We start from the raw sequence: 69,828 nt of genomic DNA on the forward strand, positions 1-69,828 counted from the left end.
GGCCGGGCCTGCTGGCATGAGTCCCATGCTACCTGCCAGAGGGCTCTCAAGTTGTTGCCCTTGAAGGGCGTTGGGCAGCCAGGAGTTTGGAAATCACTGCCCTGGTCTGGGGCCTGGGATCATTCTCCTCCGCCCCTGAGTGTCTCTCCAGTGATCCTGGCCCACCCTCACCCCTGGCAGCCGCCATTGTACTCACAATCCGATGCCACTGCTGCAAACCACTGCAAACCCTCAGGCGCTGCGGCTACAGAAGCCTCGGCTGCTCCTGGCTTCAAAAACAGCTCCCCCGGCCTCGATTAGTGGCCATGATGCTGGGGAGCCGCTCCGGCAATCGGTTCCACTCCCAAGATGGCCACCACCTCATGGCACTCCCCGGACAGTCAAAATGGCTGCCACCACCCAAATCGCACTGACACAATCACAGCGCGCCTCCTCATGCCACAAATAAGCCGCTGAGCCTCTCGCCACACTTCGGGAGTAGCCACTCTCGAAATGCTGCAAATCGGAGTCTGCCATCCCCGAATTAACAGGGACCGGGCAACACTCCGTGTGACAAGTGGGGTGGAGCAGAACACCGATCTGGCTCTCCACCCCCTCCAGGTGGCAACGGAAGAACGGCCGCTTTAATAGCCAGCAGCCCACAATTTAGAATTTAGATTAGCCAATTAGCCAATCACAAATTAAAGTTCACTAAGTTTCCTCAAGCAGGAGCCAAAGCACAGCCTGCTTGGACCAAAGACTGAAGGAAACTGGGGAGCCAAGGGAAGGAAGAAGAAATTCCCTCAGTGTCTGGACCAATCAGGCTGTGTTGATGTCCCTTGCGTAGCCCTTCCACATCACACACTGGAAAAGTAAGGAGAAATCTCCTGACAGTGAGAACAATTAACCAATGGAACAGTTTGGTGGCAGAGTTGTAGGTGCTGCCTCCCTGGAGGTTTTCAAAAATAGACTGGACAACCATTTGTCTCCTGTGTTGAACAGTTTAGACAAGAAGATGTGCGAGGTCCCTTCCAGCCCCAGGATTCTACGTTCTTCTCCTTTTGAATTATAAACCAATTCTTGCCATAACAACTTCTAAAGAAATTATTGGTCTTGAGAACTCCTTCTTCTCCAGCCATTCCTGTAAGTCAGATTTCCAGCCATTCTGGTAGATTAAGAGGTCCAAGCAGTGACTGACCAAGAATACTGGCTTTTTTCAAGGAAGAGATGTTTGTAAAAACTGAGGAGGATGAGCTTTACAGGGACATCAGCCCGATTCTTACTGCAGAAGGGGACTGGAGGGACTCGGGGAGGGGACCTCAGCTATAGCGTTGGCCATCTCTTCATGGAGAGGCCAGAGCAAAGAGGGTTTCCCAACCTTTCTGGATTTGCAGACCAGTGAAGGGGGAAGGGAATGGTTCCGGGTGAGGGGAGGGCCCGGTACTGGGTTGCAGGCTGGGGAGCCCTGGGCTAGTACACTACCGCTTGATTTTAAAAGCTTTATTTTTGTAATATAGGCGCCCCAGCCTCATTCGCTCAGGCAGTGAAATTATTATCTTGGGGAATGTGGAGCTAAACATGAGGAGGCTTCAACTTACCCCCCCCTTTTTTTTTTAATAGGCAAGGCTGCATTCCCTCAGGTTGACTGTTGGATCACTCCAGGGTCATAGGCCAGGGTAGCCATCCATCTAATCATTCATTTCTATGACCCTTCCATTACGGTAGATCTTACAAGAATCTTATCGGAGAAATGTTCTCAAAAATTCTCCTACCCTTCATATCTTACCTCAAAACCTCTTGCATCTTGATACAGCTTTGCAATGCATTCCTTTCAGTTTCAGCTCCACTGCAACTTTGTTAACCGTTTATTGTCTGGCTGGTAACTCTTTCAGTAATAGTTGCTCTGCCTCAAGGCCAATCTTTGTTTTATAAATACCTGGATCATTTTAAGAACTGCTGGAAGGTTTAAGAAGAAGAGTTCAGATCATCAGGAGCAGATGGATCACACCCCAAGATTCTGAAGAAACTGGCAGACGTGATCTCAGAACCACTGAGCCATGTCTTTCAAAGATCCTGGAGCACTGGAAACTGCCAGAGGACTGGACAAGAACTGATGTAGTTCATATCTTCAAAAAAAGGAAAAAAAGTAGATCCAGGAAACTACAGATCAATCAGTCTGACATCAATATCTGGGAAGATCCTGGAAAAGATAATCAAGCAATGAATCTCAAACACCTGGAGTCAAACAAAATAATAACCAGAAGCTAATATGGATTTGTCAAAAACAGATCTTGCCAGATAAATCTTATTGCATTTTTTGTCAACGTGACTAAATTAGTGGACCAGAGAAATGCTGTGGATAGAATTTATTTGGACTTTGATAAGGCATTTGATAAAATTGACCACAGCCTATTTACTTGATAAGATACGAAAATGTGTGTTAGATAGCATCACCACCAGATGGATTTGTAACTGGCTAACCAATTGCACCCAACATGTAGTCCTTAATGGACCTGCATCTCCATGGAGGGAAGTATGCAGTAGGGTACCCCAAGGCTCTGTCTTAGGCCCAGGACTCTTCAATTTCTTGAACAATTTAGATGAGAGAAAAGTAAGGTTTTACATTTAGGCAAGAAAAAACAAATGCACAGGTATAGAATTGGTGGTACCTGTCTCAACAGGTACCATCTGTGAGAGGGATCTTGGAGTCCTAATGGACAATTGCTTAAATAAGAGCCAGCAGTATGCAGCAGCTACCAAAAAGCCATTGCAATCCTAGGCTGCATTAATAGAGGGATAGAATGAAGTTCATGTGAAGTGATAATACTACCTTATAATGCCTTGATTAACACCACTGTTAGAATATTGCATCCAGCTTTGATCGTCACAATATAAAAAAGCTGTTAAGACTCTGGAAAGAGTACAGAGAAGAGCAACACAGATGATTAGGGGGCTGGAAGTAAAACCTATGAAGAACTGTTGCAGGAATTGGGTAAGTCTAGTCTGGTGAAAAGGAGGACTAGGGGGTGACATGATAGCGATGTTCCAATACTTGAGAGGCTGTCATAAACAGTTCGACCTATTCCCCAAAGAACCTGAAGACAAGAACTAATGGATGGAAAGTAATCAAGGAGAGAAGCAACCTAGAACTAAGGGACAGGAAAGAGGAATGAAAAAGAAAAAGAAGGAAAGATGGGAAGGAAGAAGAAAGGAGAACAAAGAGGGAAGGAAAAGAAAGGAAGGAAGGAAAATTCTGCCTTAGCACTTGGCCAGCAGCAGACAGCAAGGTTCCTCTGGAGGACAAGCATTTGGCGCTCTCCTTGGTCTCGCCTTCCTCCGCTGGAGACAACGGATCCCCCAGTGCCACCTGGGCCACCAACAGGTGCCCCCAACAGAAGTGGCGTTGAGCTGACCACACCCCCACAGACACCCCTCCTTTCCCACCCACCCCCCAGGATAAAATATAACCTTGATGCGGCCCTCAATGAAATTGAGTTTGACACCTCTGGTGCAGGGCATCCTGCTTGAACAGGGGGCTGGAGTCCTTCCCGACCCTATTATTCTGCATGCTGCAACTTTATAGGTAACCTGCAGGGTTAGCATTTGCAGGTAACGTGCGGCAGTAGCTGTGTTTCAGTTAGAGGGAGGGAAAATCTATTGGTTGAATCAAATATGGGGTACCATAAGATCCGCTCTCTCTCTCCCTGTTTAACATTTATATGCAGCAAGAAGGAAGGTTCATTTATCAGTTCAGAGTGGATTACATCAATGTGCTGATGATGGACTCAGATAGTTGGGGGCAAGAGGCTGACTCTGTAAACCGCTTGGAGAGGGCTGGAAAGCACCGTGAAGCGGTATAGAAGCTATGACTAGCATGGATTATATTTACCTCTACTCCAGGCTTAGCTGGTTCTCGCCCAATCACTTTGCAGATTTGGAAGCCAAAAAGAGATTAAAGCAGAATCCCAGTAAGACCAAATTACTGTTCATTCCAAAGACATTTCTGCACAAGCTCTGAAAGAATTCCTTCCTATGAAGGGACATGTCCATGATTTGGGAATCTTTCGTATGGCTTCTGTTGGTAAGCCGATGGCAGTCATGGCTTGAGAGGTCCTCACCCAGCCTTCTGGCCCCTAAGGCTTCCCTCCAAGCCATGAATGAACTCATTCAGCCAACTGAGTGTTCATTTAACTGTGAGTAAGACAATGTATCTTACATTCGCTATTTTATGTAGTGAAAACGACGCCTAGTTTCAGAGTTTATCAAAATGGGTCTTTTCTTCGGATTTTCCTGAGGACTGGACATGGAAATTGCAATGACAGGTCTAGTAGAAGCCAACATGCCCTTTCCTTTGGGATCTAATGCTTGCTGATCCTGTAAGGTTTGCTTACCATGCAGTTTGAAAATGTTAGGATAAGCCTTAGAGTTGGATTGAAGAATGGTGTCTTTGTGGATAAGGAAGGTCTTTGGGAATGGAACTGTGATTTTGTTTGCAACAGAACCGTATGCAACTCTGGGAAGTCCTACTTGGAACTTTCCTTGGGTTGACCTAAAACCATTTGGGTGCAGTTGCAAATCAACCACATGGCGGTCCTGCCCAGCCTAGGTTTATTGGTCTGGATATTGTGAGATTTGGTTTATATGGAGTTCAAGACACGCTACATCCATAGCAATCGCCTAATCTATAAGTAAGTCATCGTGCCAGCCATCAAGAGAAAACTTGGAACTGCTGGTAATGGAAGCTTTCTTCTCTAAATGCTCCCAGGCAGTGCCTTGCCCAGTATAGACAGGAAACCATCGCCTCTCCTTTCTGAATATTGGGGTTCTCTTCTCCTCCCCCCTGCAGAACCTTCTTTTGCCAGCTCCTTCAAGTGCCACGAGGCAGACTTTTGCTGAGTTTGTAGAGCCTAATCCATGCCAGGCAGGCAGGTGGGCTCTGGCTCCACCCTTATCCGTCCTGATCTGGGCTGCTTCCTTTTTCTCAGCCATCTGGGGAGGAACCATAGAGGCCTTCCCAGGCCTTTCCCTTCCACCTGAGCCATGCTGGGCTTTGGGTTCCCTGCTCCTTAGTCCTCCAAGACTACAATTTAGCCTCCTCCCCATCAGCTGCCCACTCAGCCTTTTGCTCTTCCTTACAAGGAGGCCTTGAGCTGGCACTTCCAGCCTTTTGCTTCCATGTTCCCCAATCCTGGCTTGTTCCATTCAGATTTCTAGCCATGACCTGATGCCCAAATTTCCCTGCATTCATCCAAGCCAAGTTCTGGCTCTTCTCTTTCCCTCGTTTCCCTCCGAGATGACTTGTGGTTCCCTTCCCCTCCCTCCCTGGCAGCTTTGACATCATTTGGGGGGGGGGGGGCGCTTGGGCTGTTCCACCCTAAAAGAGCCTTTGGCAACCTATAAAGTTTATTTCCTTGTCTATGCAATTGGCATTTGCTCCGTACAAAATTACATTTTACAGTTTTCTTTTATTGCTAATAAAAAAGTAAATAATTTTGTTTCCTGTTGCCATTAAATACAGAAAGATTGCAATCTGGCTGGGGATGGCAGGGAGGCCAAAGGTGAACTCCTCCCAAGTGATAATTGTGGGCAAGTCTGTGTGCATTGTGGAGTGATGAATGGCAATGCCCCTCTTCACACACAACACACTGATCTGGGTCAAAGAGCAGGGGAATGTTCTGTGGGAAGACCAGATGGGAGAGCTTTGCTCCAAGAAGCCCCCACCATGTACAGGAGACAAATAACTCCACCCCAGTGGGCCTGCTGCTGCAGGGAAGTCCTAGCCAGCCGAATGGCCCAGCTCAAGCGGGAGAGGAAGAGGCTGGAAAAAAGCAGATGTCCCCCAAATACTCCAGTTCCAAAAGGCAACTGGAATTTCTTGATCTTTTCTTTGAAAATGTTTCGCTTCAGAACTGAAGAATCTTCTTGGATGAGTAGTTAAATGTTCCAAAGAAAAACCCAAGAAAACCCAGTTGCCTTTTGGAAAAAGCACCTTTGGGACAACCATGACCTGGAGGATTGAGAACCTCCAGAGGGAAGCAGGCTGGTTCTCAACAGAACTCACAGCCAACCCATCTCTAAAGCCTTTGTTGGCTGCAGTGGCCAAGCCACGCCACTGCCCAGCGCACGGCAAAGAGTCTTGTCGTCCTTATGTGCCCTGGAGAAAAGTCCATTTCCTCTTCCCTGTGACAGCCCTTCCGCTCAGCTGGCACCCAATTCCTCATCTTGGGATTTCGCCGCCAAGCTGGTCACCCATCTTTGTTGGTGTACTCAGCACTCGCCTCCAGTTCCTCAGCATCCTCCTTATACTGTACAAGCAAAACTGGACATAATATCCAACCATTACCACCTTCTTGATACTATATCTCTGTTGCTGCATCCAAAACTGCATCGGCTCTTTTGGCCACTACAACACAACTCTGCTCTGTTAGGACACCCAACACTCTCTCCCAAGTAATACTGTCAAGGCCGATCTCAATTGTTCCTGTTATCTGTGCATCCAGATCCTTCTGCCACGCACAGGGCCCAGTACAGAAACCCACAGAATGCCAGTGCATACCTTCCTCCACGGGGACATAGACCCATAAAGGATCACACGTTGACTATGATTGTTCAGCCCAACAGTCAATTCATCTGGTACTGAGACCCTTCATCCCATATTATTCCACTTTATCAAGATGAAGGGTGTGATCTACTTTATCAAGCGACTTACTGAAGCTCATCCTCAGTATTCTCTTGGTCTGCTAAACTGGTCACATTGTCAGGGAAAGCAATAATATATACATTTTTAAGAATTCTAATGATGACATCTGCCAGTTCCTTTAACTCTGGGGTGTACTACGTACGTCTGGTCCTGGGGACTTGATATAGGGCAGCTAAGAGTTCTCTCACCACTTCCTCAACAATGTTGATTTGCATTTCTTCTGCAACCCCCTCCCCCAGTTCAGGATGGTGCCATCTTTTCAGATTCAAGATATTGTCTGATTATCTGCTTTTGCTAATCTGCTCTCTGCTCTCCATTTTTTAAATTTATCCCTTTTGTTTCTCAATTTCTTAGTGAATTCTTCATACAATTCCAGTTTCATCAACTGTCTCGCATTTTTCCTCTTTGATATTATTTGGGTCTTAATTATCTTTTTTTTTTAAGTCCAACCCTGATGAACTATTTATCACTTCAAAATTTCCTTTCATGAAATCCTTCCTAATGTTTTTCATTTACTTACTGAAATTGTCTCTCGAAAATTGGAATACTAACCTGACTACCTTGATTCACCCAAATGTTATTAATATGGGAAACATTGTTAGATACAAAGACATTTTGAATGGAAAGAGGGAACTGAAAATGAAAGAGTGAGCAAGGGATTAATATAACATTGGTATGCACAGGTGCAGATACGTTCTAGATATGAGAAAGACGCAAAACCACAGGGTTTTTATAAAGAACCAACAGAATTAGATAAAATTTTTAAAGGAACAGAAGAAAGAATAATAAAGAAACTGTATAATTATTTACTGGGTGAAAAGTTAGCAGAGGAACAAGTAAAGGAGACAATGATAGCGTGGGCAAACAAATTGTTTATACGATAGAACGCAGAAACGGTGGGACAGGAATTATATATTAAGGATGTCAACTGCATATAAAGAGAATTTATGTAAGATGTTTTATAGATGGCATCTTCCACCGGTGAGGTTGGCAAAGTTGTTTAAAAACAGCTAAATGTTGGAAGTGCCACCAGATACCTGGATATTATTATCATATGTGGTGGACATGTGGAGAAGCAAAGAACCATTGGACAAAAATAAAGATATGGTGGGAAAAGATGATAAAACAACATATTGAGTGTAAACCAGAAATATTTTTGTTGGGGATCTTGCCTGAAACTTATAACAAAGAAAATATAATTTCTCCTTAGTTCTAGATTGGATCTCCCACTGACAAGTTTCCATCCGTTACTTCTTGTCTGGCACTCAGGCGCTTTGGAAAACAGGCCGACCTCCTCTGTGACAGCCCCTCCAATATTGGAAGACCGCTATCAAGTCAGCCCTGGTCCTTCTCTCAGACACGTGGCTGGGACAACAGTTGAAGCCATGTGGTGGCCTACTGTGGTCCATTTTAAGGTCCTAATTTCATGGCAGCAAGGGTGGTGGGAGCCATTTTTCTCTCCACCCTTTAACATCTCAGCAAGCAGGTCAGAGGTCCCTGGGTACAGCAATAAATCATTCTAGGAACACAAAACACACATGGGTGACTCAAGGGAGAGGCTCTGATAAGTTGCTTTTATTGCAGATGTAAATCAGCTGATGATAAAGATCAGCTACTGCAGAATACACTAATCATATTCTATTTATCTGTCAGCTCCAAGGCTTTCACCCATGCATATTTCCCATTCTTACATAGTAAGAAATTAGTAAGAAGTTTCAGCCTACATTTTGGATGCAGCTCCAGAGTTTTGAGGGCTCCAGCCTTCATCGTTAGTGGTGGACCTTCTTCGGGTAGACAGGAACTGCCTTTATCTGGAGGCAGTTTGGGTGAAGCCTTTGTTCATTCTGACTTGAATTCTAGACTGAGGCACCTTGGATCATGTTTCAGCCTTTTGAAAAAGGCTTCCATTTGACTTCTATAGTCAGTGGCACCTGATAATCTTTGGAGAGGCAAGATTTGGGTGGTGGAGCCTTCTGCTCCCAAAGCTCTCTCTGTGCTCAGAGCCAGGGAGGCTCCCGAGAGTGTTTCCGTGGCTCTTCCTAGAATAGGCTTCAATGAGAATGGTGAGGTTGACCTTAAAAAACTGTATCAGGCAGATTTGGAATAGTTAGCAGTAAAAGGAAATCAGGCCGCCAAAGAACACGGTGACTGGACACTATCACAGCCGGCACCAACCAGGCCACAGAACAACGAAGAAGCCGTGCAAGATCAGAAGATGGGCAGAGACCGGGCCCATAGAATTGCCAAGAGTCGGACATGACTGAATGGATAACATGTAGATGGCACTGAGCCAGTCCCCAGTGTTCTGTTCTTAAGTAGAAGCACATCAATCCACTTTCCCTCCAAGAGGACACAGAGTCATCTGCTTAAATCCTAGTCTGCTTTAATGCTTAGTTGTGAGTGGAAATGGCGCTATTTGCCCAGGAGAGTTGTTTTGGTTGGCAACTGGCCCGAAGAGTTGTATTCTGCTTGTTTCTGCAGGGCCTCTGTGCCCCTTTTTAGCGCATGGCACTGTTCTGCAACCTCTGGCCGTGAGGTGCGCAGATGGTCCTACTTTTGGCCATTCCAACCGGAAGACTTGGTTGTGGTCCTCTGAGTGTTGTTTCATCTCCCACGTTGTTTGTTACAAGAAACCCCTGGAGAGATCTGGCTAGCCCAGAAAGGGGCTGCTCAGCCTTCAAAGGGGCCAGATAGAAGAAGCTGTAAACCCCCGTTATCACCATGACTGGCTAGCTTCAAGGTGTTGCTTTGGACCTACAAAGTATAAAACCGCTTGGGGGACCTATGAGCAGAAGGGACCCCGTTTCCTGCAAGTGCTGGATTTTCTGGAGAAACCCTTCTCTGGGATGAGATGTGCAATTGTTGAGACCCAGAGAAGACTGTCTCGTTGCCCACTCTTGCTTGGAGTTTCTTCTAGGGTAACTCTTCTGGCCCTTCAGGTAGGAGCCTCCCCAGGCAAGTTGTTTGGTCCTTACAACTGACAACCGGCCAACACTTTTATTTATTGAATGTTGATTTTAAGCATTACCTGAAGGAAAGAATAGACGTCAGTGATGACGTGATGATAAAGATCTCCCCCTTGGGCCATTCTGCATGAGGGCAGTTGGACAGCTTGCTCCAGGAGTAATTTGGCCCAGACTCTGCCTCAAAACATGGGCGAAATTAGGGAACATTTCCTGGCAGAAAATCGTTTGCAGCACTTGTGCCCGATGTCGGTAGCGGGAGATAGAACATTTCCTAAGCAGCACGCTCTTTCTGGAACCTCCAACACAGTCAAGTGGGATTTCAGGGCAGAAGGGTGACTCTGGCTTCCACTTTGCTGGGATACTCAGGTTGAGTCTATCCATGCCAGATACTCCTGGGCAGGAAGCGCAAGGATTACTATCAAGGGGCTGTGTGGGGAGGGTCCTAAAGAAAGCATAGACGTTGATCAGCCTGACAAGGCACAAGTGGCTCTTTCCCCTCTTTGCTATCAAGAGGAACCAGATCCATGAAGGCTGGTCCTCGGAATCCATGATCCAGTTGATGAGGACAGCGCAGGAGCCAATGGTGATCTCAGACGTGATATTCTGCAATTGTCACCGGATCCTCCTGCAATTTACCTGTTAATTACTGCCCCAGGATGTTCTTCTTTGGACAGGCAGAGAATGACTGCAGTTTCTCCCTCGTGCCAGCAAAGATTGCTTCCCTGGGGGCTCAGCTGCCTGTCTCTTGTGAGGCTGGAGCCCTGGTTGTGGGAAGGCAGCAGCAGCAAATAGTGCAGCTGCTGGACAAAGGCCTCGGTTAGGGGCTCCTCTGGCCACCCACAGCCTCTTCCTCAGGCAGAGGGGGGAGGAGAGCAGGGCTTGACCACTGCTCAAATCGGAGGTAAAATGCGGGAGGGGGGTCTTCCTCTTGAGTGACACCCGGCTGCCCTTCCCCATGAAGGCCCCCTGCTAAAGCTGGGGCCCCACCACACTTCCAAGGAAGAAGTGCCTCAAGACCCCAGTGTGTGTGGTACAACTAACCCACCAGCCCCTTGGATACAGCTTCCTCCTCCTCCCACCCCCCTTAATGCAGGGAAGGGGGGCTGCTGAAGGGCAATGGCGCTGCTGCTCCTCCCACCTTCTCAGGCCGGGAAGCTCTTCTGCCCCACCCCCCGGCCTCCTTCACAAGGGGCGAGGAAAAGGGGCCGCCACCCACCCCTCCCTTGAGGGCCGCTCGGCCTTACTGGGGCCACTTTTAGCAATCCCCCCCGCGCGCACAAGAGCCGCAAAGGCGAAGCCGCCCCGCCCTCCCCGCCCGTCGCAGAGGAGGCGAAGGCCCGACTGGCCCTCCCGCTGCGCCCGGCCGTTGGCGGCTCCTGAGGAGCAGCGCTTCGCTCCGAAGGGCCGCCGCTGAACCCCCCGCGCCCTCGGCGGAGTCCGGGCCCTTCGGCGTCCCCCACCGGGAGAGGCCTCCAGCTTCTTCTCCCATTGGCGGCAGGGCGGGGCAGCTCCGCCCTCCGCCTCTTTTTTACAACTCATGTGCCGCTTCCCTCCTCACTCCGTCGGCCGAGGCGCGCTCGGGACACCCGGCGCGGCCGCCGCCTGCCTTTTGTTTGCCGCCGCCCGAGCGGGCCGCCTGCCTCCTCGCGCAGCCCCGGCCGCCCGGTGCCTCCTCCCGGCCGGCTTCCCGCCCTGGCCCGCATGGAGCTGGGCTGGGCGTGCAGCCTCTCGGTGTGGCTGCTCTTCCTGGGCAGCCTGGCGCTGCGGCTCCTGCGCGCGGACCTGCTGCTGAGCCGGCTGCTGCTGCTGCGGGTCGGGCTGCTGGCCGTCCTGCAGGCGCTGGGCCAGGCCGTCCTGCCGCTGCCGCTCAGCGCCGCCCTCACGGGGGCTGCCTGCTGGCTGGTCTCGGCCAGCACTGCCCGGCGGAAGCGGATCCCCGCCGGAGGCAAAGCGGTGGTGGTGACAGGTGAGTCCGGCGGGCCCTTCGGGGGAGGGGCGGGGGGGGGGAGCCGGTGGCCCCGAGAGAGCTCGGCTGCGCGCTCGGCTGGGCGGGCGGCCTCGTCTGCTCCGAGACGGCGGTCCGGACCGGGCGGGGTGCTGGCAAGCAAGGGGCCCCGGGCCCTCTCCATCCTTCCCGCTCGGGACCGGCCGCATCAGGAGCGAGCCTGGTCTCCGCGCTCCTCTCCTCTCCGGGACGGGAAGGAAGATGCTGGCGCCGGCAAGGCGCGCTCGCTGCCCAGAAATGCGCGCTTATCTCCCGCCGGCCTAGAAGGGGCCCCTCTGCCGCGGGGGACCGAGCGGGGCCGCGGGCAAAACGGACCCTGCGCCCTTTCCGACGGGGAGACTGCCCAGGCGCCGCCCTCCTCCCGCGGCGAGACGGCGCTTGCGAGCCTCGTCCGGGGCGGACGGCGGAGACGAGGTCAGAAGCCGCGCGCTGAGGGTCTGGCAGAGACGGCCTGGCGGGGGGCTCCCCCCCTTAGGTCGACTCAGGTGCCGCCGCGGCAGCAGCAACCGGGACGTGGCGGATGGAAGCCGGATCCTGCGCGGCTCCTTCGGGAAAAGGTCAGGCGCGCCCCGGGGCCAGGCTGTAAGAACGCGGGACCGGAGAGCGGCCCGGCGGCCCTGATGCCGGCTCCACGACGCCCCACACGCCGGCTGGAGGAGGAGCAGCGGCCGGGCAGCCCCGGCGGCGGATACGCGCGAGGATCTGGGTCTGGCGGACGCCGCGGACAGGCTGAGCCCTAGTTAAAGGCGTCCTTTCCAGGAGGGCGGCCCGGCCCAGTCCTGGGGGGAAACAAGGCACGGAGGGGGAGGGACCTGGCTATGAATGCAGCCGAGAGAAAGGCTGTGTTGAGACCCCCCCACCCCGGTGACAGGGCGGCTCCTGAGGGCTGCCTTGGCTCCACCTGTGGGGACCCCCACACCTTGCATGGCAGGGACCGGTGGGCCCTGGTGGGTCAGCCTTGGCGACATGCCCAGTGTTGCCCCTGCTTTGCTCCCTGGAATGAGCCTCTCCTCCAGGAAACCGGTGGGAAAGAGAAGAGGCACCTCTTGAGGAAGGACACCTGCTTTCTCCGGAAGAATGTGCAGACTAGCTATTTTTATAAACGGATTCTCCATCCGGCTGCAGGTGGTTTCGGTGGTGACATCAGCTGGTCTGTGCAGCCTTTCTGAATGAGAACAAGCCTGGGATGGTGACCAAACTGAGGAACAGTTTGGTTGGTGGGAAAATTATAGTTACTAACTCTGCCAAAAATGTGAGTTAGACAGCATCACCATCAGATAGACGCATAACTGGCTGACCAATAGTACTCAATGTGTAGTTCCCAACGGAACTGCCATCTACATGGAGGCCCCAGGCTCCATCTTAGGCCCAGTACTCTTGTACATCTTCATCAATGATTTGGATGAGGGGATAGATGGGGAAACTCTATTGTATTCCGTTCTGTTCTGCATTTAGAGTGGGAAGTTTCTGGTGCAAAGGCCTTCGGAAGGGAAGTATAGAATGCTTTTCAAGGCAATGTGCTACCAGCCAACTCTATGTACAATCCTTCCTGTGTTTTCTGATGGGGACATAGGGGTTTTTTTGAACTATAACTCAGGACAGTGTATTAGTCTGGAAGCTTATAAGGTTGCTTGCTTTGAAAGCCTTGAGTCACAGGGAGCATCCAAAGGACGCTAATCTGGTGCCCTTTGCGGCTGGGTTCAGGAGGGCCTCCGCTCAAGCCAGATCATTTCTCAACTGGGAGAGATGTTCGGGGGGGGGGGTATTTGCGGCTCTCCACTTTTTATAGCCTTCCAGCTCTGGTTTTCCCATGAAGAACGTGAATTGAACTTTGATTAGACACATCTGGCCATGCGGTGCCTTAGCTGCTTCTGGTACACTGTTGCACAGTCTGTTCCCAGGTCAAACGACATAGACTCCAGACATGCCAAAGTGCTACTGCAGACTCTTAGTGATTCTGGCAGCTCCTTCGTCTCTAGGAAGAGAAGTTTTGAATAGCTCCTGGCCAACTGGGTGAAGCCCATTTGCTTGGGGCTCCTGCTTCAGCTGTGCTGCTCAAAGTCGTAATGCTGGCCAACGACTGGAGTGCATTTGGTTTTAATTAAGAATAGAAATCTGAATGCCTCCGGTTTGCAACCATTAGCTAAGATCAGATTCTAATGTAATTGTTGGGGGGGGGGGGGTAGAGCAGATCCCTTTGGTTAATAAGGAAATGATTGGACAAGTGTAATCTGTTATGTATGCATTGATCTCTCAACTCTTTCACTTTTATCATTCTCTGGAGTGTTTTGTTGGTTAATGCAGAAGAATTCAGGGTTGAGATGGTTCCAGAAATTTAGTCACAAATTGGGGTCTTGCTTGAAAAAGAAGCATTCCAATAAGTGAATCCTGGATTTCAGTTGAGTGGCTGCTCAGGGGAGCCCCGATGGAATCCTTCCAGATAAACGGCTGCTTGGCCTTGCTTGAGCCAAGGGAAAGACGCTCCTCTCCTCTCTGGGCCACGAGTCCCCTGCCAAAGGAAGATTTCCTAGGATTCATGCAGGATCAGCCTTCCTGTAAGTTAGATGCTACTATTTGCTCTTGATTCTGGAGTGAGAGTGAGCAGGTCCTGGCCTTCATCTGACTTTTCCGATACTTCCACAATGTTATATTATTCTGCTCCCCCCTCAGTCGTATTTCTCAGGAATATACAGCAGCCCCAGCTTCCCTTCGGAGGGCTTTCCAGGCCCCGGGATAGTTTACGTTGCCTTCCTCTGAGTCCTAATTTCTCAATATGCAATATGCCTAAATGTAGAAAAGTCAGATTCTACATTTAAGTAAGGAAAACAAAATGCCCAGGTACAGTATATGTGGTACCTTGCTCAATAGTGGTGACTGTGGAGGGATCTTGGAGACCTAGTGGACAACCACTGAAATAGGAGCCAGACGTGTGCAGCAGCTGCCAAAAAAGCCAACACAGTTCTAGGCTGCATCAACAGAGGGATAGAATCAAGATCATGTGAAGGGTTAATACCACTTTACAAGGCCTTGGTAAGGCCACACTTGGAATACGGCATCCAATTTTGGTTGCCACAATGTAAAAAAAGATGTTGAGACTCTAAAAAGAGTGCAGATAAATAAAGATGATTAGGGGGCTGGAGAATGGTATGAAGAACGATTGGAGGAACTGGGCATGGCTAGTCTAGTGAAGAGAAGGACTAGGATATGATAGCAGTGTTCCGATATCTCAGGGGCTGCCACAAAGAAGAGGGAGTCAAACTATTCTCCAAAGCACCTGAGGGCAGAACAAGAAGCAATGGGTGGAAACTAATCAAGGAGAGAAGCAGCTTAGAACTGAGGAGAAATTTCCTGACAGTTAGAACAATTAATCAATGGAACAGAAATTGCCTCCAGAAGTTGTGAATGCCGCAACACTGGAAGTCTTTAAGAAGATGTTGGACAACCATTTGTCTGAAGTGGTGTAGGGTTTCCTGCCTAGGCAGGGGGTTGGACTAGAAGACCTCCAAGGTTCCTTCCAATTCTGTTATTCTATTCTAATATCCTTCTGCACGCTATACTACATGACTGGAGACAGGGCTCAAGATGGGATGTGACCAAAGCAGAATGGTGGTAGTCCTCAAATTATGACTGGTCACTTAGGGACAGTTCAAAGTTGCGTCAGGCCCCCTAAAAGTACTTACAACTTGGTTTATAAAGGCTGGGGACCCCTTCCCATAATCGCATGATGGCATTTTGGTGCTTGGCATCCGGCTCACATTTATGGTGGTTTGTGGCATCCCATGGACATGTGACCATGATTTACGATGTTTTTTGCTGAAAACTGGCTTTTGCTTCTGGCTTCCAGGCAGAAACATCCATTGTGGCCAGTGGGTTTGCTTAATGACTGCGATGTTTGCTTTACAACTGCAGGATTTGCTTAACAAAAGAAAAGAACTGCAAAAGAAGTCATCAAATCAGTTCAGTCATCTGGGTACCTCGACTTATAACTACCATGACATACGATGAAAATTCTGGGCTCTATGATAGTCTTAAATTGAGGACTACTTACTGCAATTAGTTCCTGTGATTTGGAAATGATGCTTCTGCTCATGTAGCCTAAAATTGTATTTTTTTTAAAAAAAAAACACATCCCTAGACTGGCTCATTTTCAGCCATTAACTACAATTCCAAGGTGACATTCACAAATATTATGATCTGCCTAGCAGAGAAGCCCAGGCTCCCTTCAGTAAACATCAGTGGCTTCCAGTTGAAAGACTGCCCTGCAGTTGTATCTGCTTAGCTGGCAGGACAGTCACGGAAGGCTCCTGGATCCGTCACAGCTGCGGATGACTCCTTGACTGCCAGTTTTGGTGAACTTTTAAAGAGTTTATTTTATTACGTTTTTTTATGCATCTTTTACATCTTCCCTGTAGGGAGACTCTGGGCAACTTACAGATTATGATTATTATTGTTGCTGTCCCAGATTATTATTGCTCCTGATCTTGGGATTAGAAAATGGGCATAGCAATCCCGGCATCAGGCGATGTTCCATATTACTTAGGGATGCTTCCTGTTCTTGCTGTTTGGAGGAGAATTTAGAATTGTCAGATTGAGCTTTCACAGTTTAAGGGACATGATCAAGACTGAAGGATTGCCTATGGCTTTGTGGGGAGCAGAATCAAGCTTAAAATCATAGAATCAGAGGCCTGGAAGGGACTTTGGAGGTCTTCTAGTCCAATCCCCAGCCCAAGGCAGGAGTCCTTATTCCATCCCAGACAAATGGTTGCCCAATCTTTTCTTGAAGGCCTCCAAAGGGGGCGAAGAGGAGGCAAGCTGTTCTATTGCTTCATTGCTCTCTTTATTGTTCATATTTCTCCTTAGTTCTAGGTTGCTTCTCTCCTTGATAAGTTTCCACCTATTACTTCTTGTCTTGCCCTCAGATGCTTTGGACAATAGAGTTCTCTGTGACAGCCCCAAGTATTGGAAGATAGCTATCATGTCACTCTATCCTTCCCTTTGTTAGATTAGACATGCCCAGTTCCCTTAACCGTTCTTCATGTGTTTTAAGCCTCCAGCCCCCTAATCATCTTTGTTAGTCTTCTCTACCCTCTTTTTTGTATTGTGATGACCTAAACTGGATCAGTATTCCAAGTGTGGCCTCACTGGTGTAAAGTAGAGCAGGGCTATCACTTCCCATGATCTTGATGTTGTCCCTTTGTTGATGCAGCCGAAGACTGCATTGGCCCTTTGGGCAGCTGATATCGGATAAAATTATTCCAGAATACTTTGGACTGGAAGAAAAAAGCAGTTCAGTAAATAAAACTAGATTGCTCACTGGAAGCACTTCATAATGCAGCTAAAGTTAATGCCAAGCAAGAGTCTTGGAGGAAGCTCCAAGGCTGGCTAGATACCTCTTGCCACTGATGACACAAGCAGGACTTTGCAAGAACTTAGAGAAATAGTTGTAGACAGACAATCCTGGCAAAACATTGTCTGTCTGGTCACAAAGAGTTGCAAGAGACTAAGAAGGTCCCTCCCCCATCACAACCAAAGACTAAAAGACATGCTGCCCTGAAGCTCTTCCCACTGAAGCTGCCAAGGGCACTTTGGAGCTTCAAAGGTTCCATGAGATTTAGTGCAGAGAAGTTCAGAGGGTGGTGAGTCCCCCTCCCCTTTGGCCCAAGGACCCCTGTCTCTGGGCCAGGATTAGCACTTCTGACTGTGACTCCTTGCTTTTGTCACTACAGATGACGATCGCTTAACTTCTACATCGCTTCATAGGTCTCTGAATGGGGAGATCAAGAATGACTTCAGCTATCCTTAGATGAAATTATATTAGATACTGAGAATGTTCTTCTTTCTTTTTATCTTTCATGTTCCTTGCAATGTGAAGATTCACATTCTTAGGTTTCAGTGAGGACATTGGAGTTAGTTATCATTGGAGTCTGGGGCAGGAGTTCTTCCCTCCTGCGCCACGCGGGAAATTTTAGCAGAGGAAGCATCACTAGCTACCTCCAGGGCTCTCTGACTCGAGCCCATTGCAGATGCCTTGCTTGAAATATGGCAGAGGAGTCTCAGGATTTTCTAGGATGTTAGTCGTGTGATTAAATGTTATACCCTCCAAAGTGGCTTGTTAAAACGCGTGACTAAAGGTCAGCTCATTGGCCTGTCTTTCCTTGTTCCAGATGTGAGTGCAAGAAAAGCAGGAAGGCCCGTGCCATGGACTGAGAATTCAGCTCTCCCTCGGGAAGCCCTGCTGCCCTTCCGGTGGGCAGGAAGGGAATTCCCAGCCCTCCCTTGGCAAGGAGGACCTGGAGAAGCAGCCTTTCCTTTCAGCACCAAGGAGAGCTGCAGGGGGAGAGCCTGTTCCAGCGGAGGGAGGGGGCCGAGACGGAGCCTTTGGGGATCCCTTCTGGGCACCACAGTCCCCACCTAGGATCAAGGTTCATACTTCTGGGGGGGTGGGGGTGTCTGTTGAGCAGCAGATAGTGGAGCAGGAGGGAGATGACCCTTGGCTGAGCTGGGAAGTTCAGTTCATTAGACATGGTTTCCACAGGTTCCTTGCCGTATTTGGAGCGACCGCCACTCCTCCATCTCTGGCCAGGAGTTCGAGTTCCTGAGACTTTCCAGGCAACAACTCAGATGCAGCAGAGATTTGCCTGGTGGAAATCATTTCAGCTGCGAGGCTTCCCTACTCAAGTCCCTAACCGCCTCTTCTCTAAATCATTAAAGCTGAAGCAGCTTTGGGACGATGGAGTCTGGTGACGCCATTAACGGAAATAGTGTGTATGTTTTATCAGGTAAAAGACTCCTAATTATGTCTTCTCCCACAAGAAAATCTGATTTCTGAATGAATCCTTGTAGAACTTGTCTTAACTTTTTTTCCTGCAGTTTCCAGGCAAAACAGAATCGCCAAATGTCAAAACAATATAAAATGCATTATGAGTTGGGACCACAGCTTAGAGAGGAATCACACGGTTCCTGGGGGAGGAATTTCAGAGAATGGGAGAACATCTCAGGTCCCCTCCTGCTGTGTTTCCCCAAAAATAAGACCCAGACTTATTTATTTTGGGGCTCCAAAATAAGCACTAGGCTTTATTTTGGGGGACCCTAGTGCTTATTTTGGAGCCCAAAAGAAAATAAGCCTGGGTCTTCTTTTCAGGGAAACACAGTAGGAGGGGACCTGAGATGTTCTCCCATTCTCTGAAATTCCTCTCCCAGGAACCATGAGATTACGTGGGAGGTTCACTTCTGCTTGCTTGTGGCAGGTCAGGAGGCTGTGCAACGCGCCAGTGCCGCCACCACGAGGCGGGGATGTGGAGCTGCCCCATGCACCTGCACCAGCTTACCTCAGAGCCCCCGCAGCCAGTGCGTCCATGCCCTGACATTTGCCTTGCCTCGTGGCCATGGCACCATCACATCACTCAGCCTCCTGCTCCTTTGCAGCCACACGAGCAAGCAGAAGTGAGTTGGCAGCCATGCAAGATCCTGCTGGATGGAGTTGTTGGAGCAGCTTCCAATGAGGCGAGGGAAGTGTCAGGGCATGGATGGCACATGGGGCAACTCCATCCCACCTCCCTTCGTGAACGCAGCACCACAAGCAACCGGATGGAATGGGTGGGTGGGTGGGTGGGTGGGCAGGTGGCTGTGCAGGTGCTTAAGTAGGACTTATTTTGGGGGTATGGCTTATATTGGGTGCAGGTGCAAAAACATAGGTCTTATTTTTGGGGAAACACGGCAATATGGCTGAAGAAGGACCTGACAGGAAGCCCCTCAGCCCTCATCCCAGTCCATCTACGCAGCTGGTGTTAAGATTGCCAAACACATTCCTTCCAGCTTCAGCCAGGGATGGTTGCAAGGATGATTCCCACGCCAATGAGAAAGAATATATGTAAAAGGTCTCAGGATTTTGAATCTATTGATACCTCGCTAGAATCAAAGGCGTGGTAGGAGAAACTTGTGAAAGAAAGAAAAAATGCTCAAAAATGGGCCAGATCCAGTCTGGGAGTGCAGGAAAAACAATTCTTCAGAAACTACCTGAGGACGAAAGGGCCTGGCTGTCCCAGCTCAAGCCTCCCTCCCACTCACCACGGCCCCCAGGCAGCCCCCCCCACTTTTCTATAGGAACATCAATCCTGCATGCAGATAAACCCCCCTAGAGATGCACAATATACTTGGTTCCAGAGAAGAAAATGAGCAAGACCGCTGCCCATAAAGTGGTGGATGCCCATTTTCTGGTTCTCCCTTCCTTGTTTCTATGGGGTCTCCCCTTCTTATAATGCGAGCCCAGAAGAGGATACCAAAGGTCTACCTGACAAGGAAAGGCGATTCTCTTGAACCCGAGGCTCTGTTAAGGATGTAACTGCATCACATCTCCCACCCCCCAAAAAACTGGATACTCAGAAGGTTGCAGGTTTCCTCAGGATGGAGCTCCAGAATCTCAGCAGCTTTTGATCCCATCAGTCCTGGCATCCTTCTGGATGGGCTCAGGAGATGTGGAGGCACTGAGGAACGCGGTGTGGCTGTGACAAAGGGATTGTGTGGCGGTTTTACCTTTTCCTCCAAGACAGATAGGAAAAAAGATGGACAAAGCTGCGAGGAAAATATGGGAAGTTGCTGTTTGAAAAGAACATTGTTTTCTGCCTTACTAGAAAAAAAAAGAACATTGTGCGATTTCTGCTTTACTAGAAAATCCTACGGCATTCTGGTTTTTTTTTTTCTGGATACATCGACTGGATTCACAGAATATGGTAAATTATACCCAGGTGAATGAAATGCAACTGCTGACTTCACATTCTGGGCCATTCCCGAACAAAGCAACCATGCATTGACCCACGGAACTGGCCAAGTCAAAGGCTGTGTTTCCACAACATGCTGAGTCAGGAATTGCCAGGCACATGGCAGTTGGGGTCAAGCACACGACTGTTGGATGGAGCCAGAGGGCCCACAGGGGGTTCTCCCAGCCACCCGAAGAGAAGCTGAGTGGGGTGCTGGAGGCCTTGGCTCTTCCATGGCTCTGATGGTGATCTGGAGGAAGGAATGGTGGTCAGATTTGTCAGTGCCATGTATACTCTAGAGAAGTGATTAAGTGTCTAGGAGAGAAGGAGAAGATTCAGATCTGGACACGCTTGAACAATGAGCCAAAATGAGCAAGAAACTTAGCTGGATGGGGGGGCATCTGGGAAAACTACTAAAGGCATAAAAGGAGGAGGGGGGGAACACTGGCCTGGCAGTAGCACCTGCATGGGTGTTTTAGGCAATCACCAGTAGGACATGGATCAGTAGTGAGATGCAGCAGCTAGAGAGGCAAAGTTGCTTTGGGATGCATAAACGGGAGCCCCAAGCGCAGTTCACAGGACGGCCCCGGCCCCCTCGGCTGCTTTGAGCATGGCCCCCTCAGGATGACAGTTCAATTATGAGCCCTGCGGTGTAAATCAAGAGCGGCCAACGGGTGTCGGGGCAGTGAAGGGGAAGAAGGCAGTGAGGAGCCTGGAGGGCTTCCCACAAGGAACAATGGAAGAACGGGATGTGTTTGGAGGAGGAAGAGACAACGGAAGGGGAAGGCTTCGCATGTCACTGGCCAAGTACCCAAAAGGCTCTTGCAGATTTGCACCAAGCAGCAGGTGGAACTAGATGATTTCTGATTCGAACCCTGAAACTGCAGTAGAAGCATTATTTCACAACCTCTTTTGTTCCAACAAACTAGCAGAACAATTAATATATGCATATACATGTACTAGAAATGTGTTGCAGCATTAAAATTTAATAGAAAAAAGGCCTAGAAGCTTCTACCCCAAGTGAAGGAGCTCCAGAAACAACAAATTACTTTAAGACAGGGGTGTCCAAACTTGGGAACTTTAAGACTTGTGGACCATGCTGGCTGGGGAATTCTGGGAGTTGAAGTCCACAAGTCTTAAAGTTCCCAAGTTTGGACACCCCTGCTTTAAGATCATCTCTCTTTTTCTGTCAGAGAAAGAAGGACCCAGATCGGGTGTTGAGAGATATGCAGGAATCTAAAGCATCTGCCTGTCTAGCAGCCACAGCAGAGAAATCCTTTGGCGTTTGAAGGCTGCCCCGGGGTTATCCACCTCCTCAGAAGGGTCTGGGGCAGTTGAAGGAGCATCCTTGGGGGGCTGGCTAACGTCCACCATCAGCTGGGTGGCCTCACAGGGTTTGTTCTGCAAGGCCATCAGGCTGACCTTCCAGAGAAAAACCAGTTCAAATGCAGAGACGACCCAGGTGGGTTCAGGGGTGAGAGGGCCTCTCGCTCCACGCTCAGTGACAGGATCATGGGGCCAGTAAACTCTGACGCTGCTGCAAATGGACGTTTGGATGAAGGAAGCCTGGAGGTAGCCGGCATCATTTGCACAGGAATCCAGGCAGAGTGGGATCCTGCTAGAAAACAGACGGCCGCTTAGGCATGCAGGCTTATTGATAACAATGGTTTGCTCTCCTGTCACTGGCTGCTCTGGGGGGCAGATTATTGCAAATGTCAAAGCACCAGCTCTTCCTTTAGTCTGGAGCTCAAGGGTGGCCCCTGCTTGGCCAAGGAGAGAAAAGGTCCCCTGGGCTGGCCAGGCTGGTTTTGTGCCCTTTGGGTGGAAATGTTGGGCCGAGGGAGTGGCAGCCGGTGTGCACACAAGCCCGCAGCAGCCTCCGCTGGCAGCCGGCCGGCAGCTGTTAATGGTTAACTTCTGCCATAAATCTGCTGGAGAGGGAAGCTCTATCACCATACCTATCAGAGGGGGAAAGAACATCCTGTTCCTTGCTTGCCCCAGATTGTTTTCATTCCTCCCCCTTTCTCTCCCGCTTGGCGTGAGAAAGTCCTCCCCTCCTCGCCCTCCTGGGGAGGAGTTCCCCCCCCTCCCCTCCGCCATTTTCTCCACTCGTGTGAGGCAGCCGCTCCCGTCCTGGGCTGACTATTCCTCTCCCCCCGTGTCCCCAGGGCCCACTAAGCAGGAACCCTGGCATTTAGTGATCCTATGCACTCCACGGGGGGGGGGGGGGGCAGGTACTGTTTTTAAATTCCCAACATTCTCTGTGGGAAAGTTAAGCATACCGTTAATTCTGTTTTTAAATTTTTAAATTCTGGGGTATTTTAATTGGTTTTAATCATCAGTTAGTTCATGACTATTGTACAGACTGTGTGTTCAATTTGTTTTGTCTGGGGTTTTGTATTTTTGTTGTCTATTGTATATTTTATTTCTGTCTGTACACCACCCCGAGTCCCTTCGGGGAGAGGGGGCGGTTTATAAATTTAATAAACTGAAACTGAAACTAAACTCTTGAAATTAATTCTTAACAAGATTTTTATTGTGACAACCTATTCAGTGCATTTAAATGTTGTCTCCATTTGACTTAGGATTATTCTTTGTTTACAAATTGTGAAAAAGGAGAGATTCTTGGAAGCCTTAAGACAAAGCGTAATCATCCCATAATCCATGGATTCCTGGCCCCCTCCCTCCTTCCCACATATTCCAAATCCCTTTGTGTTTTCATCGTTTCTGTCCTCAAAACAACCGGGGGGTGGGGGGCGGCATTGGCAAGTGAGGTGGGGCCGGAGGTCTCTTGCCCAGCGCTCCCACCTCTCTCTTCATGCTCCTCAGGATGCGATTCCGGCTTTGGGAAGGCAGCTGCCCAGCATTTGGACAGGCTGGGGCTCACCGTCTATGCCAGTGTGCTGAGCCTGAAGAGCTCCGGAGCAGAAGAGCTTCGGCAGACGTGCTCCCCACGGCTGACCCTCCTGGAAATGGACCTTACTAAAGCGGAGGACATTCAGCGAGCCCTGCAGTTCATCAAGGCACAGACCAGAAGGACAGGTAATCTTCCCTCCGCAGCTCCCGGCCCCATGGAAGACGCCGTCTGTTCCGTCTGTTCAGAAGTAGGCCTCCCTCTTTCCTAAAATGCTCATCCCCAGGGATCCTCTGAGGGGACGAGGATCAGGGAGGCTTCTCCAAGCGGGAGGATAACGACTGGCCTTGAAATGGCCTCCAGTCACTGGCCTATAAATGCCCAAGGAGAGCACCCCAACCTGTCCTCAGAATTTCCTGTGTCCATTGACCTAATGTGACCTCCCTCCCCCAAGTGCTGATGTCCAAGGTCTCTGCCCCTCTTTGCTCTTGGCCTCGTCGTTTGCTGCCTCCACCCAGGCCCTGGCCAGTGTGTCCTTCCGGGGGGGGGGGGTTGGAGTTGATGTGAAATGTTCTGCAGGCATGTTTGTACCGAGGAGAGCTCTTCTCCCATAGAAGCAGCTGTCAGAAAACAGCCCCTGTCAGGGACTAATGGTTTCCATGGGCTAGACTTCATGTTTGGCTTGATTCGTGCCCCCACCCCACCCCCTCCTTTTGTGCCCCCTCTCGGGCTGCAGTGAGCCTTTCCATACGCCCCTCCCTCTTTTGTTCCCACGGGCAGGTCTCTGGGGCCTGGTGAACAATGCTGGCTTCAACGAGACCATTGCCAACGTGGAGCTGACGCCACTGCCCCACTTCCGCACCTGCATGGAGGTGAACTTCTTTGGGCCCTTGGAGCTGACCAAAGGGCTGCTGCCCCTGCTCCGCTCATCCCGTGGCAGGATCGTCACAGTCAGCAGCCCGGCTGGTAAGGAGCCCCTTCAGAAAAAGGGGCTTGCTCAGGTTGAGCCTACGGGGAGAGTGGCCCTTCAGCCACCTGGAAAGCAAACGTGGTTTTCTGGCTCTTTAGCAGATCCTCCTGAGGGTTTATCTGCAACCTTGTTCGCTAGAAATAGGTGTATCTTCCCCATCCTTGGGCTGCAACAGGCTGCCACAGCAATTTGCTTGTTCAGTGACTCCCCAGTAACAAGGGATCCTTCTTTGGCCCATGAACAGATCAACCCAGCCTTGCTTTAGCTAGCCCAACATCTCCCTCCTTCACAGGTGCCTTGTGTGAACCGAGGCCCTTGTGCCAAGCATGGCGCTCTGTGCAACTGCAGTTAAAGTTGCTGGCCATTATCCCGCTCACTCACCAATCACAGCGACCGGTGGAGACCTCTGTGGAGGAGGCGTTGCCCCTGGGCCCTCAAAGGCTTCAGGATGGCCAATGAGAGGCCTAGCAAGCCTTATTTGTGTTCCCTCAGGCAATATGCCCTACCCCTGCTTGGCCAGCTATGGGACCTCCAAAGCAGCGCTCAGCCTTCTGATGGACACCTTCCACTGTGAACTCGCGCCCTGGGGGATCAGAGTGAGCGTGATTTTTCCAGGGTACTTCAAAACAGGTAAGGCTGACAATACTTGGATAATGCTGTGCTGTACCCTCCTCTTCCTCCTCCTCGCCATGGTCTATCCACCGCAGGATGAAAGCCTCTTCCGCATGTTTCCAACCAATACGGTCCTGGGCTTTCCTTTGCCAGTTGGGCCTGCAATATTTGCTGATGTTGTCAATCTGTCTTGTTTTAGGTCTCTTCCGTGGACGCTTTTGATCAAGTGGGATCCATTCTATGACTGCCTTGGTCCTTCTGCCCTCAGCTCTTCTTGCTATGTGACCAGTCCATTTCCATTTCCATTATTTGACTCTCTTGACGGCATCATATATTTTCCTTTGTTCTCTAATCCATGTGCAGGATTCCTTTCTATCTTGTCTTCTGATGCCGAGCATGTCTCTTTCCGTGGCTCTTTGTGCCACTCGTAGCTTCTGTATCGATTGTGAGGTTAGTATCCTTGTTTCACTGACATATGCTAGAGCAGGTAGCACAGGCTGAGCGAAAGCTTTTCAAGCATAAGGGGAAATCGTTCTTTAAAATTAGGCTTAGCTTGCCAAATGCCACCCATTGAATAATTCCCTTTAGTGCACCACCCTCCACTGAGATCTTTACAGTATGTGGTAATCTACTATATCTAGTTCTTCTCCAGGTACAATTTTCTTTCTTTCTTTAGAGAATTTATTAAACGTAACCTGGCTCTTGTTTCAGGTTTATTTCTAAGCCAAATGGCTCTCCTGCTCCGCGCAGCCCTTGTATGTGTCTTTGTGGCTCTTCTGGGTCTTGTGAGAAGAGAACAACATCATCTGCACATCTTAAGTGATTGAAATAGAAGCCATTGATTTTTATTCCATCTTTTGCCCAGCCCAGTTTGCAAAATCCTTCTTCAAGGCAGGCTGAGAAAAAGATAGGTGATATTGTATCTCCTTGTCATACATCTTGTTAATGTCAGCTGTGCCATGTATGGATATGAGCATTTCTCCCACATATAGAAACTTGGAATATACTTTAAGATCTCTGCTGCTTTCCAATGAGATTTTTCATTGCGATCTTCTGAGCTCAGCAATTTTCCTGGAAAGTAAATGCATCTCAGGAATTGGTCTAAGCCAGCCCAGGTCATGCCAAGAGGTGGACGTTTCTCTGCATGTTGCATGACTTAGCTACTCCTTCCAGGAGGGTGCTCCCCGTGTGTCCTTGCTGCCCTTCCTTCACCAGTGGGTATTCCAGAAGGCCTGCAACAGAGCTCCAACAGGAGATGGGTGACCCTCATTGGGTGAAACCTGCAGCAAGGACTGAATGTCTAAATCAGGGGTCTGCAATCTTAAAACACTTGAGGAGCCTTTGGAGAGAGGGTTTCCCATAGAAAACACCGGGAGCCTCAAAAACCTTCCACCCAGTCACGATTCCCCCAGCCACACCTACCCAGGTATCTGTGGGAAAACAGGCCTGTGTGTGTGTGTGTGTGTCTTTTTCTGTGTCTATCATTCCCTTTCTCTCCCTCTTTCTGTCTCTCTCGCTCTCTCATCTTTCTCCCTGTCTGATCTGTCTCCCCCATCTTTCTGTCTTTCTCTCTTATTTTCTCCCTCTCTCAGCTCTTTCTCTCACTTCCCTTTCTCCTTTTCTCTCATCTTTCTCCCTCTCCCCTTCTCTTTCTCCATCTCTTTCTCCCTCTCATCTTTCTCTTTCTCCATCTCTCTCATCTCTCTTTCTGTGTGTGTGCATGCATGTGCGCATGTTCCCTCTTGAACCATTTCCCAAAACAAGTGAGAGTTGGTGGTTTTTTTTTTTTTTGCTGTTGTTCTTTCTTCTTATTTGGGTGCTTTTTACAATATGATTTAAATCAAGAGTCATTTCAGGTCCCCAGATAAATGAAGCTCTTTCGTCCCCCTGCTGGGACTCCCTGTCGACTGGCCCCACCCCTCGCCCTCGCCCTTCCACTCGCTCCTCCTCCTTCCGGCCCTTGTTGATGCTGCATGTGCCTCAGTCGCTCGGGGAGACATGCGACTTGCTCTCCGCTCCGAGACACTGGCTTGGCCCAGCTGTGGCTGATGCTCCGCATCCTAATGGGCTCCAGGAGGAGAAGGGGGCTCATTTAGCATGCTTCACAATGGGGGAGATGGTGTCCCCTCCTCCTCCTCGAACCCATTAGGATGCAGAGCATTGGCCACAGCTGGACTGGGCCAGTGTCTCGGGGCGGAGAGCAAGCATCTCCCCAAGCGACTGCGGCGTGCGCAGCATCAACAAGCGCCGGAAAAAGCACCCGCAAGATGAGGCAAGTACAGGGGCGCTTTGCTTCCGCTCTGGGAGCAAAGTCTCTATATGGAGCGAGTCTCCATCTCGCCAGCCAGTGGTGGGTTCACTCGACAGGGAGCCACAGATGGGGAACGAGAGTCACATGCGGCTCCATAGCTGTGGGTTGCCAACACCCAGTCTAAATGATGTGGGAATGTCGCATGCTGCCTAGAGCAGGCAAGCTCTGCTCTGCTCTCATTTAAAAGTACACACCGAGGTTCTTGGAAGATGAGGCTTCACATTAGCAACCCTCCGTGTTTTAAAGACACCGGCCTTCTCTGGTGCCTCATGAAAGAGTAAAGCTCTCCTCCTCTCCCCCTCACCTAAAACAGGTGGCAGCTGTAACCCCGAGTACTGGAAGGAGAGGAAGGACCAGCTCCTTGCAGCTTTACCCAACGACCTTTTGGAAGCCTACGGAGAGGACTATCTTGAGGAGATCAACAGGCAGTTTGTGGACTTCATGAAGATGGCCGTGGAGGACCTCAGCTCAGTAGTGGACAGCATCACTGACGGCCTCCTTTCCACCAAGCCTCTGCTGAAATATTACCCAGGGAGAGGCCTGTGGCTCATGTACTTCATCCACCATTACCTCCCCCACACAGTCCGGGACCTTTTCCTAAAAACCTTTTTTATCAATCCAAAACTGCCACAGGGATTGTGTCCCAAGACCTGCCACACACAGAAGCTGTTGTGAGAGCTGCTCGGGATCTTTTGCACCATCGCCAGAGAATCTCTGGAGAATGTTTCCTTTTTATTCCACCCGTTTCCAGCTAACTAGAAGAGGAATTTGTTCCTATAGAAAGAGGGCAGGGCAATTCGCTCAGTCCTGGGTTGCCTCCCACAATGACTTTCCTTGGGGGGATGGGAAGCACAAATGCCCTGGTCCTCTACACAAGGCCCGGGACACCTGGGTGGGGACAGAAGCAGCATCCTTTCTAAACGAAACCTATCTGGACTTTCTCTCTCCCCCCCATCCCGTCCCCAAAATGTGCCAAAGGAGAGGTCAGAAGCTGCTGCTAGCCGAAACAAAGAGCTTCTGGGCACCTCTAGTCTATCATATACCTCCTCAAAAGTTGCCTCAAGGAAACTAAGCTACCTTCTCTTGCCACGTGCTGTGGCAAGGCCTCAAAGTCGTGGCCTTCGGCTTCTTGATGAGCCAACAACCTCTGTGGCTTGGGCCAGTTCTCCTCTTCCGCTGCAGCCCTCGTCATTATGCAGGGACAGCATCAAGGGGACCTCACCAGTGAGCCAATGGTCTGCCATGTTTTTTTCAAAAGGAGCACAACTGTATTGTTACTTAGTTAAATAAAAAAATATTTCATTATTGGATTAGAGGTTATGTTTTACTGGGAACCATGCAGATACTGTTGGGTTCAGGCCAGTAGCTCATGGCTGCAACCCCCCCCCCCTTAAAAAGGTCTGCAGCCAGAGAAACGGTGCCCACCCCCATTAGCTGGCTCCTCAGAATAAGGCTTTTTCACCTTCCGGAGGCTTCAGGGAAGTTCCTGAAGCCTCTGGAGGGCCTCGGCTGTTTTTGCCCTCCCCAGGCTCCTAGAAAGCCTCTGGAGCCTGGGGAGGGCCAAAAAAGGGCACCAAAAGCAGGAGGGGGTCACACGCCTAGCATTATGGGTGTGGCACTCCCATGCACGGCCCCCCTGGGCTCCCCCCCTACCCCGCGATCCAAAATAGGTTAGCCATCACTGTTCTAGGGGCTTCCCATGGAAAGCTCCTTAGCACTGGCCTTTTCCAGGTCCTTCTAATGGGCATCTAGGGTGGGGCTACCCCTGGCCACACCCTCATTCAGCTTTCCTCACTGGCTGTTGCTTGACGTTCTATTCCCGACAGAGGAGAGCAAATGGAAGCAGTTTTCATCTTTTCCACAGGGCAAACCATTTCAGGTTAACTGGGAAATAACAGGGCTGCAATGGGGCCTCCTAGTCCAAGCCCTGCCCCAACAGGAGAGCCCAGACCGTTCCGGGCCAATGGCAGTCCAACCTCTTGTGGAAAGCCTCCAGGGACGGAGCACTGTTAGTAAGGTAGCAAGCAGAGTTAGTAAGGATGAAGTCCAGGCTGAATTGCTTTATGTTCATGGGAAGTCAAGCCATTTGGCCCACCCGTAGGAAGGAAGCCTTGCTGGGGTTTCTCAAACCTCATCGGCAGGTTCCTTCTGCACGACGCCCCCAAGTCAGCCGGCTCTCCTCCTGGAAGAGACCTCCGGTGGGAGACCAGGGCTCAGGGGATACAGAGGAACAAGTGCTGTTCCAGTGAAGAGGAGCAGACCAGGACCTACTTGGCCTGAGAAACAAGACGACCCAAGAGCCACATTCAAATATTTGAAGGGCTGTAAAGGATCCGGGTGCATTCGCGGCTTCTCCAGAAGAGGAAGATCAGAGGCTGAACTGCAACTGGCCCTGTTGGCTTGGATGGCTGGAACCTGGAGCCCAAAGCCATCTGGTAGGTCAAAGTGACCCTAGTCCTGCCCCAGGAAGCAGGATGAACGGTCCTCAAAGGATCAGTTGGCTTAGGCCGTTTCCACCTGGTCTCCAGGCTCCTCCTTCCAGGGATTGCCTGGCTGCCGCTGGGTGAAGCAGATGATGTGCTCCCAGTGCCCAGGCCCTAGGGACTGCTGGGAAGGCCGCAAAACGGGCTCCGACTCAACCCAGCTGTGGGAGCCCTGGAGACAAGGCTCTTCCACGTCTGGTTCTGAAGGGGTTTGCACTGCTCCAAACAGGCCCAGGGCCCAATCTGGTGGGGGGGATTGCCTTGGACACCTGCTCAGAGCAAGTGGCACCCATGGCTAGGAAGGCCTTTGCACACCTCTGGGTGGTGCACCAGTTCCATCCATACTTGTACTGGGAGGCCCTACTCAGAGGAACCCACGCCCTTGTAACCTCAAGGTTAGACAGTTATGCACTCTACCTGGGGCTGCCCTTGAAGACCATTAGGAAACTTCAACGAGGGTAGAATGCAGCCGCGTGGGTAGGTAGCTGGTGCCACCTATATGGCACCCCTAACACCACTTCCTGCGTGAGCTACATCAGCCACCAGTGTGTTTCTGGGTGCAATTCAAACGGCTGCTGGTTACCTACAAAGCCCTACTTGGCCAGGGCCTGGGCTACCTGAGAGATCGCCTTTTCCCCAGAGTCTCTGCCCATCCCAGGGTCATACTGCACATCCCGTGCGCCGAAGGGCGTCTGCAGTGGCTCCTGCTCTGTGGGACAACCCCCCTTCGAGAGTGGAAGGGCCCCAGCCCTCTTAGCCTTTCACCAAGCTCTAATGGCCTGGCTCTACTCCTCAGTCTGGGATGCTACGTCCTTCCCAGCTGCATCCTTTACAGGCTAAGGATCTTGCTCTTGTCCCTCTGGAGTTGGATGTTTTAATGCTTTTTTACTGGTTTTATTGTTTTAAACATTTTTAAAAAATTTAACTGTAATATACAGTACTGTGCAAAAGTTTTAGGCAGGTGTGAAAAAATTGCTGTAAACAAAGAATGCTTTCAGAAATATAAATAATGATGGTTTATTTCTGTCAATTTTCAAAATGCAAAGTAAGCGAACAAAAGAAAAATCTAAATCAAATCAATAGTTGTGTGACCACCCTTTGCCTTCAAAACAGCAGCAATTCTTCTAGGTACACTTGCGCACAGTTTTTGAAGGAACTCAGCTAGTAGGTTGTTCCAAACATATTGGAGAACTAACCAATCTTCTGGAGATCTTCTGTAGATGTAGGCTTTCTCACGTCCTTCTGTCTCTTCATATAATCCCAGACACACTCGATGATGTTGAGATAGGGCTCTGTGGGGCCCATCACTCCCAGTACTTCTTGTTCTTCTTTACGCTGACGATAGTTCTTAATGACTTTGGCTGTATGTTTGAGGTCCTTGTTCTGCTGCAGAATAAATTTGGGGCCAATCATACGCGTCCCTGATGGTATTGCATGATGGACAAGTATCTGCCTGTATTTCTCAGCATTGAGAACACCATTAATCCTGACCAAATCTCCAACTCCATTTGCAGAAATGCAGCCCCAAACGTTCAAGGAACCTCCACCATGCTTCACTGTTGCCTGCAGACACTCATTATTGTACCGCTCTCCAGCCCTTCGACAAACAAACTGCCTTCTGCTACAGCCAAATATTTCAAATTTTGACTCATTCAGTCCAGAGCACCTGCTGCCATTTTTCTGCACCCCAGTTCCTATGTTTTCGTGCATACTTTAGTCGTTTGGCCTTGTTCTCACGTCGGAGGTATGGCTTTTTGGCTGCAACTCTTCCATGAAGCCCACTTCTGGCCAGACTTCTCCGGACAGTAGATGGGTGTACCTGGGTCCCAATGGTTTCTGCCAGTTCTGAGCTGATGGCACTGCTGGACGTCTTCCGATTTCGAAGGGCAATAAGCTTGATGTGTCTTTCAGCTGCTGCACTAAGTTTCCTTGCCCGACCACTGCGTCTACGATCCTCAACATTGCCCATTTCTTTGTGCTTCTTCAAAAGAGCTTGAACAGCACATCTTGAAGCCCCAGTCTGCTTTGAAATCTTTGCCTGGGAGAGACCTTGTTGATGCAGTATACTTGTGTCTTGTTGCTGTGCTCTTGTCATGTCATGAAACTGTTTTTCACAACCTCACCTTGGTAGCAGAGTTTGTCTGTTCCTCACCCAGTTTTAAACCTCCTACACAGCTGTTTCTGTTTCAGTTTATGACTGGGTGTCAACTTTTGTGTGACATTGATGATCATTAGCACCTGTTTGGTATAATTGGTTGATCATACACCTGACTATAATCCTACAAAATCCCTGACTTTGTGCAAGTGTACCTATGAGAATTGCTGCTGTTTTGAAGGCAAAGGGTGGTCACACCAAATATTGATTTGATTTAGATTTTTCTTTTGTTCGCTCACTTTGCATATTGAAAATTGACAGAAATAAACAATCATTATTTATATTTCTGAAAGCATTCTTTGTTTACAGCATTTTTTCACACCTGCCTAAAACTTTTGCACAGTACTGTATTTTAACTGTAAGCCACTCAGTCACTAATTAAAATGGGGGGGGGGGAGAAATTAAACCAACAGCAAATTTCGTAAAGGGAGGAAGCGTTGAAACTGCCCACTTGCAAGAATTGGGTGGAAGCCACGCGGTGACCCTGGGATCCTTCCGTTCACTGCTTAGGGAGAAGCCGTTTGCGATCAGCCCAAACTCCCAAGACCCCAATCTCTAGAGCCCAGTGCAAGAGGCCAGGAGACACAAACAGCCACTCAGAGGTTCATTGCCACGGTTTAAGAGGAAGGGACACAAACACTGGGAGCAGCACAATCACTGAACACACACGGAGGCTGACTGGACTGACTTCTCTCACCCACAAAAGCCAGGGAAGGGCAGCGTTTGGCCAGGGCTGGGGACTGCGCCCGCAGGGGACGAGAGCCAGGCCTTGGGAAGCTGGATGGGGCAGGCCAAGACCATTTTCTAAAGAGTGGGGCAAAGGGATGGACGTCTATCATTTTTTTGTAGGACCCCCCCCCAATTCCCCAGGGGCAAAACTGCCTGCTCTCAAGGGGGGGAAAAGGGGGTTTCAACAAGAGTTTTGGGTCCGTCCAGAGGGAGGGAAGCTTTTTCGATTACTGCTGGTGGGGGGAAAGCTGCCTTGGAAGTCAAAAGCACCAGCCTCACCTGGCTCAGCTAAACAGGCTGAGGCAGGTGCCCAAAACAAGGAGTGGGAAGAGCTCAGAACCATCCCAGGCAGGGAGATCCTTGCCTGAACTCGGGGTCGAGACCCTTGGAAAGACCCACTGCTCACCATCCGGGCAGAAGGAAAGGGAGGGCTGGAGCTGCTGCTTAAGATCAAAGCCAACGTCTGGAGAAGACCGGATGGAGCCCAGCCCAGCCAATGCTAGGCCTGCTAGGGGACCCAGAGGCCAGGGGAGAAGGCGGCAGGCCCATAGGAGGAGGGGGGGCAGGGGGAGGGGAATGTCACAGGGTCCTTTGCTAAGCAGCCGCTTCCAGGAGGCCTCAGGACTGCCCTGACCTGGGCCAAAAAGCCCGGTGGTGGTGGCAACAGGCAGCAGATGCGAAGAGGGGCCATGAAATGAATTGGATGCTTGGTGCGTCCCAAATGGGGCCCCCAGGACGGCTGCGGATGTGAAACCTTCTGATGCGCCCAGCAAGATGCCTTCTCAACAGCACAACGAGTTGGTACAGACACAGCACGATTTAACCTGTCCAGTTCTGGCAGGCACAAGGAGTCCACGAGGAAAGGGGGATGCGTGTGGGTTCCCTCCAGCCTCAGCTTCCCCCGGCGGGGCTGAAGAAGCCACCCGGGACATCAAAGGGAAACACTCAGAAGATGGGAATGTAGTTGTCAATCTTGGCTCGGTGGCGCTGTGCAATGCACTCCGCAATCCACACAATGTTGCGACATTCTTGCTCCTTCAGTTTCACAAAAGCGTAAAACACACCAAAATGGAACTGGTTCAGGAAGGCCAGCTTGTTCAGCTTCACCTGCCGGGAAAAGACACACCTGAGCGGGCATCCTGCTATCCTGGGGAGCCCCAACCGTCCCGGGGAAGAACCTCCTTCTTCAATGGGCTTGGCAGGGGAGGTTTCTGCAGTACTGGCAGGCAGCACTGCATGTGGGGGGCCTCCCCGTGACCTCTGCTGTGATGGCCACCCCCCCTTCCCGGAAGTGCTGCAGGATTTGGTGAGTCTGTCCAGGCTGAGCATTGGCCACCAAAGCACGTCTATCCCCCTGCTGAGGGCACAGCTCCCCACTGCCCTCCTCTGGACCAAGCGGCAGCGGGACGCCCTCTATGCTGCGCCCGGATTCATAGCTAGGAATTGAGGATTCCCCTCTCTTCAGCTGCAACTTTAGCCATGGCACAAAGGTGTAGAGGGTGGTGACAGGGCTGGCGCAGGGGTTCTCTGACCAGGGGCCTTCAGGCAACGGGGTTGCACGGAGGGGCTCTGCATTTCTCTGCTGCCATCTTCTGATGCTCTTAGTCATCATAGCCCACTGAGGGCAGCCTCAGAAAAGGGTCCCAGGGAGAGCCAGAGCAGAGGAGGGAGGGCGCCTCCTTCTCCCTCTCTGAGGCCACCGGAGCTAAAGAGCTAGAGGTCCGTGGGGAGCTCCCCCTGCTCACCTCGTGCTCAAAGAACCGGTCTTCCAGGGTTTTGTCACCAGGGTTGCTACCTGCTCCTTCAAAGAGCAACTTGTATTCCTGCAGGAGAGAGAGAGAGACGTGAGGGAGGACAAGGAAAGCTGGGACCCCACACGCCCATCCGGCAGTGCGTAGAATACCCTTCGGCTGAGAGGTTCTAAAAGAATCAGAAGAGCAAAAAAAGGCACCACTCAGGCTGCCTCCAGGGACGGGGGACGGAACATCCCCTCCCAGACAGGGGAGAGCCAATTTGGGGGGGGGGGGGGTGGCTGAAGGGCTACTGACCTCCAAAGAAGAAGAGCCAAAGGCCTGGTTCTGCTTCAGGCCTGAAAAGTGGCTGGGGGACCTGGGCCAGTCCTCCTCTCCCTGCCCAGCTCCCAGGAGGAGAGACCCTGAGCTGCCTTGCTTTCATCAAAACCAAAGGAAGGGGAAACAGCCCCCCGGCCTCCTTTGCACCAGACTGGGACGGACGAAAGCAAGAAGAAATGCCCCAACGTCTCTCTACTGGGAGCAGCTCCCCTTCCAGAACTCCAGCCCAAAGACCCAGAGGAGGCCAGGCTGGGCGATGCCTGTGCGGAGAAGGAGAGGCACAAAACAGACTCCGCGTTCAGAAGGAGGCAGCACTGGCCACTCTTGCCAACTGGGCTCTGGGTCTCCCTCGCACTGGCCAGCCCCACAACGCACAGCTGCCCTGGCGCCCTTACCGGGTAGTAATTGGCCACGGTTCTGACGTGCTCATAGTCGTCTGCGCGGGCGAGCTGAGCCAGGCCCTCGGGGTGGAGTTTGCCGCAGTGGGGGAAGAGCTTGGCGCGGTCCTCCTTGGACAGCTCGGTGCCGAAAGAATTGATGGTGATGATGAAGGCCCTGCGATCCGCTTCGAACTAGAGGGAAAGAGGACCAGGTCTCCTCTCTTGCCAAGCAAGCAGGGAGTTGGACCCCCACAGAGCAGGTGCTAAGCTGGCTCCTACCTCCAGAATTGGGCACATGGCATCTGCTGTTGTGCCTCCCAGGCTCTTGCAGAACTTGTAGAAGGACTCCAGGTAAGCCTGGGGAGAAATCAGCCACTGGTGAAGACCAGGCCAGCAGCCCATGCAAGCTATAGAATGGCCCGCAGAGAGTTTGGAGCTGACAGCCTGCCAGGGGCACTGCCCTCCAAGAAGGGGGGGTGGGGGTGGGGGACCTGGTTTGGCCGAACAGTGAGAAGCTTTGGGACAGGCAAGAATCTTGAAGCCTCTGCGTATGGTTGGGAACATACAGAAGCAGTCAAAGCAGAGAGCGTCCCTGGGGGGCAATTTGCAGGCTGCTTTGGACATGAGCCCCTGCATTCCCCTTGCCTTCCTCCCCTGCCGAGATCTCTGGAGGCAGACGGAGCGGCCTTTTCTTCTCGGGAGATCCAGCCAGCCAGCCTGGGCTATGAAGCCACACAGGGCTGCCTTCAAGGAAGCCGGCATTCTCGGCCAAACCTGTCCAGCAGCCCCTGTGCTCAACTCTCTGAGGCCCACGGAGCTCGGCAGACCCTCCCCACCGCTTCTCACTCCCTTTTCTGCTTTGCGGTCCCCTGGGAGCTGCACGCTTCTGCCCTCTGGCTCTGGGACTCTGTCCGATGAAGGGAAGCAGGCAGAAGCAGCATCCTGGGCTTTGCCAGGCACGAAAGGAACCTGGAGTAACCGAGCCGGACCTTGAGCTCAGTGTTGGGAGGCCGAGGGAGCGGCAGCAGCTTCCCACAGCACCCCTGGCATTGCCCCCTTCTCACCCCACAAAATGGCTACCCAGCCTTTCAGCAGGACTACCAGCTGTCCTAATCACGGCAAAAGGATTGTTACGCTGAAGTCCCAAAGGGCAAACTCTGAGCTCTTCCTTTCGCCCTTCAAATCCAAACGGATGCTCATCCCCCATATTTACTTCTCAAACATAACACCTGTCTTCAACTGATTCCGAGAGTTCTCCTGAACAAGTCAAGTCTACCACACTGACTCTCCCTCTGGCTGCCACCCAGAGACAAGGGCCAAACCCAGGAGGGTGGGGGTGGGGTGTTCTCAACCTTTTCTTCACTATAACAATCCCCCCCTTTAAATACCATTTGTGGCCACCACCAACTCTCAAGACTGAGACTGTAACATTTCTTCGAGGCTTTGTAGAACCCCTGGGATGACATATCAAAGGCCAGCTGAGACCCAATAGACCAACACAGCCTTACAAAAGCCGGACGTCTGTAGAAGTTGCTCTCTATTGCAGTTCTTACGAGGGACTGAAGGAGAGCAAAAGGAAGCCTCTAGGGTGCAGGAGGCTGAGGCCAGGCCAACATGCCCCCCTTTCTCCCATGGAGGGAGAGGGGCCTTTGCCCTTCTGGCTTCAGTCCATCCTGCAGACCCAGCAACATTGCACAAGTGGGGGCAGCTTTGTGGCCCCGCATTTATTCACCTCCAGGCACTCACCTTATACAGAGTGTTTCGTATGATCTCTATATTCATCTCATCCAGGTCCTGCTCAGATATGCAATCCTGGAAAAAGGCGGCTGAAAGAGAAGGAAGAGGGTGAGCAGGAGAAGAGAGACCCCACAGGGCCCCTGCTCAGCCCTGCAGCTATCACGGCTTTGTGGAGGAGGAGGGGGAGGGGGAGGGGGAGGAGGGGGAGACCCCTCACCTAGCAGGCCCTGAGGTTTTCCACAAGGACTCACGCTTGCCAAGGCCGCCATTTTTTCCGGCCATCCAGGGCTGAGCCCCATTCGATAGCTTCCCTCTTATCTTACCGAGAGGCGTGTCCACTAGGATGGCATTGTAGAGCTCAGCTGGTGTCTGGGCAATATTCACAGCCTCCATCTGCTCAAAGCTGCCCAAGGGATGGCACTTGGGTACCAGTTCTGCGATGGAGCGTTGATGGAGCGTCCCGGTAATCAGCAGAATGACATTATCGATCATGTAGCTGTAGCTGAAAGGAAGCAGCGAGAGCAGGGCTAGGAGAGCGAGCCCCCCTCCCCCCCAGTGGAGGTCCTGTCGCCATCCATCCGCAGGGCCTCATCCATTCACATCTACATCCCCAAACAGGCTTCAGGGGGTTTCTCAACAGCAATGCACAGACTGGGGCTTCTGCCCTTTGGGAAAGTTAGGACTTCAAACCTGCTACCTTGCAAGAAACAAGTTTAAACCACAAAAGCAAAACAACAACAACATAAATGTGAGATTTCTCACTGTTGTTCTGGGAAGTCTGCCAAGTTTCCTTCTGCTCCAAAACTCTGCACAAGATGCAAGTGGCTCCAGAGGAAAGTCCGTCTGAAGTGATTCAGGGGACGTAGCCTATGGCTGTGAGCTCCTGATGGTCCCACCTGACCTCAGGAGCCAAGCAGGAGCAGCCCTGGCCGGGAAGACTCTTGGCCAGACCGGCCAGTGAAGCCCCCCCCCCCCCCGGAAGAAAGCATCAGGAAGAGCACCAAGAGAAGCGCAGGAGCTTCATTTGAAAGGTAGTCCGTTTCTTAGAAGTTATGACACCTGAATATGCTCTTCTGTCCTTAGAAAGCCTCTTCCGAAGAACAGGGAAGGATCGGCTGATGCTCACGGCGGAAGCTCCTTAACAGGCTTTGGCTGGACTGCCCTCACCAGGGACGCCTCAGGTTTTACAAGCTAGACAGTAGAAAGTATATTTCTGATTTTTGCAGATGGCACAATAGAAAAGCATCTATCGTGGCTTAAAGGCACATCACCAATGCAAGTCATTCAATGACTACCTTGAAGATCGGCCAACATTATCTGGTTGCCGCCACAGAAAAATCAGTCCAGCCTTTCTCTGCCTGGAGCCAGTGGCCCCTTTGCACTCCCTGGCTTCCCCGGGGGGCCTGAAGTGCCCAGAGGCTTTCTTAAGAGGGGCATCAAAGAAGCCAACTTCTCAGACCAGGCCACCCAGCACAGATCCCCATTCAAAGCGGCTCCCGGGCCCTCCAGCGGAAGATACCCCAGAGGGAACCAACCTTTCCCTCTGCACTGGGCTCTGTCTGGAGTGGGGAGACGATGGGACTCGGTTCCCTGTGGCTGTTTCAACCTTCCACACTCAAGTAAGGACGGGACTTTTGCAGCACAAGGGGGTCACAGAGGCTCTCGAGTGGAATCCTTGCTCAGTGCAGGAATCCTATTAGCCAAGAGATGGATCTCTAGCTTCCACTTCAACCTTGGAGACTTTCAGCTACAGGGACCTGGACTCCCAGCATCCTTGCTGGGGAATTCTGGGAGTTCAAATCCATACAATTTAAATTCACCCAGGTCGAGATGCTCTACTCTACCTTCAATGAAACTGATGAATTCTTTGTGCCAATGTTTCTATTGCTGAATTGCTCCAGAAAGTTGGTTTTCCTACCCACCGAACAGTCACCATTATTCTCTGTCTTGCACTAAAAAACAGAAAGACATTGTGGTCCCCCTGGAGAGTGTGACTGTAGGGGCAAGAGACCTGGCATGGCAGCCAGCTAGGCCAATGCATTGCACCCAGGAAAGACTTGTGCCACTTAAGCTGTGTCCAATTGTGGGGCCTGGCAAGCCAGAAAGACACGGAGAAGCTGGACTGGGCTTACGATTATAACAGCCCTGGGAAGCAAACGGATGAGGAGGAATGGTTAAACAATCTGAGCATGTTCACAGCATATGGTCACAGCAGCTAGGTTGTTGATTGCGCAACATTGGAAAAAAGATTTTTTACCGACAATTGATCAATGGATTCAGAAGGTGGCGGGGTTCACCGAAATGGCAAAAATTTCAGCTTTCTTAAAAGCTCAGAAACAGGAGGATTATACACAGGAATGGGCAAAATGGATTGATTATATAGAGAATAAATACCAGACTAGGAGTTATTACGTAGCCTTTAGGTAAGAATGTTTAGATTGATAGATGATCAGAGTAAATAATATATGGGATGTTTGGAATTGTTAGAGTGGTATACAGCGGAAGTCAGGGGGGTGGGTTTGTGTGGGAGGTGGGGGAGGGTTAGGGTGGAGGGTGGGGTAATATATATGTATGAATAAATTAGAAGATGGGATTAACGAAACATTGTTATTTTAGGAGAAATTTATATTAAGAGTTATATATGTCAAATTAGCTTAGAAGATGGGATCAATGTGCTATTATTAATCTAAGAGAAATTTATATTGTGTTTGTTGGGAGGAGAGGGGCTACAATACGAGTAATTTACTTTAAGTCGGGGGGAGGGGAGGGGGCAAAGTATTTGGTATAATATTTGAATGTGAATTTTTGCGGGGGGGTTGGGGGGGCATAACATTTGTATGAGATTTACATTGTATGGCGGGGGGGTGAAAAGGGGGAAAATCTGTTTGTACAAAACTCTTTTAATAAAAAAAAACAATCTGAGCATGTTTATTTTTCAAACAGGGGAGATAAAATAAAAGTCTGCACACTGTTTAAACAGGAGACAGAAGAAGGACCAATGGACTGAAATTAACTTAACAGTTGAATGTTATTATTAAACTCTTTTAAACATACAGGTAGTCCACACTTAATGATTGTAATTGGGATGGGCAACTTTGCCATTAACCAGAGTGGTCACTAACTGGGAAATTGCAACAGTGGATGCAAAGAAAGAAGACTAGTGGCTTTCATACTTTTTCTACGGTTTGCCTCCTAACCACTCTCGCCCTTTGGCAGCAGGAAATGGAAAAGAAGGGAGAGCTTATCTCCCTCCACCGCAGAGCCTGGAGAGGGAGGGATTTCAAGAGAGTAAGCTGCTTGCTCTTCCACACACTGAGAAAAATGTAATTGTGCTGGCAGTGGGAGACCCCTTACTTTCTTGCAATCGCTTTCTCTCCAATCTACAGGGCTACCTCTGGATGTCGTAAGGCTACTAAGAGTTCAGAACAGCAGTGGATTCTTTTTGCAGGATGATCCTCTGTCAGGAATAGCTCACTGCAGTGATGGCAAACGTTTTAGACAATGAGTGCCCAAATTGCACACCTGCGCATGCCCAAACTGAAAGGTGCACGCACACACGCGAATACGTGCATTTGGAGCAGAGTCCCGAAGACCATCTGGCTGGTGGGGGCTGGTGGGAGGCGGTGCATGCCAACACCGGCAGCGCAGCAAGAGGTCGGATTTTTTTTCCTTCGTGAGCTTCTGTTTCATCGTTGGCAGGGAAACAGAAGCTCATGAAAGAAACATCACAGAGATCTGACCTGGGGCGATGGCACTTATGCCAGGAGAGGGCTCTGCTTGCCGCCTCCGGTACAGGTCCCGTAGGTTGGCCATCATGGGCTTAGTGGATTCCTGAAGTGAAAATTAAACCTATAATGTCCCTTCCAACGCATACATCCTCCGTCAGGGGTGTCAAACTGGATTTCTTCAAGAGTTGGATCAGCATTGTGGTTCTCCTCTGAGGGCCAGCCTAGGGGAGGGGGTGGATAGGAGACGGGACGGCTACAGCAGCACCTTACCATCCAAAATGGACCTGGATGGCCTCTTGTAGCAGCCTGCCGGGCTACATTCAGCCCGCAGGCCTTGAGTTTGACACCCCTGTCCCATCTCAATTCCCCCAACTCTCTTTTTCTCAAGACTAAAGAAGCCAACAACTCCTCCTTAAGAAACGACTCTACGCATGGACATCACCAGACGGTCAACACAGACATCAGATTGACCATGTGCTCTGCAGCCAAAGGTGGAGAAGCTCTATACAGTCAATAAAAGGAAGGCCAGGAGCTGACTGTGGCTTAGATCATGAGCTTCTCGTTGCAAAATTTGGGCTTAAATTGAAGAAAGTAGGGAAAAGCACTAGGCCACTCAGGTTTAAACTAAAATATCTCTGATGAATATACAGTGGAGGTGACAAATAGACTTAAGGAATTAGATCTGATAGACAGAGTGCTTGAAGAACTATGGACAGAGGTTCGCAACATTGTACAAGCGGTAGCAACTAAAATAAGGTGACCAGATTTTAACATTGGTAAAGCGGGACACCAATGATGGGGGAGGAGGGGGGGAGGCTCTTGATTAAAAATTTGGTCTATATCCTTGCACCCCTAACCCTTTAGGGAAAAAAACCCATGGGTCTTCAAACCTGACAGCTTTAAGACTTGTGGACTTCAACTCCCAGAATTCCTCCTCCAGTCATGTTGCAGCGACATCATCTGCGTGGATCTGCTCCATCTTCGGGTTTTTTCACCGGGGGCAGGGCTGCCGCTGAAGATGCAGACGAGCCCCCGCCGCCACCAGAATAAGTGCTGCTGCCTCCTCCTCCTCCAACAGCACCACCAATTTGCTGCCCAGCGCTGTGGCTGAGATGAGCTGCCAAAGCTCCCGCTGGCGCCTCCGCCCGTGGCAGCAGCGGTGGCACCACCCCCTCCGCTCGGAGCACCTGAGCTGGGCCTCGCGTTACCCCTGCTGCCTCCTCCTCCTCCACTGTGCTTTTGAGAAGCTGAGCGGAGGGGGAGGTGCCGCTGCCATGGGCAGGGGCACCAGCAGGAGCTTTGGCGGCTTCACCTCAGGCGCAACACCGGGCAGCAAATGTGGTGGTGCTGTTGGAGGAGGAGGAGGAAGCGGCAGCAGCAGTTATTCTAGTGGCGGCGGGGGCTTTGGGGGTTCACTTCAGCCACAGCGTCAGGCTCAAGCGGCTAGGACTGGCTGCCCACAAAGGACCTCCGCAGGGGTGCTTTGCTGAACACGGGGCGACTGGCAATAGTTTGAGCGGGCGCAGCCGGCACAAACTACTGTCAGTCACCTCGCGCTCATCAAAACAAGTCCGGGGAGGTCCTTTGCGGGCGGCCAGTTCTAGCCGCCTGCAAAGCACCTCCCCTGCTTCCGGAGCCTGTGACAGTAGAAATCACTGCGTGGCAGTTGTAAACTGCTGCACAGTGTTTTCTTGCCACGTGCGCGGCCGCGCACCTTACCAAAAATCGGGACTTTTTAAAAATGCTGTGGGACGCAGGACAAATTATTAAAAATCGGGGCTGTCCCACCAAAAGCGGGACGTCTGGTCACCTTAAACTAAAACCATCTGAAAGAAAAAGAAATGGAAGGAAACAAAATGGCTGCCTGAGGAAGCTTTGCAAATAGCTGAGGAAAGAAGGGAAGCGAAAGGCAAGGGAGAAAGAGAAAGATACACCCAGTTGAATGCAGAATTCCAGAGAATAGGTAGAAGAGATAAGAATGCAGTCTTAAATGAACAATGCAAAGAAATAGAAGAAAACAATAGAATAGGGAGGACCAGAGATCTCTGCAAGAAAATTGGAGATACGAAGGGAACGTTTCATGCAAAGGTGGGCATGATAAAGGACCCAAATGGCAGGGACCTAACAGAGGCAGAAGAGATTAAGAAGAGGTGGCAAAATTACACAGAATGACCATTGTCTTACCTGAAGGGTCCTTTTCAGGGCGCTGCAACGGAGAGTCCAAAGAAGGGTTAAACACAGCCAATCTGCCCAGAACTGAATTGAAACTTTAAGCCACGCCTCTGGTGCCGACTCTCCCCAGATTTATTCAATGAAGACGTGGAACAGTTGCGCGCTGAAACTTCAACTGGAAGTCTAATATGGAACAAGTCAAAAATAGTCCAACAACAATAACAGAAACAACAAACAACACTGTGACTTCACAAACACCAGCGGAGAATAGACCCCAGGGTGGGGTGGACTCTCCGTTGCAGCGCCCTGAAAAGGACCCTTCAGGTAAGACGATGGTCATTTTCCAGGGCGCTGCTCTGGAGAGTCCAAAGAAGGGACATGCCCAAGCTAACTGTCACTAGGGCGGGAAGGCTCAGCCATCAGGGTCGCTCCGCTGGTATGGATGCCCTGAAGAACACGCCTCCCAAAGGCCCCTTCCGCCGATGCAAAAACTGTCCAGACAGAGAAGTCCAGGTGGCCGCCTTGCAGATCTCTTCAATCGGTGACTGTGTAGACCAGGCAGCTGTGGGGGCGGCGCTTCTAGTCGAATGTGCTGTGATATTGCGAGGCACAGGAACGGACTGTAAAACGTGGGCAAGCGCAATGCAGGCTCGCAGCCATCCGCCGATGGTAGATGAAGAGACCTTCTTGCCTTGAGAAGCTGGTTGAAAGGAGACGAATAGAGATTTGGATTTCCGAAAACTGGCCGTGCGCTTGATGTATCTGCGAATAGTCCTGCGCACATCCAGCATGTGCCAGCGCTTTTCCCTCGGGTGCCGAGGATGCGGGCAAAAACCCGGAAGGACCACCTCCTGCGCCCGATGAAACCCGGAATTGACCTTCGGACTGAAGGAAGGGTCCAGCCTCAGGATTACTCTGTCGTTACGAATGAGACACAAGTCCTCTCTGACTGACAAGGCAGCCAGTTCCGATATGCGACGAGCAGACGTGATAGCGACCAGAAAAACCGTCTTGAATGTGAGGTGTCTGAGACTGGCCGTCTTAATGGGCTCAAACGGGGGCCCGATGAGGGACCGCACACTACATTGAGATCCCAAGATGGGTATCTGTGGACCACTGGGGGTCTCAGGTTGGTCGCTCCCCTGAGGAAACTGCGGATGGTCGGATTCCGGCCAAGAGATGCGTAGCCCTCAACTGAGAGGATGGTTGACAGGGCTGCCGCCTGGCGCCTCAGGGTGTTAGGTGCCAGGCCCTTGTCCAAACCTTCCTGCAGGAAGTCCAGGATGACAGGAACCGAAGCAAGGGGCGCAGACGTACCATGAGCCGTGCACCAGCTGGCGAAGGATTTCCAAGTGGCGTCGTAGATGCGCGTCGGGGACTGCCGTCGTGACGCTTGGATGGTGCCAATCACCTTGTCTGACAACTTGCCTCTGCTTAGGAGATCCCTCTCAAGTGCCAGACGGCCAGCTGCAGCCACTGGGGTTCTGGATGTTGAAGGGCCCCCTGGCTGAGAGAGATGTCCTGTGGAGGAATCCGCCACGGTGGTGTGATCGAAAGACTCACCAAGTCTGCAAACCAGGTTCTCCTGGGCCAGTACGGTGCTACCCGCAGCACCTCCGCCTCCTCTGCTAGGATCTTCCTGATGACTCTGGGAAGAAGAGGTAGCGGGGGAAAAGCGTAAAGCAGACCTTTCGGCCACGGGCCGTGCAGCGCGTTGACTCCTTCCGCCCTCGGGTCGTGGAACCTTGTGAAGAACCGCGGAAGATGCGCGTTGGCCGCGTTGGCGAACAGGTCCACCAGCGGGAGGCCGAACCTCTGGGACAGTTGCTGGAACAGCAGCAGATGTAGACGCCACTCCGAGTGGTCGACTGTGGATCTGCTCAGCCAGTCCGCCTGGGTGTTGCTCGTGCCCGAGATGTGCTCCGCCTGAAGAGAAAGGAGATACCTCTCCGCCCATCGACCCAAGAGCTCCGCCTCCTTCATCAGGGATCTGGAGCGCGTTCCCCCGTCGATTGATGTGCGCCTTGGTGGCGACATTGTCTGTCATGATGCGCACGTGGTGGCCCTGAACGGTGCTCTGGAAGCGCTTCAGCGCAAGCCTGACTGCCCTCAGCTCCAGCCAGTTGATGCTGTGAGCGGCTTCGGAAGGGGACCACCTGCCCTGTGCGATCTGGTTGTGGCAGTGGGCCCCCCAACCGAACAGGCTGGCATCCGTTGTGATGGTGAGCCTGACTGGCTCCTTGAATGGCGACCCCTTTAACAGGGCCGGAGACAACCACCACTTAGAGAGCGACGTACCTCTGCTGGAACTGGAATCAGTCTTGTTGAGCTGCTTTCGTTTGTTCTTTGATATGGAAGCAGGAGCCACTGAAGGGGACGGGAGTGAAGTCTCGCCCAAGGCACGATTGACAGGCACGAGATCATCTTGCCGAGGAGCTGTGAGAGCTGAACCACCTTGACTAGACGTGACTGCTGCACCTGAACGACCATCTCCCGAAGGCTGGCCACCCTTTCCGGGGACAGGGATACCGTGCCCAAGGTGGTGTCGATGACGGCCCCTAGATGCTTCAGTCTGGTCGTGGGAACGAGATGACTTTTTTCCAGGTTGATGGTGAACCCGTGGTCCCGGAGCGCCTGCATGGTGTGTTCTAGGTCGCTGACAGCTTGTTGATGCGATGATGACAGAATGAGAACATCGTCTAGGTAACAGTGGAGTCTGACCGGACGTGACCGTAGAAAAGCCGCCACGGCTGCGAGAACCTTTGTGAATGTCCTGGGCGCCGATGACAGGCCGAATGGCATTGCCCGGTACTGGTAATGGAGGCCCGCGTAAGAGAACCTCAGGAACTTGCGGTGGGCTTTGCGGATAGGGATGTGGAGGTAGGCCTCTTTGAGGTCTATGGACGTTAGTATATCGCCTGGCCTGATGCACCCCAAGATGGACTGGAGGGACTGCATCTTGAACCTGCGATATGTCACGTGGTGATTGAACCTCTTTAGATCTAATATCCCCCTCCACCCTCCTGAGTTTTTGGGGACCAGAAACAGGATGGAGTAAAACCCTCTTCCTTCCTGGCCTGCTGGGACAGGTTCTATGGCCCTGATCTCCTTGAGGTGCCTTATCTCCTGTTCCATGAGGGATCTTTTGACTAACCCTGAGGGAACTGGACACCGGATGAAGTGGCGGGGAGGGGGGGACCAGAATTCTAAAGTGAGACCCATGCGGACCGTTTGAAGAACCCACTGGCCCGACGTGGTCTGCTCCCATTTGGCGTGGAACAACTGCAACCGCCCTCCTATGGGAGCTGACCTGTGATGGTCATTTATACCTCCTAAAGGGTCGGGAGCCGGAGCCCCCCCGAAATGGCCGCTTGGAGAAGGGCTGCTGGCGACCTCTGTCTCGAAAGGACTGACGGTCCTGAGACCGCTCACCCTGCTGGGGATACGCCCGATGATAGGGGGCGGAGCTGGTGGAGGGCTCATTGTTCCGAAAGTCCTCCCTCCTGTAAGAGCCAGGACCTTTACGATCAGGCTTTTTGGTGACTGATGGCATCACTTTCTTTTTGTCCTTGTTTTCCACAAGGACTGGATCAAGGACCTCACCAAACAGCTTGTCCCCTTTAAAGGGGGCAGTAACAAGCTTCCATTTGGAGCGCATATCCACATTCCAGTGCCTAAGCCACAGGAGGCGTCTGGAAGTAACATTAGACGCTAGGGCACGCGTGGCAAACTTAGCAGCATTCAGAGTGGCATCAGCAGTGTACTCTGTGGCTGCCATGATTTTATTGATATCCTGCCTGACTTTAACGTCCTTGGCAGGTATCTTCCTCAACAACTGCCTCAGCCACAGGAGAGCCGCCCTGGAGAAAAAGGAGGCTGAAGCGGAGGACTTAATGGCCCATGCAGCTGCCTGATGGGTCTTGTGACAAGCAGTTTCGGTTCTCTTGTCCTCAGCCTTGAGCCCCTCCAACAGGTCAGGAGGGAGCACAGAAGAGGAGGTAAGAGCCGCTACAGGGGGATCGATAGGAGGGAGCTTGAGCAGCTCCTCCAGGCTGGCATCCACTGTATATAGCTTCTTGTCATGGCTGCTGGGGGTAGCCATGGTAGCTGGCTCTGCCCACTGTCTTGAACTAAATTGAGGAACATCTTGGGTACAGGAACTATTTCCTGGACCGAAATGGGTTCCTCAAAGAGATCCCCAGATAGATCATCAGGGTCTACAACCACCTGAGCTGGGGGGGGGGTGGACCCCATATGAGTTGAGATCTTAGCCTTATCTAAAATGGTTTTGAAATTATCCAAATTAAATAAGCCTGAAAAGGCCGGCTTTTTGGCGGGGCTTGCCTCATCCCCAGAGAATTCAGCTTCCTGCCTAGGAAGAAAATCCTCTTCTTCCTCCCAGTCTGACTCATCGGAGGCCACTGAAGAATGCAGGGACGGAGGTGGAAGGCTAGGAGTCATCTCTCTGGAATCCTCCTGGGGTTGCAAATGGTGGGTCTTGCGAGTGCGCTTGCCACCTTTTCGCATGCCTGCCTCAATGCCCTGGGAAATGGCCCTGTTAATTATTTCCTGCATTTCAGTGGATAGGTTAGGCCCTTGGTCCTCAATGGGGCGAACCCCTTGAGTGGGCCCGGGGATCGGCTGTTGAGGGGCTAAAGGCCCCATTGGAGCTGGTCCCTCCTCCATATCAGAGGGACAGGCAAAGAGATCAGCCTGATCAGCCATGAAATGGCCTGGAGAAGTTGCCATGGCCAAGGAATCCCCTTCCTCTTCACTATCAGAAATGGGGCCTCCCTGGGCTGGAGGAATTTCCCTGGAGGGCTCCCCAGGAGACACCGAAAGGGAAGATTGGGCCTGCTGTTGGGCTTTGGAAGACTGTTTTTCTAAGGCCTTCTGTCGCCTTAATGCATCTTTGTCTAGGCCTGAGCCCTGCTTGGGGCCATGCCTGGAGTAAGGCTTACTCCCTCTAATGGCCTCCCTGGCAGCTTTCCCGGCCTGTCTTACAGGGGCTCTGGAGAGACACCCTCAGAAGTCTCAGGGACCTGATCTGCCATGGTAACAATCACTGGTTGGGGCAGTAGGGGGATGGGAAACCACCACTCACCACCTCCAGAAAGCCCACCGCAGCACGATGCTCCTGAGGAGACAGAGAAACTGCAAGGCCTGAAGTAGCTTGGAATTTCTTAGGCGCGAGCAGAATTCGCTCCCAGTGCCTGCAGGAGAGTAAAGGAGGCGACCCAGCAGGCCACGATCCCACGCCGCTATCACTTGCTTGGATTGGGGCCCAGGTCGCCGGTCACACCGGGCAAGTCTGACTCCACGCGGCTCCTGCAAAGAGCCAGGCACCAGGCAGCTGCGGCAAAAAACTTTTGAAAGTAAAGCTGGAAGATTGCGCAATCCAAAATGGCGGCCAGAACTCACCGGAGCTTTTGCGCGCCAAATTTAAAGAGGGAAGAAGCCAAAATGGCTGCCCTGGAAGCCCACGCAGCAATTTGACTTGCTAGAAGCACAAATTGCAATGGAGGGCTTCCAGCGGGAATCGGCCCCCAGTAGGGGTGCCCCAACAGCGCTGGCGTCGGCACTCCGACCCACGCGCTTCCCCCAACAGCTGCCTGCGGCTTCTAGGAGCCAGAGCAAAGCCCCGGACTCCAGGAGAGCCGAAAGGGTGAGAAAAACCCAATTAAAAAGGGAAAAAAACAAACTTAAATTTAAACTCACCAGCCTGCTCTAAAAATCCTTAAATATACTGTTTTAAAAAAATTATTCTTCCTCTGGAGAGTCCAAGGAATCAATCTTAGAACTAGAGAAATCTTAAAGCGCGTCTACTGGGCTAGCTGAATTGAAAAAATCTGGGGAGAGTCGGCACCAGAGGCATGGCTTAAAGTTTCAATTCAGTTCTGGGCAGATTGGCTGTGTTTAACCCTTCTTTGGACTCTCCAGAGCAGAGCCCTGGAAAAGAACTATACAAGAACGAGCTTAACGTCCCTGATAACCACTGACCTCGAGTCAGACATCCTATAGAATGTGAAGTCAAATGGGCCTTAGGAAGTCTGAGCAACAACAAAGCCAGTGAAGGTGACAGTGTTCCAGCTGAGCTATTCAAAATCTTAAAAGACGATGGAGTAAAAGTGCTACACCCAATTTGCCAGCAAATTTGGAAAACTCAACAGTCGCCACAGGATTGGAAAAGGTCAGTCTACATTCCAATTCCAAAGAAAGGGAATGCCAAAGAATGTTCAAACTACCGCATCATTGCACACATTTCACATGCTAGTAAAGTTATGCTCAAAATCCTACAAGTTAGGCTCCAGCAGTATGTGGACCGAGAACTACCAGAAGTACAGGCAGGATTTCGAAGAGGCAGATGAACTAGAGATCAAGTTGCCAACATACGCTGGATCATGGAGAAAGTTAGGGAGTTCCAGAAAAAGATCTGCTTCATTGTCTGTGCTAAAGCCTTTGATTGTGTGGATCACAACAAATTGTGGGAGGTTGTTAAAGAGATGGGAAGTACCAGACCTTCTTATTTGTCTCTTGAGAAACTTATATGCAGGCCAAGAAGCTGTATATTGTCGCCCTGCCTATTTAATTTATATGCAGAACACATCATGAAAAAGGCAGGGCTAGATGAATCACAAGTTGGAATTAAGATTGCTGGGAGAAATATCAATAACCTCAGATAATACCACTCTAACGCCAAGAAATTAAAAGACACTTGTTCCTGGGAAGGAAAGTTAGGGGAAATCTAGACAGCATACTAAAAAGCAGAGGCATCACCCTGCCAACAAAAGTGCGTCTAGTCAAGGCTTTGGTTTTCCCAGTTGCAATGTGTGGCTGTGAAAGTTGGACCGTAAGGAAGGCTGAGCGCCAAAGAATTGAGGCCTTTAAACTCTGGTGCTGGAGAAGACTCCTGCATTGAGTCCCTTGGACTGCAAGGCCATCCAACCGGTCAGTCCTAGAGGAGATCAACCCTGACTGCTCTTTAGAAGGCCAGATCCTGAAGATGACACTCAAAGACTTTGGCCACCTGATGAGAAGGAAAGACTCCCTGGAGAAGATCCTCATGCTGGGAACAACTGAAGGCAAAAGAAGAAAGGAACGACAGAGAAGGAGGTGGCTGGATGGAGTCACCGAAGCAGTCGGCATGAGCTTAAATGGACTCCGGGGGATTTTCTATATGATCGTGATGGGTCGTCCCCGACTTTGTGACTAATAGCAACAAACAAGCCAGCATTTCCAATTCCTGTCCACAAGGTTTAGTATCTGGTCTCATCATCCCAACGTTCTTTCGTTCATTTCTTACTTTGTAGAACATTTAGAGTAATTGCCAAATGTTCTGTTTTGGACAGCTTAAGCCCTCCCTTAATCTGGAATTGTCACAAAATTCCCCTCTTTAAATTACCGTATTTATTGGCGTATAACACGCACAGGCATATAACACGCACCTTCATTTTAAGAGGGAAATTTCAGGGAAAAAAATTAAATTTCAAATAAAGAACTTTGAAGCATCTTTTCTCTGAAGACTTTTCCCTGAAGAATGTTTAGTACATTCAGATGCTTTCTTTCCCCTTTCCCTCTTACTTGTCTATCCTTCCTTCCACCCTCCCTTCCTCCTTCCCTTCCTTCCTGCCTGCCTTCCAGTTCCCTCCTTCCTCTTTCCTCCTGCCTGCCTTCTTTCCCTCCTGCTTATCTATGCTTCCTTCCTTCCTTGCACCTCCCTCCCTTCTGCCTGCCTGCCTTCTTTCCTCTTTCCCTATCCTCCTATCCTTCCTTTCTCCCTCCCTCCTTCCCTGCCTCCCTTCCAGTTCCATCCTTCCCTCCTTCCTTCTGCCTCCTTCCTGCCTGCTTGCCTTCTTTCCTCTTTCCCTCCAGCGTGTCTGCTTTTCCTGTGTGTGTGCGCGCGCGCGCGAAACGGAGGTGGTGGGAGAGAAATTTGAAAGGTCTTCTGCTTTTGGAACTCGGAAATCCCCCCCTCCCCTTTTCCTCCAGCGAGCACGGAGCTTGAAGGAGGAAAAGGGAAAGGAAAAGCGTGAAACGGAGGTGGTGGGAGAGAAATTTGAAAGGTCTTCTGCTTTTGGAACTCGGAAATCCCCCCCCCCCCACTCCCCTTTTCCTCCAGCGAGCACGGAGCTTGAAGGAGGAAAAGGGAAAGGAAAAGCGCGAAACAGAGGTGGTGGGAGAGAAATTTGAAAGGTCTTCTGCTTTTGGAACTCGGAAATTCCCCCCCCCCCGCTCCCCTTTTCCTCCGAGCACGGAGCTTGAAGGAGGAAAAGGGAAAGGAAAACCGCGAAACGGAGGTGGTGGGAGAGAAATTTGAAAGGTCTTCTGCTTGCCGTGGGCGGGCTGCATTTACATAGAGCAGGGAGGGCTGTTAAAAGGCCGTATTAAACTGTAAAAACATGGCTTCTTAACATTATATCGGCATATAACACGCATACATCATTTGCCCCCTATTTTTCGGGGGGGAAAGTGCGTGTTATACGCCGATAAATACGGTAAATTCTCTTCAGCTTCTAATGAATCCAACACAGAAATCCAAGGCTAAACAATGTGTAAGCATGAAGTAAGAAAGATTCTCCAAGTCCTTTGAAACATCGCTTTGTGTTTCCACATAATCTACCTGGTGCCAGCCAGATTCCCAGGGATTTTGTGCCCTGCAGATCCAGCACTTACGTGATGAAGTCCAGGAAGCTGGCCAAAGGCTCGTAAGCGTGATTCCGCATGTGGCGGAACTCCACCACCATCTTCTCCTTAAGCTTGTCATCAATGACAGAGACAGTGAGAGGAGAGGCTTCATTTGCCAGAAAGTTCCCATAGTCCGTACTCTGGAGGTGAAGCTTTAGATCTGAAAAATTAAAAACAAATTTCAGGCAGGAAAATTGATGGAAGACAGACCTGGCCATCACTGACAATAGTTTCCCCCCTCTAGACTGGAGCTTGGCACTTTTACTTGCCTAAGGTAGAAGGTGTGTCAGCTGCCACCATAGGCTTTGCTTGTGCTTCACCACTAGGCAGTGAAAGGCTTCCATGAACTGAGGGGGGAGGGGGAATGAAGGGGGGGAGTGTATCAAGGTCACCCAGATGGAAAAGAGGAGGGGAAGGGGGCCTACCAAGCTAGGCTTTGACTGTTCGTTAGGAAACCATCTTGCCAAAAGCGGATTGGTTGCACTGGGGGAAGCAATGAGAGACAGTTAAGGGAGGGAAAAGGAGAACTTAGGGAGTTTGGCGTACAAATTTCAGTTTTGGCTTTGCACTAATACACTTGATTTCTAATAAACTGTACCTTTCTCAACAAACGGAGCCAAGAATCGTTTTTATTGAGAGGTTTGTGACAGGTCTGACAAGGTGTTCTAGATCTAGGGGTCCAGAAGCATCAGTCCCTTGGGACAAATCTCTGACAAAACAGGCGCTTCTTTCAGATGCCTTTTCCTATCTAGTAGCTAAGGAAGGTGTAGCCGCTAGGGAGATCGGAGTGGCCATACTGTATGCTTCAAGTCCAGGTCACTGCTGAGCCGCACTTGAGAACAGAAGGAAATACAGTATTCTGCAAGAAGGTCGCATAGACTAATGACAAACAACAGCATGACAAAGTAACAATGGTGCCTTGGAAGAGCCACAAGAAATACCATTTGCCTGCAAGCAAGAACTGGTCAGACCACAAAATGTTCCATAGAAAGAACAGCCTTTTCTTGCCGTTCAAGTCCAACCCCAACAGATGGAACTAAGCCAGCTAGAATAAGCACTAGTTGAGCTCCTCACAGAGCAACTGGGAGCCTTAATCTGCCTTTGACCTTTTCAGTGGTTCACTCTGACATGTTTTAGCCAGCCAAAAGCCTCAAGTCTTGGGGTAGAGATGAGAGGACAGAGAGGGGGAAAAATGTGTGAGAGAAACTGATTGGAACCAGATGGAACTGATTTGCTTCCAAAGACTTCTCAGAGTTTGGGAGTCTGGGGAGTTCAAGGCACGCTCTGCCTTCAGGGATTCCATGAATTGCAGGATTACTTTTCAGTTCAATATCAGAAAGGCAGAACAGAGAAGCTGAGGGATTACAGGCAAAAGCAGGAGACCCAGAGCACCACTTTCTTAGTGAGTTGCACAGAGAAGGAATGGAGATAGTCCAAACATAAGTGCAGCCATGTATGAAGCGCAATCTAGAAAATGTTGACTTTCAGCTTCTGGGTGAAGTTTTAGGGCATATTAGACGTGTCCAAGATAGCAGAAAAAGTGAGCGAAACGAACAATGGCCAGTGATGACTGGCCAGTTAAAGTCTTTCTGGGCAAAGGACAGAAGGAGAGATCACCCGTCTGTGCCCCAGACAGCTGGTCCTTGCAAGGAGATTGTAGGATGGAAATCTTGTGGTCTTCTCATGAATAGAGCAGAGGGGGGGGAGGGTCACAGAAAAAACAGCTTGCTTGTACTTGTCATGCCTGACTTTTAAAGGACATTGAGTTCGACCCTTTACTTCTTTCATCAGTTTGAGATATAATCAATTTATAATTGAAAACAAGAGCACAAAATAAACTTCTTGGACAGTCAGTTACAAAATCCCTTCCAATTAGAATACTACACAAAAGGGAGAAGTATTGTTTTTTACCAACAAACTTAAACCAAAAAATGCATTATATTAATGGGATAAATGAAAAAGAGTGATGTTCACTTTTAAACAATAGAGGTTCAGATTGAATTGGTCCAGAAAATGAGAGAATTGTTAGAAATGTTTAAAAGTGAACTGCACTGAAAACGACAAAAGAGACTTAGCACTTTGGATTCTGAACAGCAACAATAAGAATCTGAGGGAGAGATCACCATATTGGGCATCAGAAATCCTAAGGTTTTGGTATAAATATGGAATATAAATGGGAGAAGTGATCCTCAAAAAAGAAGAAAATTATTTCACTATTTAAAAAATTGAAACAGGATACATAGCCTGTTTACAAAAAGAATATATTTTTAAAAAGGATTTAAAATTTGACTCATTACTCTGATACCTAATATCAATGATGAAGAAAAAACAGAAACATACTGGCGTTTATCTTGTACCAACATGGGGAAAGGGCCTGGCACACAATGAGGGCAACTGCAAACAGAATTCCTGATGCAACAACGGAAAACCGCTCCTGGGAGTGAAAGGGTGGCTTGGCCAAGATTCTGGTTCATGGCTCAAGAGGCTCAAGGGGATGAGATGCTCTTGGCCTGGTCTGGATGGGGCTCTTCTATGCGGGGGGGGGCCCTTGCTGTGTGGGATGGCTCAGCCGTTGCTGGATTTGAAAGAGTTGAAACAATTGCAGCCAGAATGCCAAAAGGCAACTTAGCAAGAAGGGGTTCCCTCTGCCTTGGTTACAAGTCCTGCAAGACACTTTGCACGACGCTCTTAAGAAGTATCCAGAAATTGAGTTCCGGTTCCGGCGGCGGCGGCGACGGGCAGCTCTTTGCCCGCTCCGGCTCCCCGGTGGGCTTCCCCACTCCTTGGGGGGCACAGGACACCCCGCAGAGGGGTCCTGCCGGAGGGGCGGCATCGCGGAGGTCTCCTGCAGCGGCGGCAGCCGGCGGGGGCTCTCTCGCGCGCCCAAGGCACCGGGGAGCAAGCTCGGAGGGCGCATCGCGATTCCACGCCTCGCGCCTCGCTACAAGCCGACTGGAGAATGCTACAATTGAAGGAAGCAGCTGCGGTGCGGTGAGGTTGCCTCTCTCTTCATCCCTTACTTTGCATGAAGATTTGATTCAGCTTTTAAAACTTTAAAACAACTTTCGGAGCATTTTGGAGGTGCGGCTGGAGGGAGGGGGGTTTCCCCCCCCCCCCTTGGACAAGCGGCAAGAAACAATTTTGCTCTCAGCCCCCGGGGAAGGAGGAGGGGGGAGAGCCAACGAATGAAGCCTCACTTAGGCTGAGATGATTTTCTTTTCAATTTAATTTTACATATTACAATGATTTGAGGACTTTTGGAACTTTCTAAAACTTTGTTACGCCTCTGTGCCCAAAACTGGCAGGGCAAGATGGCACACTTCCGTTGTCTTTATGAACTCTGAAACCTGACTTCACCTTTAAAATTCAGGCTTCCGGTCTTTGTCTCCGTGTCTCCCAGAGGAACCTCTTGTGGATTGGTATTTTTTTAACCTTCTAGGGGAAATTTTCTATCTATTGCCAGACTTATTGGAGAGATTCTCTTCTGCCTGGTTATTCTGCTCCCGGATTCACCTGGCTACCCTTCTTTTCTAATTGCTTACTTCATATTTGGACTGAACTTTTAACGTTATAAAGGATGGCATCTAAAAGACCCCCTCCTGGAAAACCTGGCTTTGCCACTTCTGCTCCAACATCCGCAACATCCAGTCCAGCCACACAGTCAAAGATAACAGAACTGATGCACCATAAGACTACAGAGATGGACTTTCAACAAATGCTTCAACAAATTCTACAGGGCCAGGAGGAAATCAAGAAACAGTTAAGGGAAATGAAAGATGAAATTAAAGAAAATCAAGCCCAAATATATAAGAACTCACAAAGACTGAATCTTGTGGAAGGGGGGGTGGAGGAGGTGAGGGGGGGGGTGGAAGCCGTGCAGAAAGGGAACAAAGATCTTGACATCCAACAGATGAAATTAGAATTTGAGAGAATGTCCTATTATCTTAGATTTCAAAATGTTATAGAAGAAGATGGGGAAAATATAAGGGACATCATGACAAACATTCTGGCTGACTATACACACAAAGAAAAACAACAGATGGGGTGGGATATAGATCTGGTTTATAGAGTGAACTCAGCTTATGCTAGAACACACAATTTACCCAGGGAGGTTCACATTAAATTCCTTAGAAAAACCACAAGAGATGAAATTCTGGGTGTACAAAGGGGGCAAGCATTGACATATCATGATATGGAGATAACCATTCTGAAGCAGATCCCTAAGAAGATTAGAGAAAAAAGAAAAAATTATTCGCAATTAGCGAATAAATTATACCAGAAAGGGGTGTGGTTTAGATGGTTGATGCCTGAAGGTATGCTGATATTCTGGGAGGAGACAAGAATCAGAATTAATTCACCCATAGAGGCGCAGGCCTTTATGGAAAAAAATAAAACACTCCTAGAGAAACCACCAGACACTACAACGGACACGCAGGACACGGGAGGGGCCAGAGCTCTGCCAGTGGAGGGAGATGGGGCAATAGCAAGAAGACTCAGATCACAGAAATAAATATGAAAATCATATTATTATAAATTGACCGAAAGTGAAAATGGAATTATATTTGGATTTTATATTGTAATGTTTAATTTGATTGAATTTAATAATAGAACTAATATGCTGATTATAATCAATTATATACTAATGCATTATATATAAATGTACGCTATGGGTATGGAGGGAGGGGGGCCTCACACACTTTGCAACTGCCAAAATTTGTATACCTGTCCATTTACCCTTTTCCCTATAAATCTTGAAAAACCAATAAAATTTTATTACAAAAAGAAGTATCCAGAAATTAACAGATAACAGAGTTGGAGGGAACCTTACTAGTCCAACCCCCTCCCCCACCCAAGCAGACCCTACACCATTTATGACAGATGACAGTCCAGTCTCTTCTTGAAAGCTTCCAGTGATGAAGCTCCCACAACTTCTGAAGGCAACAATTACAACAGGTGCAGAACGAAAGGAACAGCCAGGCCACTGATACAAGGCAGGGGGACCATCACCTTGCACAATTCAAGTGTTAAAAAAAACACCCGAAGGAGCTGACAGCCTGCAGAGTCCCGGGGAGGGGAGGGGGGAGAAGAGGCGGCCCAGCGCTGGGGATGCAAGGAAGGGCGACACTGTGCAGGAGCCCAGATTTTAATCCCCCCCCCATGTTTCATTTGTTCCGTGTTTTAAAGCTCATGAGCTGCTTTGAGTGTCGAGTGATATAAATTCAGAAATAAAGGAAAGCTTCTATTTCGTGTTTTCAGTCGTTAAAAAGGCAGAAAAGAAAACCAGGCACCGTCCCCACTTTCACCCGCAGGCAGCCAGAGCAGCAACGCCCAGGGAAGAAGGCCGAGAGGCCGCTGCTTCCTCTTTTGTCGCCGCCGGCGCCGCATCCCAGCTGGCCCACCGCCAGACCCGGATCGCCGCGCGGGTCCGGCCGAGGCGGCCCGGGGCCCTCAGCCTCCTGGGTTCCGAAGGCACGGGGCAGCCGGCGCTCAGCCCTCCAGGCCCCCGTATTCACAGCGGCCGCAGGCAGGAACCGGGGATCGGCCCGAGGGTGAAGCGGCGCCTCTCCGAAGCGGAGGAGCCCGTCCGCCTGGGAGCCGAGAGCGGGGACGGGGCGGAGGGAGGGAGGGAGGGAGGCCGCCGCGGCACCACCGACCTTCCAGGCTCTCGCACTGGACCAAGTTGAGGTAGTCGGCCTGGCTGAGCACTCCGGCCTTGAAGCCGCGCACCAGGCCCTCCAGGTAGCCGCTGTCTACGTTGAAGTAGAGCTCCGGGAAGCAGGAGAGCAGCATGGCGGCGGCGACAGCCGGTCTGTCCCGTGACGCCCAGCACTTCCGCCGCCCTAGCAGCGGCCATAGAGACGCACGGAGGAGCGGCTTCCGGCGTTGCCAGAGCGCCCTTCTGCGGGCAGCCGCGGTGGGGCGCCTCTGCCTGGACCGGGCCGAGAAAGCTCTGCTGGAGGGATTGGGGGAGGGGTCTCGGGAGGTCCGGTTCTTGGAGTCAGAGGCCGCTGAGGGAGGCCGTCTCCTGCTTCGTCCGCTGCCGAGAGCCGCCAGGCGGCAACTGCGGGAGGGAGGCGGGGGCGCAGAAGCCCGGCTTGCTTGGGGCTCCGGGAGTTGGGGGCTTCCGGGGGCTGGTGAGGGAGACGCCCTTGCGGGAGGCAGCTGCGGCGGGGGAGACCCCTGAGGCTGCAGGGCGTCTTTTCTCTGGAGGAGCCCGGCGGGATCTCTGCAGGATCGCCCTGGCCTTCCTCGGCTCTGACTCCCTTTCTGGCTCTGAAGCCCTCGCCTTCCTCTTCCTCGGAGGGCACAAGGGTCGCTCCAGAACGTTCCCTGGCTGGGAAGCGGCCATGATTCCCAAGGGGTCTTTAACCATTTGGGGAAACGGGGTATGGGAAGTGCACCCCCAAACTGGAAGGAAACAGTGCAGGGAACAGGCCTTTTCCCTTAGCAGAGAGTAAAGAAGAGAAACCGGGAGGCAAATGCTCAGGACATGATTGCAAATCTGGGCAAACTGCCAACAGCTGTGACTAGAAATAAAGCAGATCCTGAAAAAACTTAAGGAATCAGGCTAAAAATAACTCACCGAGGCAAAGCCAGAACTCCCATTTTCTTGCCCCCCCCCCTAGGAAAGGAAAGGCAAAAGTCCTGGGAGAGGATTAACCCATTAAGGCAGGAAAACAGGATCCAGGGCAATCACTTCAACCAAAGGCATATGTCAAAAATCACCAAACTGTAGAGGAGCTTCAAAGGAAAATCCAGTAGAAGAAGGCATGGCTTTGCCCCCCCCCACCTCCCCCCAATCTGCTTGCAAGGCAGGAATGTTCCAGCTGTGTCACTTTTTGCTTCTTGCCTTCCTACATTAAAGGAATTGCACTTTCTGGCAGCTGGTGTCTGCACCCATTTCTGTGGTGTGTCCCAGCTGGGAAAGAACTGGAGAAATTTCTTCCACCGGGTGTTTTGAGGGGACGAAAACAGCACCTTCCTTAGCTTCATGGAGTTCAATATCTTGGAGGAGATACATTTGGCCACCTCTCCCTATTGCAAGATGTTACAAGACAGACAAATATTCTGCAAATATTCATAAAATGTGTTCTAAAACATATTCTGCAGCACCAGACTCTTATTATTTGTTACCTGTTCTTTCCTCCCAAATCCCATATTTCTACAATCTGAAAGATAATGAAAGACAAAGGTTCTGGGGAATCCTGGGCTGGCAGATACAGTTCATTTAGTGACTGCTCAAAGTTACGACAACAATGCAAAAAGTGACTTGTGACCAGGTCATGTGATTTACATCCAGATCAGGGTTGGGTTCCAGCAGGCTCTACTGCAGGTTGCTGTGTGCATGCACAGTGCAATTAAAATTGTTCTACGCATGCGCAGAACTGAAAAACAAGAGGGTGGCACCTATGGTGTCCCCCGAGAACCAGTTCGGGGGCATGTTCCAGCGACCCAGGCCGCCAAACCACTACCGGTTCATCCAAACCGGCCCGAACCGGTAGGAACCCACCACTGACTGAGATGCTTGACAACTGGTTCATATTTATGATGGTTGTAGTGTCTTGGGATCAGGTGATCACTTTTTGTGACCTGGCAAACAAAATCAATGGGAAAGCCAGGTTCACTTAACAACGCTGCTACGAATTTAACAACTGCAGCGATTCACTTAGTAAATGTGACAAGAAAAGTTGTAAAATGGGGCAAAACTCACTTCACAAATTTCGTCACTTAGCAACATAAATTTTGGCTCAACTGTAGTCTTAAGTCAAGGACTACTTATAGTACACCCAGGACAAGTTCTCCAGAGACATTCTTTGAGTAATTTTTACATTTGTTTTCTATTGTTTGTACTATTCACCATTCTCATGGGGGTTACGATATTTTTCACACGTATGAGATCTGTTTTTGAGTCACCTCTCTATATTTTTTAGTTCTGGTTTGGAGAATAGGGAATAGCACTCCCATTAGAAGAGACCAAAGACAGTTTGGCTCCTGTCTACTGAGTTAAGGCAAAAGGCTATTTCTGTAAATAAAAGAATCTGAAAATCATATTGCAATGAAACAGAAAACAGAAATCCATTGAAAGTAGGAATAGGTTTGAGCAATAAGGTAAAAGTCAGATTATGGAAATGGTAGAAATAAGAGGAGAGGCTGGGACACTCCTGTTTTGACTGAGATCGGGTGAAAGCTTGGAAAACAGTTGAAGCTGGAGCCAAAGTTCTTTTAGCTTTCTGGTTTTAATTAGCATAATGAAAAAACAACACATCACATTTCATGGATTCTTTCTCATAGGCGATTTATTGGAATGTAAAAGAAATATCTATGGACCCCACATCTATTCAAGATCAGTAAATGACACCCTGCAGAAAGCAAGCTAGTTCCTGCCACAGGGGAAAGTGCTGCTAAATTTCTTGCAGAAGCAGTTAGCATTGAAAAAACGGCAGTAGCAGGTGGCACACGGGTCACAGCATGGCAGTTTGTGCCCAAGGCAGGATTCCTGGACACGGACACATCTCCGCGGGGAACGCCCTTCCCGGTCCTGGGCCTGCAGGGCTGCTGAAATCATCTGCAAGGAGACCACAAAGAGGGTCACGGTGGGGCAGTATTAAACACAAGTTTGAGGAGTTCTAAAACGAACCTAGCTGGAAAATACATTAAAAATGCAAAGGAGAGAAAACCATGCTTGTATGTATGGCAGTTTAATATGTATGTTTTAAAAGGAGTGAAGGCATGAACTAGAAAAATAGTCTGGGACCTTATTAAACCAGGGTTTATTATTGAATCTCCAAGCCTTGTTTATATACTATGAATGGATCTCTAAGGGGTGCATGGCCTGGTTAGAGTTTCTCAGAGCTGCCACCAGCAATGCAGCTTCCAGGAGGAGGATTGGTCAGCCCATATTTTTACCAACCTTTTAATGTTTTGAATAAGACACAGCCATGAAAAACTCAGCTAAAAGTAAGCCTTAAATTCATCTACTGACATTTTAAAGCAAATATATTGCAGCAACCGAACAGGATCCACAACTGTTTCTACTGCAGAAACAGTGTCAGAAGGTCAGGCATTAATCTTAAATGCCAGCAGTACCTGAAACAGCTAAGTCTAAAACTGATTTGAAGGCCTAAGTTATGGTCTGTAGCTTAGACGTTTAGGTGCCAGGAGATTTGTTGTCTTCACTGGTATGCAAAGCTTGAATAAAAATAAACCAATGTAGTTTATTTGTATATTTATCCACATGGAAGGAAGCGCGCAGGGAGGTAACCCAAGGTTTCTGTCTGCGGCCCAGTCCTCTTCAACTTCTTCACAAATGATCTAGACATGATCTAGATAGGAGGAGGATAGATTCAAGATTCAGAAGGATCCTGCTAGACTTGAGCATAGGGCCTAGCTGGTAAGATATAATAGGTCAACCGATTCTACAAAGCATCTGAAGGCAGGACAAGAAACAATGGAGAAATTTCCTGACAGTGAGATAGTTGGAACAGCTTGCCTTCAGAAGTTGTGCTTGCTCCATCACTGGAGGTTTTGAAGAAGGTTTTGTCTCAAATGTATGGAGCCTCCTGCTTGAGCAGGAGGTTGAACTAGAAGACCTCCAAGCTCGCTTCCAACTATTGTATGTTTTTCTGCTAAAATGTAGTTCAGTGGGGAGAAAAGGTCCTGCACTTAGGCAAGAAAAAACAAATGCACTAGTACAGTATAAGCATGACTGAACAATAGCAACTCTGAGAGGGGTCTAGGAGACTTAGTGGACTCCTGATTAAGTAGAAGCCAGCCGTGTGCTGCAAGGCCAATACTGTCCTGGCTGTATCAACAGAGGGATAGCATCATGTTCACACGAAGTGGGGAGGAGGGCTATTTCAAAGGGCAAGACATAGAAGAAGAAGCAAAAAGTAAAGAATTTATGGACTATGAAACTTTATTAACAAAAAGATGGATAACACTGCTGACAACTAAAGACAAGTGGAATAAAGAAGCAGAAAGAGGGCATCAGGATTATATGAGAGATCTTACAAGCAAGGAGTTGCTAGGAGCAGTCCATACAAAGCTCATTAGAAAGAAGCTTAGAAGATTGATACCACAAATGGCAGAGGACATAAGATTGTTTTGTTATTGGAAAGATACAGGTTGATAGATGGAAGAGTATAATTTAAAACTACTAGCTAAACCTAGTGAAACTCTTGTAATAATAGGTATTGTTAAATAAAAAATTGATAATGACAATACTGTATACAGTGCGTAGTGTTATGATAAGCAATAATTGGATATGAATATTGAATGATACCTGAGATTATATATAAAGGTTAATAATAATAATAATAATAATAATAATAATAATAATAATAATAATAATAATAATAATAAAGATAACTAAATTAGACACAGTTAAGTTTTGATTATTAGGGAGAAAATGTTGTGACATAGAATATAGCCAAATAAAGAAAGGATAATAATAATAATCTATACTTGATGACGGTAGAAGAGATGCACAAAAATCGTTTGTAACCAACTGATACACTTTCTACAGGATGTAAAGAAGGAGGATTTTTATGTTTGTTTTAAAAATTAAAAATAAATTAAAAAGTTTTTGGCAAAAAAAATAATAATCACACGAAGTGATAGTATTGCTTTATACTGAACAGTGAGGCCACACTTGGAATACTGCATCCTAGTCTCATCAGCATGGTACAAAAAAGATGCTGAGACCCTAGAAACATTGCAGAGAAGAGCAAGTAGGTTGTTTTAACTAGGTTGCAGGTTAAATTGTAGGAGGACTGGTTAAGGGAACTAGGTAGGCCTAGTCTAATGAATAGAAGAATTAGGGGTGGCATGATCGCCATCTTCTGCTACACGAGGGACCACAGAGGGTGAGGTTGACTTATTCTCCAAAGCACCCCAGGGCGGGACAAGAAACAATAGGTGGAAGCTTGTTAAAGAGAAATCCAACCTGGAACTAAGTTCCTGACAATGAATGCAAGCAATGAAACAGTTTGTATCCCAGAACTGTGGGTGCTCCATTACTGGAGGTTTTCAAGAAAAGATTGGGCAGCCATTTTGAAGATTCAGTTGCTTGCTCCCCCGTGCCTTAAAGCAGAGGGAAGAAGAACTGGTGTGGACAATTTCAACTGTGATGACTTGAGGATGGGATTTCACTTGGAAGCTGTCAAGAGACTTTATTAAAGGCTCTTTGCAGGTGGTTTGACATAATCGTTAAGGAGCTTAACGATTAAGGAGCAATCTGAAGTTGCACAAGGGTTCTTCCAGGTGGACAGTCAGCAAACGAATCTGGTTATCAAGAAATTTCTTCTCCTGTAAGACAATGGGGACCCTCCAAACATGCCATACGTATATTACTCAGGTCTAAACCGTGAGGGTTGCTTTGTGTAAAAGTTGAGATGCCAACTTTATAGAAAGGCCTTCTGTAAAGTTGATCACTTTGCCAACTGATGGATTGGCAAAACATGGGCAAGAAAGCCAGTTTAGAAAGAGAAGAAGTGGGCAGATTACATCAGTCCGTGGACCAAGCTGGGCCAAGGCACACCGGAGTTTAAGGCAAGCTCTTTCTCAGCTGCGCCAGAGGAAAGGGGGCCTTCTGCATGCCAATCACGGGTTATTGAATAGCAGACATTTCTATAGGTTAAAGGCTTTCAGGGCTGGGAAGGACCCTCCTCTTACATTGGAGCCTGCAGAGTTCCTATCCATCAAAGCAGAAAACAGTCATCAGTTATTTTTTTGGAGATTGGCTTTTTGCAGGAGCAGAAAGAATGATTTAGGTTACCATCATGCTGGCTGCTGGCGCAAGATCATCTTGGACTCTTTGTGTTTCCAGAGCCACTTGTTTAAAATCTGTGAAAGAAAATAAAAAAGTTAAAGTAGATTCCAAGAGCTTCCAAAGGAATTTGAGAAAGCAAACTGGACTGCAGCCTATTTCAGAAGCCCCATCGTATTGTGGGAAAGGAGAAAGGAGTTTATTGTTTTTACATAAATTGTAGAAGAGCATACTAATCTTTGAAATGAATACATTGTGTACATATCTAATCTCATAAATGTTGCTGCAAGCCTAAAGCTGCACCTATGAACGAAGGGATGAGAGGCCCCAGGTATGCTCAAAACTGCTTTTAGCTGGAATTTGCTGGCATGGAAATTGGTTTAGAGCAGGGGTGTCCAAACTTGGGAACTTTAAGACTTGTGGACTTCAACTCCCAGAATTCCCCAGCCAGCCATGCTGGCTGGGGAATTCTGGGAGTTGAAGTCCACAAGTCTTAAAGTTCCCAAGTTTGGACACCCCTGGTTTGGACACCCCTGGTTTAGAGACAACCCCCAGAATCTAATAGGGAATAATGTATTCATTTTAGGTGCCTCGTGTAGATTGCGACAGCCTGAGTACTCAACCAATGAGGAAAAGGTGGGAGGTAAACCTGCGATGGTGATCAGGAATATAAAGAAAGTATATTGATGACATCTGTATTCTTCCCATCAGATATTGATCCGGAAGCAATTCAAGCAGAGATGGTAAAAGTTCAGTGAGAACAACCACCCCCCCCCCCAGGTAATGTAGGCAACTCTGTTCTATCTACTGAGCTTCACCACTCATTAGATTCATGAGGATCCATTGAGCACTAAATGTAGGAAAATTGGGAGAGAGATGATAACCTTCTTGGCAAGCCTCCAACTAAGCAAGAGAAGGCATTGCTCATGAGAATTAGTTCTCACTAAATAGAATATAGAACATTAGGGTTGGAAGGGATCTTGGAGGTCTTCTAGCTCATCCCCTGCCTGTGGCAAGAGACCCTATATGGATCTTGGATAGAATAGAACATTAGGGTTGGAAGGGATCTTGGAGGTCTTCTAGCTCATCCCCTGCCTGTGGCAAGAGACCCTATATGGATCTTGGATAGAATAGAACATTAGGGTTGGAAGGGATCTTGGAGGTCTTCTAGCTCATCCCCTGCCTGTGGCAAGAGACCCTATATGGCTGCCCAGTCTCTTCTTGAAAACCTCCAGCGATGGAGTTCCCAGAACTCCTAATGGGAAGCCATTCCACTGATTCATTGTTTTCAGTGATAGGAAAATGTTCCTTAGTTCTAGGTTGGGTCATTCCTTGATAGGTTTTGATCCATTATTCTTGTCACGCCTCCAGGTGCTTTGGAAATAAGTCCTCCTCCTCTTTTCTCTGACAGCCCCTCAAGACTATCCTATCACCCCTCGTGTTAGACTAGACTGTCTCAGTTCCCACAATTACTCGTTATCTGGTTAAATTTCATACCCCTAATAATCTTTTTTGCTTTTCTTTGCATTCTTTCTAGAGTCTCACCATCTTTTTTTATTGTGGTGACCAGAAGTAGACATCGTATTCCAAGTGCTACTGTCGCTTCACGTGATCTTGAGTCTATCCCTCTGCTGAGGCAGCCTTGGACTGCATTAGCTTTTTTGGCAGCTGCAGCACCTGCCTGGCTCATACTTTTCCACCAGGACACCTAGATCTGCCTCCCATGCGCGCGCATGGAACCAGGAAATGCCTATTCCGTAACTCTGCATTTGTTTTTTTCCTTGCCTACTCCTACCACCACTAAACCGCTTCTTGTTGGAGAGAGAGCGCATGGTTTGAGTCTGACAAGATCCTTCTGAATCTTGAATCTATCCTCCTCCTATCCCCTTGTCTAGATCATTTATGAAGATGTTGAAAAGCACTGCCCCCCCCCCCAAACAAGACCCTTGGAGTTCCTCACTGCATGCTTCCTTCCATGTGGATAAACATAAAAACAAACCATTTTTACATACCAGTGAAGAGTTTTTCTGCCTAAATGTGAAGAGTGGAGCTAAGAATCAGCAGGCAAGGGATGCCATGGTGCTCTGACCCTGTGGTGGAGCCCAACAAATCTCCTGGCACCTAAACGTCTAAGCTACGGACCATAACTTAGGCCTTCAGATCAGTTTTAGACTTAGCTGTTCCAGGTACTGCTGGCATTTAAGATTAACGCCTGTCCTTCTGACACAGTTTCTGCAGTAGAAACAGCTGGGGATCCTGATCGGTTGCTATAGTATATTTTATTTAAAATATTAGTACATGAATGAGGAATAGAGGAATCAGTATGAGAAGACAGATGCTATATATATATATATATATATATATATTGGGGGGGGGTTAATAGTTTTTTTAAAAACAGGTCCAAATGCTGATGGTTATTTCTGGCTATGTTTTGGTTGTTTTTTTCATGTGACTGAAATTTGGCTATTAGGAGAGACTAGAGGGCAAAGATGGTTAAGGGTTCTGGGGCTGCCCCATCTGTGGTGCTGGATGGAGTTGCACTGCCCCAGACAAGCCCAGTGTGCAATTTGGGGATCCTCCTGCACTCATGACTCATAGAGCAGGGGGAGCCATGGTTCAGAGCACCTTTGCACAGCTTCCTATGCACCAGTTGCAACTCTTCCTAGGTTGGCAGGTTCTGCTAACTGTCACTCATGCCCTCATCACCTCCCAATTGGGTGACCGTAATGTGCTCTTCATGGGATGAAGAGTTTCCGGGAACTTCAACTGGTCAGCATGCAGCAGCCTGGGCAGTGACCGGATGCGTGTTTCTCAGCACAGTACAGCTCTGCTCCATCAGCTGCACCAGTGGCCACACTGAGTCCAGGGGCTTCCTCTGACCTTTACTGGCATGGGGACTATGCCAACGTTTGCTAAACGTTGCCCAGAGTCACTTCTTGTGAGATGGGCAGCCATATAAATTTGATAATCAATAAACAGGATTTTCCTCCCTTTGCAAATAATTCTTGCTTCCATCAATTCCTATACTGATTTATCTATTTTCATTTATTGGTAATCTCATCAATGTCATCCAATCACCACATTTTGGTTTTCCTATTAATCCATTCCATCTTCCAAGGAGGCAAGAATTATTTGCAAAGGCCGAAAGACATGAAGAAGTATAGTGAATCATGTGGTAAAAGGGACATTTCCTTTATCTCTTATCTTATGTCTTTCATTTCTTTCAGTGGTTATTTTTATTCCTTCTTTAGAATTTCATCTGCCACATCATCTCAATATATTGGCATGACTACACTTTGGAGGAGGAGGAGGAGAGGCAGAACCTGGGGAGGAGGGGTGGAGCCAAGAGAGGAATCAATCTGAGAAGTTGTTAAGTTGCCACAAACAACCCAAGTCCAGCCCCCTCCCTTGAATTCCATTGACCAGCTTCTTGTGCACCGAGGTGAGCAATAAATCTTCTTAGATGGAACTTAATGTGTGGTTCTGATGCTTTAGACTGAAACTTTAATACAGTCTTGTTTTTAAATCTCTGTGTCTTTCCACCCTTGGAAGGAATGAGGTCGCTTATATATCTCCTTGGCTGCATACTTGGGTGCTTTTCGGTCATTCACTGGTGGAGCCGGAGCACAAATGTGTAGCAACACCAGAGAAATTGCACCTGCAAGATTGCCCCAAATAATTGAGGTAGCCATTAAGGGTTCAGGAAACAAATTGAGGGGACAAATACAAATTACCCCATCAAATTGGCCTGGACTTTGTAAGTGATGTTCATTTCACAGATTAAGTCTGTGCTCATAAACTTACTTTTATTTGTTTATATCCCATCTTTCCTCTAGGAATCCATACAACAGCAATCCAGTAAAGAAGGCTGATCTGAAAAAGAAAGACCTAGCCACAGCTCGTCCCGTGAGCTTGCACAGCAGAGTGGGTGTGCGTGGGTGTGCAAGGACCGGAGTGTCTCCAGGCCATTCATGAGTCCACTGAAGAAGATGTGCTTCTCTGCTGATCAACAGGAAGATTCTGCTCTGTTAGCTGGGAGACCACGGATAGTTGGGTGCTGTTCATTTGTGCTTGTGGTGGCGGGGGAGGGGAATGTATTTTACAATCGACTATAAGCTATTCGATAATCATTCAGTTACACAAACAAAGCAATTTGGGGCTAACAGAATCAAAACAGCCACCAACTATCTGGTATGGGAAGGTGTGGGAGTATACAGGAAATACTCTTCTTTCTAAGAATGAATTCTGTCATTTCTATCAACTGTTTCTATTCACCAACAACCAAACATGGGAACATCTGGAAGCTGCATGGAGAAGACATGGAAACACTTACCTGGGATGTGGACCTCCTTGACCATCTCAAGGCCTGGGGAGCTGGGCCTGCCTCTCTCTTCCAGGATGGGTCCCTTTTCATCCAGATGGCCCCGGCCAGAAGCCAGGAAGGCCAGGGTGACCTGTAGGACTCCCAAGGACAGCAGAAGTTGCCTCAACATGATCCCTTCAAGTCACCTGCAGGCCAAGTGGATGGGGAAGAGTTCAGGGGTTGTGAGACCCACCCAGAGCCACCAAGTGGCAGCCGAGCAACAAAGTGAGCTTGCCACCTCATGGTCTCCATCCATCACTGCAGAAACGGACATTTGAGACCCTTGCCAACATCGTCCTTCTGCTCATCTCATTATTCATTACTCTGCCACAGCAGGTGATTTTCAATTACTCAAAAGACGGAAATGGATGTGCTGCATTATTTTCCCTTTAAAAAACACTTTTCTCCCACTTGCATCACGAAGAGTCCAAACTAAGCCTGGATAAACGCAGCAGAGGGCGTGGCAGGTTGTACCTACCCAGCCTTGCCAGGAGACCAGACAAGCCTTCGCCTGAGATTCCTGCTCTGTGAAGGGGATTGGATAGGAAAGAGTTCCTATATAGTTCTGGGATCCTGGGATCAGTATACTTTTTCTGCAATTTCTCAGAGACGCTCGGGCCCTTATTGGGAGATACAGACATGATGCTGTTCAGTTCCAAAGACAACATATTTTCTTCATTGTGCTGTTCAGTTGTCTGAGGCAAACATCTCCATGAGAGGGCATACATCACCCCCCCCCCAAAGGAAAGGAAAGGGAAATCAGGGGAAGGGGCATGCTTGTTTTCCTTCATAAGGGCCCCTGTGTGCGTCAGAGCTGGCCCAGCTCATAGGTCAGCTAATGCAGGCTAACTGGCCTATTGGAAGAACAGGTGTGCCTCCCAAAGGATGTGAACAGCAGTGTGCAAAAATATCTACATCTACATCTATATCCCATAAAAGATAATAAAAACTAATTAAATAAGATGTTCCCATTATTGACATTCCGGCCCCTGAGTTATTTTAGCCAGCAAATAACAATACCTTCCATTTGAAGGGAGGCCGCCTGGGGATTGGCTGCAGTCTCTAAGGTTCTTCATTAAAGGGGAAAGGGGGGGGCTGGGTTGCAGAGGAAACGGGGGAGAAATTTCTTTCAGGCTAGCAAGACTGATGTCACCTTTGCAAGTTGGTCTTCACCGATTCTACTCTATCGTACAGCTACATTAACAGAATCTGGCAAGTCTGAACGTCATCCTGCCACCTTTATAGTCCAAGAAACTAGGGGGGGGGCACACCCTAGTTCCACATCCACTTTCCAGGCTAAGCTGCCTCTGCTCTGCTGGCTGCAGCTCTTCCCTGCGCCCCAAGCCCACTCCCACGTGCATCAGGCCCACGGATGGAGCCCAAGAATGCCTCTGCCAGCAGATGGCCATTCACAGGCCGTCTCAAGAGGGAGACCATTTTTAAGTGCTGTATCCCAAGCCATTTAGGGTTCAACAGATGGATGGGAGCCATTTCAACTGAATTGATGGGTCAGTCAGTCACGGGGATGCCTTAAAGGATTGGTGTGATGTATTCTACTTCATGCTTTCCCTTTGGCTGCTGAGGGATTGCATGAGAGTTTGTTCAAGTGAGAGAAATGGGACCCCTATAATCCAGGGACCATTTTGCCAATGGAATCTGTGTTTTGAGGCATCGAACTGGCTCTGAATGATCGTAGAAGCAAAGACTAGAGATGATGCAGCTCCTCCTTGCCCAGCGCAGGCATCAAGGGATGGCAGCCTTGGGTTAAACACCCCCAGCGAGAGAGGGAGGGAGCGATAGTCACACTCTTCAACAGCTTTTACTGTTCAGTTTGTCAGGCTGTTGTTGTCGCCTGCCAATAATGCAAGCAATAAATTGGCCACTTTGCCAAAAAAAGGGGGAATGCTTGACCTTGATTCTTCTCCTGCCAAAAAAGGAATTCTTTTCTAGACATTCACAAACTGACTGCTTGCTAATCTGTTCCAGAGTTTAACTCTGTTTGAATTGAACCGAATTGAATACTTTATTTGGCCAAATGTAATTAGACACACAAGGAATTGGTACAGCAGCACTCAGTGCACTTGCAAAGCATCAGAGAAAATAATAACAATAATAATGTGGGACTTTTGAATCCAAACAAACATCTGGTCTACAACACATTTGACATCACTATTGTGGAAAAGAAAAAAGTAAAAGTCTGGTTCATTGATATTGCAATACCAGGTGAGGCACAAATTGAAGAGAAACAACTAGAAAAAATAAGCAAACACTGCGATCTGCAAATTGAAGTTGGCAGATTGTGGAGGAAGAAACAAATGGTGGTATCAATTGTCATAGGAGCCTTTGGCGCAACATCCCTTAAAGCAGGGGTGTCCAAACTTGGGAACTTTAAGACTTGTGGATT

General features: G+C 49.5%; 3 protein-coding genes across 4 annotated transcripts in view; 1 reads left to right on the forward strand and 2 right to left on the reverse strand.

The window, feature by feature from the left end:
* Nucleotides 1-11,198: 11,198 nt before the first annotated feature.
* On the forward strand, nt 11,199-28,470 carry HSD11B2 (hydroxysteroid 11-beta dehydrogenase 2). Its single transcript, XM_081963521.1, has 5 exons — nt 11,199-11,611; nt 23,236-23,448; nt 24,041-24,226; nt 24,723-24,860; nt 27,467-28,470. The coding sequence occupies exons 1-5, from the start codon at nt 11,347-11,349 to the stop codon at nt 27,826-27,828; spliced, it is 1,164 nt and encodes a 387-aa protein (XP_081819647.1). The 5' UTR covers nt 11,199-11,346; the 3' UTR covers nt 27,829-28,470.
* A 3,911-nt stretch (nt 28,471-32,381) lies between these two features.
* ATP6V0D1 (ATPase H+ transporting V0 subunit d1) lies at nt 32,382-57,137 on the reverse strand. Its single transcript, XM_081963522.1, has 8 exons — nt 56,949-57,137; nt 51,283-51,454; nt 37,033-37,211; nt 36,719-36,798; nt 35,252-35,329; nt 34,988-35,164; nt 34,266-34,343; nt 32,382-33,627 (listed from the first exon to the last, which is right to left on the reverse strand). The coding sequence occupies exons 1-8, from the start codon at nt 57,082-57,084 to the stop codon at nt 33,466-33,468; spliced, it is 1,062 nt and encodes a 353-aa protein (XP_081819648.1). The 5' UTR covers nt 57,085-57,137; the 3' UTR covers nt 32,382-33,465.
* A 2,393-nt stretch (nt 57,138-59,530) lies between these two features.
* Nucleotides 59,531-69,828, reverse strand: part of AGRP (agouti related neuropeptide) — a 13,030-nt gene continuing 2,732 nt past the window's right edge. Inside the window, exons 2-4 of one of the 2 annotated variants that reach the window (XM_081962914.1) lie at nt 67,395-67,559; nt 63,071-63,138; nt 59,531-59,860 (exon numbers count right to left, since the gene is read on the reverse strand). In XM_081962914.1, coding sequence (XP_081819040.1) covers nt 59,669-59,860; nt 63,071-63,138; nt 67,395-67,554 — 420 coding nt within the window. In that variant the 5' untranslated portion in view covers nt 67,555-67,559 and the 3' untranslated portion in view covers nt 59,531-59,668. Of the gene's footprint in view, nt 59,861-63,070; nt 63,139-67,394; nt 68,348-69,828 lie in introns of those variants that run through there. The other variant, XM_081962915.1, reaches the window with a different exon arrangement.

This window comes from Natrix helvetica (assembly GCF_964273705.1).
Source record: "Natrix helvetica genome assembly, chromosome: 10".
Lineage (NCBI taxonomy): Eukaryota > Metazoa > Chordata > Lepidosauria > Squamata > Natricidae > Natrix > Natrix helvetica.

What these genes read in the sequence shown, in the direction of transcription:
- ATP6V0D1 (XM_081963522.1), bottom strand. Translation starts at nt 57,084, where the DNA reads ATGCTGCTCTCCTGCTTCCCGGAGCTCTACTTCAACGTAGACAGCGGC. An exon ending in AGCTTCCTGGACTTCATCAC is followed by an intron (nt 37,212 to 51,282) that starts GTAAGTGCTGGA and finishes GCTTCCTTTCAG; the next exon opens with CTACAGCTACATGATCGATA. An exon ending in CCTAGTGGACACGCCTCTCG is followed by an intron (nt 36,799 to 37,032) that starts GTAAGATAAGAG and finishes CTTCTCTTTCAG; the next exon opens with CCGCCTTTTTCCAGGATTGC.
- HSD11B2 (XM_081963521.1), top strand. Translation starts at nt 11,347, where the DNA reads ATGGAGCTGGGCTGGGCGTGCAGCCTCTCGGTGTGGCTGCTCTTCCTG. An exon ending in CAAAGCGGTGGTGGTGACAG is followed by an intron (nt 11,612 to 23,235) that starts GTGAGTCCGGCG and finishes CATGCTCCTCAG; the next exon opens with GATGCGATTCCGGCTTTGGG. An exon ending in GGCACAGACCAGAAGGACAG is followed by an intron (nt 23,449 to 24,040) that starts GTAATCTTCCCT and finishes TCCCACGGGCAG; the next exon opens with GTCTCTGGGGCCTGGTGAAC.